The 72,089-nt window shown below is 35.8% G+C and overlaps 3 protein-coding genes and 2 pseudogenes across 3 annotated transcripts; 3 read left to right on the top strand and 2 right to left on the bottom strand.

The window, feature by feature from the left end:
- The first annotated feature begins 23,623 nt into the window (after window positions 1–23,623).
- LOC127854546 (tripartite motif-containing protein 59-like) lies at window positions 23,624–32,622 on the top strand. The gene is made up of 3 exons (XM_052389611.1): window positions 23,624–23,808; window positions 25,413–25,968; window positions 32,590–32,622. The coding sequence occupies exons 1-3, from the start codon at window positions 23,624–23,626 to the stop codon at window positions 32,620–32,622; spliced, it is 774 nt and encodes a 257-aa protein (XP_052245571.1).
- Window positions 32,024–32,252, bottom strand: LOC127856691 (small nucleolar RNA snR44; annotated as a pseudogene).
- On the top strand, window positions 32,071–32,294 carry LOC127856694 (small nucleolar RNA snR44; annotated as a pseudogene).
- A 5,198-nt stretch (window positions 32,623–37,820) lies between the features above and the next one.
- LOC127856244 (leucine-rich repeat-containing protein 45-like) lies at window positions 37,821–47,995 on the top strand. Its single transcript, XM_052392337.1, has 9 exons — window positions 37,821–37,920; window positions 38,391–38,440; window positions 38,969–39,050; window positions 41,310–41,395; window positions 42,428–42,622; window positions 44,216–44,311; window positions 45,462–45,722; window positions 46,924–47,009; window positions 47,492–47,995. The coding sequence occupies exons 2-9, from the start codon at window positions 38,432–38,434 to the stop codon at window positions 47,754–47,756; spliced, it is 1,080 nt and encodes a 359-aa protein (XP_052248297.1). The 5' UTR covers window positions 37,821–37,920; window positions 38,391–38,431; the 3' UTR covers window positions 47,757–47,995.
- Window positions 47,996–56,969: 8,974 nt separating this feature from the next.
- On the bottom strand, window positions 56,970–60,426 carry LOC127854464 (POU domain, class 4, transcription factor 3-like). Its single transcript, XM_052389509.1, has 2 exons — window positions 60,325–60,426; window positions 56,970–57,845 (listed from the first exon to the last, which is right to left on the bottom strand). Exons 1-2 carry the CDS (start codon window positions 60,424–60,426, stop codon window positions 56,970–56,972), a joined length of 978 nt encoding a protein of 325 aa, XP_052245469.1.
- Window positions 60,427–72,089: the final 11,663 nt, after the last annotated feature.

A 72,089-nucleotide genomic window follows, 5' to 3' on the forward strand; every position in this document is an offset into this window, starting at 1 on the left:
TCCCTTTATAAGGCCAATACAAAAACAACAATACTCTTTATTAATTTATTCCACTAATATGTTACACTTTATTTCAATCTCTAATGTGGCACCATCCTGTTTTGCTATGGCACACATCCCGCTGGAGAGTTGACCCAGTGCTTCAGAGTGTTTCTCACTATCTTGCCTTTTTTTATTGCTGTGTTGTGGCCCCTGGTATTGACATTCCTGGTATCCTCCAAGTTGCGACCTCTTCTCCATTCCCCAGGAACCAGATCGCCTCTTCTATCATCATGGTCAACCAGTGCATTCTGCATGGTGGGGTACCTGATCCTCATCAAGTTGTGGAGGATGCAGTATGTCTTTACAATCAGCCTTACTGTGGATGGGCTATAGTTCATCATTACGAGAAGTATCTGAAATTACAGATGACCAGTATTGTTATGTGTTAAAAGTTAACGTGAACATTTCTTTTATAACTGAAATTGTGGTATAAAAAAGAATATTGCAGTTAAGTTCCGCTGTTAAGGGCACTTCGAAGATTTAAAACTTTATGCGTTTTTTTGACAATATTCAAGTCCAAATGGTTAATTTATGAAGGAAAATGGTCCGATATTATGACCACTTCGCTATTGAGACCACTATATTGCCTGGTCTTAATAGCGGAACTTTACTGTACCTGGAATCGGTTGGCCAAAATCCCAAATGCATGTTCTGATACTCTCCTAGCCCTGGATAACCGGTAGTTCAGGATGCTTTCGTCTCTTGTCAGGACTCTATGTCCATAGGGTTTCTGCATGTTCTCACAAAGGCTGAACGCGTCATACCCAACCAAGAAATAGGGCATGTCGAAGGTGTCATTTGGAAAGGGCTGTGGGTCTGGAAATCAAATGGAACCATCCTGCACCATCTAAAGTAATTCTGATTCATTATACATCTTGGCAACTCCACTTGAAACGTATCCTGAAAAAACAAAAGGATAAGAAATTGTCAGTATACAACTGTACATTGAAAACAACGCTAAATGTATATAATTTATGTAATTACAAAATAATGCAGTTAAATTTATGTAGACTAATACTTACAACCCAGCTCACACCATAAGAACTTGTAGTCCGAGTCGACAATGGCCAGTAAAATGATGCTGAAGAATCCCTTATAATTATTATATAAGGAACCAGAGCTGGCAGGCTTTCTGATAGCTATGTGCGTGCCATCAATAGCAACAACGCAACTTGGAAAGTTCGAATTCTTGAGGAAACCATCAGCCAGTTGTCTCAATTCTTCAGGTGTGGAGGGGGCTGTCATAACCTCATCAACATATTCTTCACATATAGCATGACACACGTCTCTGACCACTACAGAGAGGGTATTCTCGGCGACCCGCCAGGAAAACTGCATGTCTGAGTAATTGACACCAGAAACCAGGTGACGTAGTGTGACAGCTAACTTTAGCCCTGGATCTCAGGGCTCCCTGTACCGAGTGTGTTGCTTCACGAGGCGATGACGAACCTTCCCAAAATTGTATCGTACATTTCAGTAGGCATGCGGAGGAATTTCTTGAATGTTCCAGGATCTTCACTTTTTAGCTCAACCACGAGCTGATCGTCGATGCCAAATTGGCGCCGTCTCCCGGAATGCAGCCATGGTCTTCTCCAGATATTACGTGCTCTGGCTCCTCTTCTCCACCTTAGTCGGCCTCTGAGAAAGCGGTGTATGTTTAGTTGTTGCTGGACTACTTATTGATTGACCATAGCAGCAACATACTGCAGTTTCAGGCGTTGTATATCTTCCATTTGACGAAGAAATAATGATACCTTTAAAATTATATATATGAAATATAGGCACATGTCTGCACAAACTACTAAAACAATCAGGAGCGCTATTATTCGGATGGATTTGCATAGATTCGCCTATCGTAGATACCCTTCGGATTGATTCGTATACGGGCGTATACCATTCGTTTTCTGAACGTTAACTTATCGTTATAGATCGCTTAAATGCGTCGGATTCAATTCGCTACAATACGCAAATCCTCGCTATAGTTCGCAAAAATTCGCAAGCTATCGCAAAGATTTGTTTTTGCCCTCTTTCGCTTGATATGCAAATCAAGTAATCATGATATGCAAATTAGCTGAGAGCTGCGACCTCTAACGCCAGTTGACGAACGCTATGCGAAGACTTTCCGATCGGCCAACGTATTGAAACGAATTTTAACGAACGATGGACGAAACTTTTATTCGCCAACAATTTTTTAACATGTTTAAAATTTTCCGACGAACAGAACTAATCGCAACGGACGCAAAAGCTCACAAACGCATCCATACGAGCACCACCAACGATGTGCAACGAACATATACTAATGAGAACGAATTTTGCTGAAGTCTTATTCGCCAGTACACGCAAGATGACGTCGGGAGACTTTCGCCTATGTGTGAGGAGGCCTTTAAATTTTAAACGTGTCTGGGTTTTATTTAAAAACCGTATAGGGAATTGTATAAATCAATCACACAATTACACAGTTTGTTGAAACAAAAAGAGTTTGTATTATGCATTTTGAACCCTATTGACCACAAGTGGTATCACATAAAATGTCTACATAGCGTGATCTGATGTTTCAAGGCTTTAATATCAATTATAGCGGCAATGAGATCGCATTGACGATTGTATCTAGTTTGTACACAAGAACCAGCATATTTGCATACTTCCGCTATATTTTCAGAATTGAACCACAGCGTCGCTTTATTGTTATAGTGCTCTATCTCCATTTTATTTCAAAAATGAGTTTTTTTATATCGATGTGTTCGTGAGAACGAGATCTTTAATATGACGTAATCGGATTCAAGATTCAGTCATCACAGAAGAAGTTTTCGAATCCATTTTGCTCTATCTCCCACATTTTTACAAACAAATGAATCTGTACTGCACCATCTCCGGGACTTAAAGCAAAGTAGAAATCACGCTCAAATAGGCCGATCAATTGCTATCAATGCTCTCCACAAAATAGCAAATAACATTAAAATATAGTTTACAAAAATAAATATTTAATTATATTCATATTCTCCGTTTGCTGGTAAACCCTCCGGTACATTTGTGTCCACATACGTGCATAAATAAGTGAGAAAATAAAGGTAAAACCTTTAAATGCGTTTTTCTCCATAAAATAAAAATGGTAGTTAGAGCACTATAGCAATAATCAATCGACGATAGGTTACGATGTAAATTTCACACTTAAAGTCGCAATATCAGTCCCCAAATTATAGTAAATCATTAAAGAATTGCATTGAAAATGGAAGATAAGGTGATATGAGCTATTGTACTTCTTTCCTTCTGACATTTTATCGACAATCGATCATTTGCTCTATCACGAACGAGAGTTTACATATATTAAATACCTTATTACACGTGGTTTCAACGAGTTCCGTAACCATGCAACTATGTGTGTTTTGTGTATTGTTACAACAATGGGGCAATTTGTTGCGAAACATGTTCAGATCAGACAAGTATTTGGAGCCTACCTTTATTTAACAAAATTATTGATGATTTTCATTGTTCTTTCAGCGAATAACTGAATATTGCATTTAATAATTTTAATGACGCTTAATCTTTTATTTGCAAAGGCAATTTTTTTAATTAAGATTAAAAGGAAACTTAAGCTTTACCTTTATTAAAGAAAATTTGTTATAAAATGCGGTCCTTTATTTATGGCAAAGAACACATAGCCACACAGACACAAAGCAAAAGAAATAGAAAAGACACACACGTACTAAACAAGCGAACAAATATGAACAAATCTGAAGTCACCGTCTTGAAACGGCCAAAGAAAGGTCCTGTGAGATTAGAGCAGTTTTTAAAAGCGCCAAACCTATTACCCAAAACTAAGAAAACTGATGCGATAAAGCACCTGAGGCTTTGAATATTTTATTAAATAAATGTTAGCAGTTCAATCTTAAGCTCGAAACATAATTTAAAATGTTTGATGCATTTACGGGATATATGTTTAGTAATGCATGCGAGGTATGGCGAAATATAAAATCAAAAGAATTAGAAACGGTGTACTTATAGTTCTGCAAATCGACTTTTAAACTATTAACCCTATTTATTTAACCATGTATTCTAATTAATATTTATATTGTCTGGTCTTTATGAGCCTGGCATAAGAGTGCTTCATACAGTGCTAAAAAGGAACAACCGATTGTTAAACAATACATAGAGATGTACATTTATTATATAAAACTAACGCATGTATTGCAAAACAAAATGTTATAATATGTGTTCATTCTCTATGTAAATCAATCAGGAGCATGTAATAGTTTCTTTTTTAAGATATCGATCATACAAAATGTCCTCGTCTTGTTAAAGAAATGATATTTGGATCATGTTTGGACTTAAAATAAAATATCTAACAAAATCTTCTTTTACCAATTTATCTGACTTAAATGATCCCTTTCCAATATTTATTTGCATCTGAAGATATATTATTTTCTTAAAGTTGTGTCTGTTATGTATCATACTGGTATTTATGTTTTTCCGAACAAAGCCTTTATCTTTAATACGGCGTTGATCATGAGTATATTGTTATCACCTGAACTTCAATACTATAAATCTTTTATAACAAAATCTGATTCAACTGTTCGACAGTCGTCATTAAACAATTGGTTACAGGCATTAAAACAAATTACTCTGATCAGAGAAATAATTGTTTTCATAACTAAAGGCGAACGCAATTTATTAATTTAACTACATACATGTTCGAAACTATTGCCAAAAGATGTAATACTGTTTTTATGATAAGTTTCCTTGCATATACTGTTCAAAGACTCGATATACCCTCAGAAGTAAGTAAGCAAATGTAAAAATCCATTTAACGGTTATCCCATGTATATGTATTGAAAGTGTATTGCGATTTCTTTTTTATGGGTGCTTTCTTTAATTAGTAGCGTAATCGTTATTGTTATATTTCCTGTCTGTATTTTGTATTGTAGTTCCAGTTTTTAATGTGTGCATTCTTTCCTTCGTATTGTGGTTATTTTCTATGTTATGTGGTGCTTTCTTTATTGCGAGTAGAAGGTTCTTTATGGTGGTGTGTGCCTTTTTATTATGATGGGTTCCTTCGTTGTTATGATAAGTGTTTCCTTTATTTAGGTGTGTACCTTCTGTATGAATATGCGTTACGTTTTTTGTCCAGCGGTTCCCGTGTTATGATATTTTCTTTTATGTGGGTAGTGGCTTTTTGATTATGATGTGTGCATGCTTGGTTATGAAAACTTATTTAAAGTTAAAATGATTGCATACTGTGCTAGCAGTTTAATTATCATGATGCGTGCATTCCTTATTATTACTAATAGTTTCATTGTTATGACGGACCTATTTCATGATATGACTAGTACTTTCACGAGTTGTGCATTTCGTGTCATGATAAGTAGTTTCTGTATTTTGACGAGTGAGTCCCTCATTTGTGACGTGGTGTCATTATAATCTTGTTTATAAATAATGACATACCGATACGCGGTAAGAAATACACAAAACTACTGGAAAACCATACAAAAAATACACCATAGACATAATATAACATATACACCACAAAACACTAATGATTAAATATAACGTAAAGACGTAGTAGAATAAAAGAATTATTATCGGGTCTGGGGTATAAAAAGCTTATACTTTTCAATTTGCTGCTTATTGCATTTTTTCTAGAAATAGTGTTTGTCATGTGTTTTTGAGTAACATTAAGGCTTTAAACGTGTCTTTGTGTCTTACAAACAGGACGTTGACAATTGCAAAATCCAAACTGGGCATTTTGGAAAGTGCAGCCAAAATAGTGTAATTTTGTTTGATGGACATAAAGGATGAACGTTCGGCGGAGAAAAGTCCTTGTCATCGTCTACAATATTTGTAAGAATCGTCGTCTGTGTTCATTGACATTATTCAAAGACACGACAATATTACACTATTACACTTTTGCTTATAAAATATATTTGATTTGATGATAAGTTTCAAGCAAAATTTTGTGAATACTTCACGCTTTACATAGCAATGGCAAGGAGATCTCCGAGATGATAACTTATTCATGTACGCAATTGTGAGACTTTATTTTGAAAATTTAGCTTTATAGTTTCAGTAAAATTTATCGAACGTATTGTGGTCTTAAAGGTGTTTCAATACAAGTCATTTTTATTCATATGATCCCATCTGGTCTCTTTTACACAGCTGAAATGTATTACAATAACCATGAAATGTTATTGAACCGTGTTCGTGTTTCTCTCAAGCAACCGTGACAGGTGCGTGAATATAATCTGCGACATTTTTTAAACATACAACTGCTAAATTGTACATCAGACAACCATACTAAAACTCTGCAGATGGAAATACAAAACGTTCACATTTCAAACTGCCTAAACAACGCGCAAGCATAATGTTCTGCAATTTGTTTAACTAAACCCGTTAAAGCCTAAATGATGTGCATAGACCTTTCAGAAGAGTTGATTCCAGAGCTTATCAGTTAAATTGTGTTGTATGTGTTTCCTGCATCGCGAGATACCAGCTAACGGTTAAAATAACTACACATCTGGTATAGTTTCTTGTGTTTCATTATGACAAAGTTTAATAAGTTATGTGTCAACAAGACAAGGTAAACACATGCAAGAGAAATCAGATTGCAGGACTATGTAAACAAAGTTTTGCAAAGATAATACCACTATTACAATAACATATTTAAAGTACACAATTTGCAAAACATTGACTTTGAATATTTCCATAGAAACATAAATAAATTGACTGCAATATATACCTGTTGTGCGATATAGGGGTTAGGGCGGTTGAGGCGAAGAAACAGTATCTATTTCGGTGCCGGGATGACTGTTTGAATTGTGCGCTGAGTCATGCCACAACAAAGGCAAACTAATCTGAGTAGTTCCCCAAACTGCCAAGTGATTCCCGTATAATATATTCCACATTTAATTCGTTTGCTAATAACTTAAAATCCAATGGCATAACGCTATTTAATACCTGTTACGGTAGATATCAAACCCGGACACTAGAGAAGTATATAAAGTCAAAATAACTTTTATATGTGTGCATATTTTATTATAAATCTTCAGCAAGAGTATACAAGCAAATTATGCAAACTGGCTTTTTACGATACTCACTACGGTGTTATCATTAGACACTTATATGTTTTTGTAATAACTTAATGATAAGTATGAGGTACGGCTAGCCTCAAACCGATTTAAAATCCCAATGCTTTGACCGTTTCAAGGCTTTTTAACGCTTTTTTAGCTGTGCTGAAGTGCAAATAATGTGACGTTCTAAAAAGATGTCTTAATAATATGTGCATCGTGGTGATGACATTTTATACCTTTCAATTTAATTGAAAAATAAAAAAGAAGTTCGGTCCACACATTTTTTGCATTTGAAACGGACAAGTCGACCGACAATCCGTCTGACCGACAGAGCCCCTCGAATATATAGAATTCAATGCGAAAGCATTATTATTATAGAGAAGATAGTCAATAAAAAGGAACATTAATATATATATAGGATCTGGCACGAGTTGTCATATCACACCATATTTTATTAAACGATTTCAGGAATTTTGTTAGTAAGCAAGCCGTTGGCGAGTTACTTACGAATTTCCTGGACTAGTTTAATAAAATATGGTATGAAATGACAACGAGTGTTAGATCTTTTTTATCACATGCTTTTAAATGAGCAAATTAAATAAATATTTATGCAAACGTAATGATAAATCCCGAATAATGTTTACATTTCGTGACGTCATTTGACGTTGCAACGTCATTTCAGTAAAATAACAAAATGCGATTGGTCAATCGAACGAAAACTAAGCCAATGAAAACGCTTAAAAAGTATATTACACATGTGTACGATAAAAATATTCGTAATGGTTATATTACATGGGAAACAGGGTATGGCATGTAGTAAAATATATTATAACAAACAGGTTAATGAACTATTATATACAAATTTACACACACACAAAACTCAAATCACACATACAAACATTAATGCAGTTGATATATATCTACTGAATTGTAAAATATATTTGTATTTTCGCACACGTTTAAAATAATAATATAATTAAAAAAAGTATTTAATTCACACGGTCTCTGGCTTGCTAGGGTGAGAAACCATAGAAATTCCATCATGCGGCACTAGAAGTTCCGTATCTGGTTTGCTTTGAAGAGAAACCATGGACTCCACTTCAGTTGTCGACTGCTTACTAGCATTCGACCGGAAGGAAGTGTCTTTTTGCTTCTTGTGTTTTTTGAAACTGAACTTCTTCGTTGTCTTATATGTGTTCCTTATTTTTTCCATCGATGCTTGCTTTTCGCGTATCCATTTCTCAAACGCGCGCTCATTTTCCTGTCGTCTCATTGTTTCTATTTCCTTTTTGCTCCTCAAGGTTTCGTGGAACTTGTGCCTAATCCATGCGTTTTTCTGGTGCATATATTCCTTCTGTGCTAGTGACAAAGCGTAAGGCGAATAGTAGCGATGATTTACTATGGGCCTGTATTGGTCCTTTCGTATAGAACCAGCCTGTGCAAGACTAACACCTATATCATTTTTACGACATTCATTCATGTTCCCACTCGTGCTTTCATTCGTAAGTTTTGGGAACGTTTGTTTCGTTGAAATAGTATTTTGTTTAATCACAGTTCCATTTGGTACAACGTGCACTTGCTCCATAAAAGATGCTCTTTTATAACTGTTCGTTGTTAATCCATGGTTATTTAGTCCTGGATTTACCTCTGCTTTCTGTTCGTGTTCCGTAGTTCCATTACCAGTTGGAGTGACTGTAATATTAGGCTGTTTACTCTCAGTTCCATTTACTCCAATCGCAACTGCAACTACGTGCTCATCTGATGTTTTTGCCACTGTAGGCTCTATAATCTTGTCATCAGGATCGACTATGACCGGATTTTGAATGTAATTTTGCGGATTTCCTTCTAAAGGGAAAGGATGCAATTTTTCAAACTCTTCGGAGAAGTGCTTAATGTACTTTGTTTCAGCGTCCGGTGTTTGATGTACGAATACTCGTCTAGGGCTGTCGGGCTCGTGTTTTCTCTTCGCCAATACTCGAGGTCTTTTGGGCGGTGGTTCTGACTGTTCAATCACCGTGCTAGTCCGCAATAAATTCTTATCCTTATCTACATTTGTCTTCGACCTCGTCAAATTTCGGTCTATGTACCCCACAAATGGTACGAACTTATCTGGACTCGGTGGTGTCTTGGGCCTGGCCTCATGCTTCAAACCGGATATAGTCCGCGGTTGGATGGGTCCAATCCAAATGGACGCCTGCACGGCAACGGTTCTATTGGTTGGGGAGGTAATTGTTGCTTTCGTCGGTTTGACTTTCGTGATATCATTTGAAGACTTTGGCCTGCGCGCTTTAACTAGAAAGCAATATTAGCTTATGAAAGCATCAAAATAGCGCAGCATTTGTTATTTTCACTTACTCTGTGTGAGACATACCATAATATAGCATAATCATAAATACGATATTCTTTTTACTGTAAATTAGCAATGATCTCCCTTTTTGTGGGTTAATGATGATTTTGAATACAATTTGCACTTATTTGTGTACGAAAACCCACGTTCTTTTAAAGATCGAAAAATGGCAACAAATCCGAAATATGCAAAATACCTGTAATAAGTCTCCTTTTCTGGTTGTCTATGTTTCGAGGAACTGGTTTGGCCATGTTTTCCTAACAGTTAATGAAAACATAGGCAAACATTAATATAGTTATGACATTTGAATTACACAAAACATGTGCAGACAGATAGGGGGCGGGTCTTGCTTTTTGTTTTGAATGTTAATCTATAATTTCAGCTCGATTGCATCGAAAGCCTCGGACTCATAAAAACGATATCGAGTCCGTTTCTGGGCCTATAACCAGTACTTGATGTCTTTGGGGAAATCTAGAAAATGCTCCACGAGTGGAGATCGAACCCCTGACCTACCGATTGCTAGGTGGAAACCATATCCATAACGCAATGGCGAACTGTATGCTTTTTGTTTAACTCCAGCAACCCATGATTTTGATGATATGTAAGATACATAATTTAGTATATGGCGAATATAAAGATTGTTTAAGTTTCTTTCGTCCAACAAAAAAATGCGAATGCTAATGAAAGCCTCATAGCCATTTTCAAGACATGATAATATTTTTAAAAAAAGTTCATTTTTTTATACATTACATAATACATAATTATTTATGTGTTAAGCATTTGTTAAACCAATATGATACAGGTTACTTTTGCGGTTTAAATGTATGTACTCAGTAACCCATAATCAAACATCAAAATATTGGTAGAGTACATGCATATTACACATTCCTACACTCGTAATAACAATGAACACGATAATGTTACTATTGGTTACCTATATTAAAGAAACATAAACGTATTGCCTATTACACAATCTCAATAAACTTTTCAAATCGGTTTTGTTGCTTTAAATGATACATGTTTGAACAAGAGTATAATGTGCCCAATGTTCAGCAAAATGAGCAATTGCGAGATCTTCGTCGCTTTGATTGCTCTTGTGACCATATTTTACTGACCTTTTCGCCTGAATTTCCCATTGTGGCCGCATTCTATTGAACTTTTCGCCTTAATTGCCCTTTGTGACCGCATTCTATTGAACTTTTCGCCTTAATTGCCCTTTGTGACCACATTATACTGACAAGTTCGCCTTGATTGCCCTTTGTGATCACATTCCACTGGCCTGTTCGCCTTGATTTCTCTTTGTGACCGCATTCCAATGACCTGTTCACCTTGATTGCCCTTTATGACCGCACTCTACTGACCGTGTTCGCCTTGATTGTGTAACCATATTCTATTGATCTTTTCGCCTTGATTATCATTTTTGCCCACATTCCACTGACCTGTTCGCCTCGATTGACCTATGTGACGCATTCTACTGACCTGTTTGCCTTGATTGTCTTTTGTGACCACATTCGCTTTACATTTTCGCCTTGTAAAGACATTCCACTGATTGCCTTTTTTGACCAGACTCCACTGACCTGTTTGCTTGAAAGGCCTTTTGTGATCACATTCTAATGACCGGTACGCCTTAATTTCGCTTTATGACCACATTCTACTGACCTGTTCGCCTTAATTGCCCTTTATGACCACATTCTACTGACCTGTTCGTCTTGGTTGTCTTTTATGACAACATTCTACTGACCTGTTCGCCTTGATTTTCCTTTGTGACCAAATACAAGTGTCCTTTTTGTCTTGATTGCTCTCTGTGACCACATACTTCTAACCTGTTTGCATTGATTGTCCTTTGTAACCACATTCCACTGACCTGTTCGCCTTGATTGCCCTTTGTTACCACATTCAACTGACCTGTTCGCCTTGATTACCCTTTTAGACAACATTCTACTGACCTGTTCGCCTTGATTGTCCCTTGTGACCCCATTCTACTGACATGTTCGCATTGATTGTACTTTATGACCACATTCTACTGTCCTTATCGTCTTAATTGCCATCTGCGACCACACTCCACTGACCTATTCGCCTTGATTGTCCTTTGTTACCACATTCTACTGACCTGTTCGCCTTGATTCCCCTTTGTCACCACATTCCACTGACCTGTTCGCCTTGATATCCCTTTATGACCACATTATACTGCCCTGTTTGCCTTGATTGCCCTTTGTGACCACATTCCACTGACCTGTTCGCCTTGATATCCCTTTGTGGCTGCATTCCACTGACCTGTTCGCCTTGATTGCCCTTTATGACCGCACTCTACTGACCTGTTCGCCTTGATTGCCCTTTATGACCGCACTCTACTGACCTGTTCACCGTGATTGCCCTTTATGACCGCACTCTACTGACCTGTTCGCCTTGATTGCCCTTTATGACCGCACTCTACTGACCTGTTCGCCTTGATTGCCCTTAATGACCGCACTCTACTGACCTGTTCGCCTTGATTGCCCTTTATAACAGCACTCTACTGACCTGTTCGCCTTGATTGCGTTTTTGAACACAGTTTACTGACCTATTCCCCTTTTTCACCATTGTGACCACATTCTACTGACCTATTCTCCTCGATTGACCTATTTGACCACATTCTACTGACCTGTTCGCCTTGATTGCCCTTAGTGTCCACATTGCACTGACCTGTTCGCGCTGCCGTTTCACGAGCCAGTAGACGAGAACGATGAGCAGGAAGATTATGATGAGGCCTCCGATGACTGATACGACGATGATGATGATGAGAATGGTGTTATCGGTGCTGCTAGGCGTCGTGGCAGCTACAGGCAGAAATATTAGCCTTGTGCTGGGAAAACTAGTCTTAGTGCATGAGCCTAGAGTGTCTTCCCAAATAAGCCTCTTCCGTCCGCGAAGGCTTATCAGGGACAACACTTCCCGCTTGAACTGAATTTATGCTTAGAATAGACTTCCCTTAAAGGACAAATTCCATAACAACGAGTAAGTCGTCCCTAACTAGCCTGTGCGGACTGCGCGGGCTAATATGTGACGACACTTAAACCACATGCATTTTGCAAAGTTTTCCCAGAACGGAGTTTATATTAGCAAAACACATAATATCTGAAAATATAATAAGCTTGTTTCAGGCAAATGGTATATATACACAAATTTTATATGCAAGCTGACTAATCAAAAACCAGAACAAAAACAATGAAATATTTTATGGTCGATAAAATGTGTTGGTGTTTAAGGTTACTGTATTTGTAATACCTTCTAAATAGTATTAGTCGAAACAAAAATGCTTGTTTAAGCTTGATAAAATTTATGTAGTCACTGATCATTTTTGTAACTTAATATATTCGTTACAGGCTATAATAGCAAAGTCAAAAACGAACATACTTGAAAAAGATTTTTTTATTCAAATTTAGGAAGTGCGATGTATTACAGTGAATCATGCGCAATCAATATATTTTACTAATTTTGGATTCTCGTTTAAATCATTTGCACATTTGATTGAGCATTAACCAAAAAAATAGCATCAAATACATGCATATCCACTTTTCTTAATCATAAGTTATTAATGTAAAAGCAACCATTTCATGTACAAAGTTGGTAAAATTTGAAGGAATGTTACGATGATTAAAAAAGACGCGCGTTCGCTAAATCCAAAGTACACGTTAATAATGACTGTTATTCTCCTTTCACTTCTGTATTTATTAACATATACTGTGTCACATTAGATGTATTGAGACGTTTACATATCATGTTTCAAAACACAAAAAATAAACAAATGCCAAGCATAGTAGATCAGCCTATTTAGAAACGATGGTTCAGAGTGGGAAAGTTTGCATGCATGGGTTTGATAAACAGACGATTGATAAAGCGAATGGTTCCAAGGACGACAAACACACAATATCATAGCTAAAAATAATTGGTTAAAATGATGATATGTGGCAAATGTAATATTTGCAAGGCAGAACTAAAACACTTGTACGTTTATGATGGGGTTGTAATATCATTGCATTGTTGTTCAATGATAATGTATGTTATTAAATGTGGTTTTGATTGTAAAACCTTTTAAATTGGAATCAATAAATAAATCATCTGAAAAGTATTTTTTAATATGTCTTGAAATAAAACTTTTAAATTATCTCAGTAAACCTAAACTGGTTACCCCAAAAAATAACGGTCTATTTAAAATGTGTTAATGTGTTTATGCAATTATTTTATAACACACACTTTTACCCAACGTAAAGTTTTTTGACGGATTTTGTGGAGTCTTTTTACGACATTTATTTACCATCCTAACAACTTTTTTTGTATGATGATATTTGTGATAATAGTGATTTTAGTTCTGACTGTAAACCCTTTTGTGGGGTACAATTTGTAAATCATCTGGGAAATTAAAACATGTTTCGTTTTTAAATAAAAGGTTGTATTTATCTTTGTAAACGCAAAATTGTTGCCCGAACAATTCATAGTCTTCGAAATGGTTATACATAAGCATTTGCATATATGTCAAAATTTCAACAAATTTACCCAACATTGTTAAAAGTTCGTACATTGGTCTCATAAGACGAATTTAAGAGAAAACAAAAGTGAAACAAACACTTACGACAGGTGACTGCAAATATAAAAAGATAAATAATTTATAAGTTTTAAAAAATAATATTAATTCGTGTGTCAAAAATATTGTATAGACATACAGTGTAATAGTTTCATGTTCAATTGTTATTAATTTTCTTGACAGTTCGTGTTAATAACGATCTTATTTACATGAAAAACAACCATGTTGTTTCTTTACAGCATGCGGTTATTGCGTTCTAAAAGAGATGTAACACAAATCTGTTGGAACATAATATACAAAGTTCTTAGGAACTTACGAATTATAGCATTTAGTTTGTACTTAGATTCATTCGAGGGAAAGTGTTGATATGCTGGAATACATGAATCTGTGAACACGCCCCGTTCATAGGATACGCAACTCACCAATGGGATCAAGCACTAGCTTCTGGCCACCGGAAGGAACCGACAACCCAGTTTGATCCAGCTTACAGGTGCGCGGGAATATTGTGACGTAGACCAGCGTGTTATTCTCGTCTGGTGTTATAGCCTTATTGAAAGTCAAACAAAAAGTACAGAAAGATACCGACCAATATCACATAACATACTGAGAATAATTTATGTTTGTGTTAAATAAAGCGGACACAATGATTTGCAACATAATTGAACCAAGAGTCTTATTTAATATAAATGTGGGTGTAAATACTTACCCAACAAACAAAAGTGAAAGTATTGACGTCATCGACGCTGCTGTCATTGTTGTATGTGTAGATAAACGTTGTGTCGTTGACGCTAGCGTAAGACAGCGCAAACATCACACCGGAATCTGCGGCGGAAATATAAAGGCTCGCAGAATAGCTGATTTGACAGCGTTTAAGTAGCAGCGGATATAACGGGAAGTATTAACTCATATAGTAAAATTCACACGATGTTAAAGAACCGGCTTTTCATTAACAAAACAATTACTAAGATAAGGCTAACATACATAGGCGATGTCATGCGAGCAAAGTCGTATCCCATGTTCGGCCAGCGTTACTCACGACCACCCCGCGAAATTGCTCATTCTACTCAGAGCTACCCTGTCAACTATACAATCAGGCATGGTTTTTGTGGTCCAATTGACGTAAATTGTTGTTTCTGACCATAATGAGCGATTACACAGGCTGGTCTGGAGCTACAAGATCCATTTTCGCATGACGCGGGCCAAATGGTTCCTTAATCAAATGGAATTTAAAACAAAAAACACAAAATGGGTTCATAGGCAAACTACTTGAGACCCCATGTCAATAGGCATATTTCAGATTAAAGTCGCAAACGGATGTTTTAAAGTATGAAGTTACTTGAGAATGCTATGTCCGCAGTCTGTGAAGAGTTGGTGGTGATAACAATCCTAGTGACGTCATCACATACAGTGATGATTGTGTCATTTCCGATCCGGCTTTGTTGGTCGGTTACATTAGCCGCGTAGTTTCCACGAATAACGTTCGGAAGTGAAATCGCTACGTCAGGTAAAGATGCATCTGGGGCAAAGAAATTCAAGTGATGGAACATGTACTGTTGAAATTATATTATTATATTGTGTCAATAGAAGACAAACTAGTAAATAGTTTGTTGTTTTTTAATCATAAGTCATTCTAATATTGCATATATATATATATATATATATATATATATATATATATATATATATATATATATATATATATATATATATATATATATATATATATATATGTGTGTGTATGTCAGTCATTTTAATGCGGCAGATACATAATTGTTTTCCTGTCTTAGCTTATACAGGCAGTAAACATGTTAATAAAGAATATTTGCTTGTTGGATTTTGTTATCATGTGTTATCAGACGAGTCTGTTATGGCGAGGAAAGGACCAGGCTTGATAAGAACCAACGTCATAGACAGTGTTACGTTCCACCAGTCTTAATTTTAAACCAATTGTTCAGATATTTCACATTAAATATAATTAAAATGTACTACCCCAGTGCTACTAAAACTCAAACATAGTAAACTAATTTAAAGCAATTTAAACAGTTCTGAAAACCTTTTCATTAAAATACGTCAAACTTCATTAAAGAAATACAACATACTCTCCCACACGGCCATTATTGTTCTTTGAGGCGTCTTGTATCCGGTGTTGGCGCAGGTAAGGGAGGGTACTGAGGTGAATGGCTCACCCGAGCTGCTGTCAAACGCTTACAAACAAGCAAATGTAAAGTACCGTAAAAAACACGAATGTTTTTGGCAAAACAGTAAAGTAATTGTAATAAATAAAACTGTATAAAAGTTTAAAAGAAGAAAAAAAACGAGTGTCAAGCCCTGTCACAAAATGATAATCATTTAAATGATTTAATAATTAGATCCTTGCTTACGCTTATAAAAAGAAGTGGCCACACAACATGGTAATGTAAATCACCTTTGTTAATTTCCAACCGTTCCCCCACATACAAGTTGAGGAAAGCCATTACCTGTAACTATATATATCGTGGAAACACTTTCCAAATGTGAGGACGGGATCTCCAGACAGATGTAGTAATCTAAAACTATACCAGCAAACAACTCGGAAGAATATCTGAAACCAGAACAATGAAGTAATTCTTTAAGCTAAAAAGGATCTTATGCCAAATACAGCAAGTGTAGCTATATACCAACATGTGCATTCGAGTTATCTAGCCAAGAGCTACCCTGCCCGCTACAAAGTTATGAGTTGTCGGCATCCGACGGAGTAGGTCCTGACCAGCTTGCTTGACTGTGTATGATTTAATCAAATTTTGGTCATACTAGTTCTGAGTTTATATGTTCAACCGCTTGAGATGTAAAATTAAACCTTACGTATATGAAATAAATGTGTGTACATATCTGGAAATACATCGAAAGTATAAAATTGATAAACAAAAAATACACAAGAGTCCGTGGTTTTAGTGACAAGAATCTTGTAAAAACGGAAACCATTTATGGAACACATTTTATTTAATATGAGGACTTGGCATGCTCTGCCAACTACAGAGGTAAATGAGATTGTCAACCTCCTCGCAGAGATGGGCTGGAACCAGCAAAGCTGGATCAAATCCCTGTCTTTATAACCAACCACGTGACGATGGCCGAGCTTGTGATGGCAGAGATTGTATTTCAGAGCATTGAACGACAACTCTGCGTGGAGATTGTGAGAAAGTATGCATAGTCGGTATTCAAGGGATAACATGTGTCTATGTCTTACTTTAACACATATTCCGTCTCGTTCGATTGTTCGCATGTTATTGTAACTATCGGATAACGGGCATCATGGGTCGATTTGAAATTGCTTATGAACGACTGGTTAGCTGGCACAGACCACGTGCCTCGCGATGACGTCCGCCAGGTGCCCGCTAACAGAGGCATAGTACATGCTGCATCTGAAAGGTAATCCGTTTATTGTTAATATAATCGACAATCGACCATGAGTATACAGCACATAAATGTTATGTATATAAAAGAGTGGTCAAGTGACTAATAAATTGTATAAAAAATCAGAGTACATTTTCATATACAAATAAAATGTAAGTGAGAGGTCTATCGTTGTTATCATGAAAATTCTTCATAAAATGTTCGAATGTGTTCTTATTGTCTAAGGATAATTATCATAGTAGAGATTAAACAAGCTTCCTAGATTAAAGTTTTTACATATGATGCAAGATTGTTATTGTCATTATAACAATATTTCCGCATAAAGTAGTAAAAATAATTTCATCGCACTTAAATCTATGGAATTAAATACATCTAGAATGGAAGCGGTTGGTGTGACTCCCCTTGCCGTATCCCAACAAAGCATAATAATTCTTCTTTACTTATAACATTTCCGATCTTAACCATTGATTTTACATTCATATACATAGCTAAAATTATGTTAAGCATGTTTCCGCTTACACCAAGTTTGGTTAGTTTGTACCAAATAAATCCGTTACCAAAAAAATCGAACTCTTTAGTGTAGTCCACATAGGCAACCTATAACTTCTTATTCTTGTTAGTATATAACAAATTGATTACATTATTTAATTATTTTTTAACCATTTTTAAACAATTTGCCGAAAGAACTAAACAGTGTAATGTCGCTATAATTATTTACCTCATCTTTTCCCACTTTTTATGTAAAGGAACAATCCATCCCAAGAACCAAGATTAAGAAAGGGGAGTGATTTTACAGATGCTAAAATACACCTACTACCAGTTGCCGTTTGTCCATCAAGGACTGAGTTTATTAACTATGGGCCTATATGCCAGTGGTAGATTTACTATCAGAGAAGTAGCTAAATGCATGCATGTAAACGTATCGCTTATTACTTCACAAACATATATACAAAAAATAAACAAAATATGGTAGACAGTATTTGCATATTTAAGTATAAAAATGATAATGAGCTGTCAAATTCAGAAAGAATAAACACATCCTTAAATTGAGTCAAAAAGTTTTAACACAACTCGGCGTTTGACGTTTATACTGACCCGCTGCGTATACGTTTATTATCACTACTAGCACAGCACAACAACATCCACTACAAACACGCCTCATCGTACATTCCAAAAGATTCGTTTTCAATTACATAATCTTTTTTAACATAAATTCACCCATTAACATATTTAAATATCAGACCTTTGCTGTATAACATTTTATAAAGAAAATATCATGTGTCCCAAAGGTTACTGGCGGCCATTGTTTTAACGTTACGCGATATGCGGTGTTACTTTCCTTGACACTTTGAACTATACCGGTTGGCAAGCTTTAAAGCCCAATCTCAAACTGAAAGGAACCGACGACCCATGAAATCGAATATACAAAAGTAATTGGAAATGAATACAGACGAAATTAAAAAGCAAAATCAGGACAAATGTTTAACATAGCACTTGTAAGTAAACCTACCTATAACGTATTGCTTATAACGTTCAAACGTACTATAAACAATAAAAATGGAGTTTACTTTATACAGCTAAACAATCAGTACATATTTTTATTTTTATTTCACAGTTTACCGCTGATATAGCTGATGTTTCGTTATCATTTTTCTAGGATGCATGGGGTAAAATAAAACACATAGCAACATAGACAGACCGACCTGCACCTCCCGGTGAAGCCATCAGTATCTTCCAATGTTTATTTGGGTACAAACCGTTTGTTAGAATACAATGTACTGTGATACGGTGTTCCGTTAGGCCTCTAGTTCTTTAGCATTGTCGAAATCTCTGGAATACTAAGTCGAAAACACAATAGATCCATACGGATGATTATAACCATAATGCAAGAACACGAGATCACGATGCGAAAACGCGATATCATTACGCAAGATCGCTATGTTGATACGGTTCTGAGTCATTTCTCAAGAAAATTGAAACTCCTTTTAACTGTGCATGTTATCATATACAATACTGTATGCACGTAAGTTTAGAGTTGAACAATTACAAACATCGACTAAAAGGAATGTCATTCATAAACAATGTCTGTCTTGTAAACCCTTAACCCTTTGCATGCTGGGAAATTTGTCGTCTGCTAAAATGTCTTCTGCTGAATTTCTAAAATTAGCATTTTCTTCGATTTTTTTCAAATTTTCAAAGAACACTATCAGAATAGCAAGCAGTTTGGATCCTGATGAGACACCACGTTTTGTGGCGTCTCATCTGGATCCAAACTGTTTGCAAAGGCCTTGAAAATCCGGTTCCCGCACTGAAAGGGTTAAACTTTTATATTCACGATCCCTCATATAAAATACTATTAGTTTATGCCCGAAGCGTACACTTGGCCTTGTTTGTATGATATAAAATGCCTGGAACACAGCTTGCGTTGAGCGTACAACAATTGATTCTATTAATGGCAAACTAATATCATTTGATACATTATAATGGCTATTTTAATCGGTTAAACTATTTTTAAAGGAAAATAGGAAAAACATTTTATTTGACCGGGCTTTAAACACAGAACCTTGGGCAATAAATAAAAACTTGCTTCCACTGAACCGTTAAGGCCATTCTAGTTGTCAACGTATTTTACAGTAATGTTTATAGTTTGTTTATTATGTAAACTATTGATAAAGCATTACAGACGCTTTATTATTTTAATATTTTAGATTGATGATAATCCGTTAACAAACAGTATGATACTTTTCTTTTTCATGACTGGTATTTCACTTGTTTGAACAAAATGCTGACAGTTTTTCCGAATATCTGACAATTCTTTGAAAGTGAACAATAGTAAATCCTTCTTTCAGTGTATTCGAAAAGTCAAGCGCGAGAACACAAGATGACGATGCGAAGAGAGCAATCGTGATCTCGTGTTGTCTCATCGTAATTTCGCTCCATTCGTATCGTCGTCTCTCTTTCTCGCCCATGTAATCCATAAGTCGACAATTAGAAAAAAAAACTTGTGGCCATTAACGAAGTTTGTGCAATACAGATAATTTGTTGTTTTTTAAACGCCGGTCGACTGTCAGGACTTTTTTTTGCATAGTGAAGGATTAATGAAGCCTTCTCGGTAACGCGTCAAAACATACGAAAATGGCATCATCGCGAAATGTGAGGGGATTCTTTGAGAATCTCACTTGATAAGGAATTGATATGGAGAATCACTGCGGTCATTTTGAATTATTCGTTACACATCGTTACCCAAACGACAAATGTGCAAAGGGTAATCCAGTTATTTAAATATTATCGTGGCTCCATAAGGGTTGTCATAATAGTCTACGCAAAGGCAATTCGTAGTATATCGTGTTAAATCGTGTTGAATTGTGACTGTTCTTGTAGGATTATTAGACGTTACTTTAAACATTCTTCTACTGTCTTAGAGTTTGGTACGATTTTCTAAGCTTTCCCTGTGCTTTTTTACACCATTACAGATAATAACCGATAGGTCACCGAAACCTCTGACAATCTTTCCATTCGTTATGTATTTTTTGTTGTTTTCATTTTTTATTTAAAAAAAAAATATACCGTGTTCTTTGAAATAAGTGCACGTTCATAATCGGATCAGTATTGAAAAAAGATTGAGATTATAATCTCTTTGTTCTGGGAAAACTTGGCTTAATGCATGGGCGATAATTTTTGTCCCAGATTAGCCTGTGCAGTCCGCATAGGTTAATCCGGGACGTCTCTTTCCGCTTTTACTGGATTTTCGCTTTGAAGAGACTTCCTTTAAGAGAACAATGCCAAAAAGCGGAAAGTTTCGTCTACAAGAAGCCTGTGCACATTGCACAGGCTTATCCGGTAGGTCAGTTTACGCACATGCGGTAAGACCAGATTTCAAGGAACGAGGATCATAACAAGACATGCAAATAGCACGTCAACTTTAAAGGGACCGTCAACCACGAATGACCTTAAAAGAAAAGTTTTAAAATACCGTATTTGTTTACAATTATTTGTTTATATTGATTAAAATATCACGACTGGTATACATCATTACTTGAAAAAAGTTGTTAAGTTTTCATATTTTCAGTACATTCGGTAATAAATTTTACTGGGTACAGGTACCAGGTAACTACCATTTAACTATAAATAACGCAAGTAGATTGATCATCATCGTCACGTGGTAAACCCAGGAATGCAAATTGTGCATGCGTTGTAAAGATCAATCTACTTGCGTTATTTATAGTGTGTATATCGTTATGTCATCTATTTTCGCGATGTACTTTCGATTTCACATCGCGAAATTTTATTACCGAATATCCTGAAAATATGAAAAATTTTCAAGTAATGTACCAGTCGTGATATTTTAATCAATATAAACTAATAATTGTAAAAAAATACGGTATTTAAGAACTTTTATTTTTTCGTCATTCGTGGTTGACGGTCCAGTTAAAATGTTACTGCAGTTAACCCTTGTAATGTATAATGTGAAAGATCAATTGTATAAATTAACTTTGAGCGGTGCTTTCAACTAATTATACATTCAGCAGAGCTATAAATTAGTACAGTCACTTTATCTACGATCTAGTTTAAACACTCAACTAAGTACATTCATCGGTTAACAATACCCGCTAAACGTTACATTTATTGGGGAAGACACGAAACAAAAGAATATCTTTAACCAGATATCAGCTTTACAATTGACTCGTTTAAATACCCATTCATGTTTTAAACATTTAAATGTAGAAACGTGGAAAATGATATTGTTTTAAACAAAAGGAAATTAAGGTAATCGATTTTAAATAAATATTTATGTTTATTTGCTTTAATGATTTTATTCATAGGGTTTAATTGAAATACTTCTAAAGCGATATAAAGCACTATTGGTTAGAATTGTGTTCATTCATAACTGGACTTTCCTCACAAATGCTTAATTTATTTATTGTATTACATGAAAAATGTGTGAACGTTACCTTTATAATTAATATTATTTTAGATGATGGTATGCAATTTAAAATTAATACAAACAAAACGGAAACGACTTTGAAACATGTTGAGACTTTACTTGGTTCCAGCTGCTTACACAGTAAACATATGTCGTAATCTATTTGTGACAGGAATCTAATAAATAGTTTTACATTCAAAGCAATACATTTATAACTAAGATAACGAATATGGCAACGATTAATATATATATATATATATATATATATATATATATATATATATATATATATATATATATATATATATATATATATATATATATATATATATATAATAAAAGTAAAAACACGTGTCTGGGATTTTAAATATATATTGATTTAGCCAACGCGTTTCGCATAGCTCATCAGGGCATAATACAATATATTACAACGTCAAAATGTCATGGAGATAACGTCATATCAATTATGACGTCATAACGTCAATAGATATTAAATGAAATTTAATTTGGGTTTAAATACATGTATAAAATGTTGTTCTTTTGCTAACCTAGCTGAAATATTGTTCGAAAATAGCTTATAAAATGGAAATATTTTAAATTTTGGTTCATTATGTGAACATTCATCTAAATGTTTACTTAAAGGCATCTGTCTTGTTGAGGGGTCTCGCATTTGTTGTTCATGGACAGATCGCCTATTTCTAAGTTTATCGCCAGTTTGGCCTATATAATATTGTTTGCATCCATTGCATACTAATACATAAATCACATTTTGTATATCACATGACATATTAGTTTTTATTTTGAACATTTTGCCATTAAAATCAAAAGAATTCCCTTCAATAATATAACCACACAGGGCGCATCTAGGGTCATTACATTTGGATACTCTTGGTTCTTGAGATGAAAAGTAAGATTTGGTTAACAGACGTTTTAAATTAGGTGGCTGTCGCTTACATTTTATTATTTTCTGATTTGAAATTATTTTATTCATAACCGGGTCTGTTTGTAAAATGTATATATATATATGTAACAGAGAAAACAAAACATATAAATGTGAATATATTCAAAACTTTATAAATTTCATTTATTCAATTAATGTTTGATATTAAATATATATTATATTACTTAAATTTGTAAAGGAGTGGCCAACTTTTGGTTAAAACACAATATCAAGATATCATTAAATGTTGCTACTTCGAGTGCCAGAACGATGGTGTTGATATTGTTGATATTGCTGATGAATACATACTTGAATCAGACATTTCTGTGCATTTTGTTATTTTTGAATATCCAGAATGGCCGAGGCAGTCATTCAGGCGGACAAGTTGCCCATAAAGTGCCCAATATGTCTTGACACGTACACTCAACCCCGTACCCTGCCGTGTTTGCACACGTTCTGTACGACGTGTCTTCAGGCCCACATAAGCAACGTCCACTTGATGTCACACTATTCCCTGTCCTTCCCGTGTCCTGTATGCAGGTAAGCGATTGAGTGAAAAAACGACCAAAGATCGTGTATTTTCTCATACCTACACACAAAAATGTCCTTTTTTACATTATCTCATCCACAAAACCTCCTTTATGGGTCTACCCTTGAAATGTACTTGAGAGAGTCTATTAAGGAAAGTGTTAGCTAAAATAGAGCGGGTTAAACTAAACATGAAACACAATTCATTAGCATTAAGTATATCTCAAAGGAGTCGAGCCGTTTTATCGCCTTAGCTGTTTAGCAAGAGTTTTCTGCTAGATTTCTTGCGATAATTTATTCAGCGGCAACATTGAACGAAAATCGAATTGGACACATTTTCTTAATTTAGGGGATGCAAACTTACTGCAATTGTTTAACGTACACCAATAACTGCTACATACTGATACACAAGTCTTACTTGCAGGCATTGTTTCGTTTGATTTAAAGTGGTACATGTGCGGTTTTTAATCATCCTGTATTAACATTCCAAAAGTTACGCTCCTTTTTCATTTCACGACATCATGAGTATTATTGAATACTTTAAGCCAAATAAATTATCTGAAACTATAAGATAACCAGATAATATATTTTGTACGTAACATCTTAAATTAGTCCTGTACAAATAATGCTCGTACAGTAACAGCAGGTATCGCCTTTGAGGTCAACATAACCACAAGGCCAAGAGGTCCTCCACAAAATCTGTTAAAATAATGCCCCTAAGGTCAAAACTTGCCACGCCGGGATCCACATCATTTATATAGACTTATTCATCACATCAACTTTAGAACATCTTTTTATATGAAGCTCATATTTGGTGTTATATTTGGTATCAAAAGTGGTCATGTATTAAGCCCTTTAAAACCATGCCCCTGTGGCAATAACTCGCCGCGCTCCTGGCATTACATTTTTTATCTAGTTGCTATATATTTCGACAAGCGGTGATTGAGATCTTTTGTCCCCATTGTGACAAGCTATTTCTGCATGTAGACAATTATGGGGTCCAAAATCCCGTGACCGATGATCTTGGTATGTGTGTTCTCCTTTTAAGGAATACCATCTAAATATTAATTTATCACCGATTCTCTTTGTTGTGTCTTTTAAAGGAAATTCCCTGCTTCACATAATCGAGTGCATCAATATGAAATATATATATATATATATATATATATATATATATATATATATATATATATATATATATATATATATATATATATATATATATATATATATATATATATATATATATATATAATAAAAATAAAACATAGGTATGTTTATATTTATATGTATAGAAGTATCCTGTGTTTGCCCGAGGTTGATTGTTTGTAGATAATTCGTGTATTTGAAAAATCTGGAATAAAAACAAAACAGTATGCCATATGGTTCATTATAATTTATTAAATTACATCGCTTTGTCTATTTCATTTGCAATCGATATACGAATATGATTGTCAAGACCCCTAAGTCTAATAGATGTCATAACGGATGCTTTAACCACTGTGCATTTATAAAGATGTAATGATCTTTTACCGTATTATGTAGTTGTTAACGCGTTAGGAATGTAAATTAAAGAAGTAAATTAGATATGAACTTTCTTGTGTCCGTCATTTTAGGAATGAAACTCGACCGCCAATGTCATTCAGACGAGAGGAGACTTTTGCAGAACTTTTTCCGATGAATCACCTGGTGGTATCATTGATCGATGACGCAGTCATGAAGAACCTCGATGACGTCACTTTCTGTACCCAACACCCGGACTGCAGAGTGAGCATGTTCTGTCGAGACCACAAAGAAGTTTGTTGCCCAACATGTGTAGCCAAGGCGCACAGAAAATGTGACGACGTAACAGAAATAGAATCAATCTTGGAAGAATTTGACCTCGACAAAGAACAAGAGTCGATTATTCAGCACATAAGCGATCTGGAAAACCTTGCAACCGATCATGAAGCTAAGTGTGCAATCACGGCGAGCAAGCTAGAGATGGAAATAGATAAGGTGAAAAGGAAATTACAAAATGAAAAGGAAAAGTTATTAGACCACATTGAAGACTTGGAAGAAAAGGCGTGTGCAGATGTCGATGAAAAATCAAAAAGTCTCAAAGAAACGATAGCGAGAGAGAAAGAGTTTGCTATGAAAGGAAAAGAAACTTGTTCTTCTGCGTTGCTGGATGTAAAAGAAAGAACAAACAATGGCAACAAATTACGAACATTTATTCAGATTCAGCAAACGAAGAAAACAATTGAGAGCCACTTTATTCAACAACCTCGCCCTGAATTATCCGACGAAATAACATTCAAGATTAATTTTAATAAAAAGTTATCAGACTTAAACAATCTAGACTCATTTGCATCGATCAGACTTGAGACTTCAAAAGATGACAAGTGTGTCAATACGAAAGCTGATTATTGCAGTAATCACTTCGCGAATGTTTCACCAAACTTTGAGACTAGGTCTAAATCCCATGGGGTTACATACCGCTCGCAAACAGTGCGTTTGTCAACTACATTTGGATCAACCATTCACCTTCAATTCGTCTCGTCGTTGGACGAAGCGGACCCTCGGCGTCAGTGGGTGAGTGGAGTTACGTTTATTGACCACAGGATGTTGATCATGTGCAACCAAACCAAAGCTTCGCTGTGCCTGATTCGCGAAAGCCGACTGGTGCATGAAGACACGCGACCGACTGCGCCTTGGGACGTAACATACGTTCAAGACGCTAGGATCGCCGTGACGTATCCGCAAGAAAGACTGATCAGAATTTTCGACATCCACTGTAGTCATACTTTTATGAAAATATTCGGCAAGCCGTCATTATCCAATAAGCCTATTGAATTACGACGAACAATTGTCACGGAGGGCGCCTGTTATGGGATTGCCACTGTCCGTAATAATTTCATTGTTGCATGCGAGGATCGATTGATGGTTTTTAATCATACGGGAAATTGTCTAAAAACGATAAAAGATAATAATGGATGTGGAACAAAATTCAAACGATTAGTTGGTATTGCTGTTGATAATTTTAGACATACGGTATACGTTACGGACGAAGCAAGTAATTGCGTGTATTTCTTTGAATTTTGCAAAACCAACGTCAGTGAATTGCCTACGAGCGTTTACACACACGAGAATCTGAAATGCCCACAGGGTATTGCAATCAATTCCAGCGGGCAGATCTTTGTTTGCGCGTTCGTGTCGAAGAACATTCACTTAATCACGCCGTCCGGCGAGACTATCCGAATTATACCTACACTTCAGAGACCGTACGGAATAAGCATCGAGTCAAAGCATTCCTTTCTGATACTGACTTTCTATCCTGAGTCTGATTTAGACAACAACGCACCTGTGTTGCATCTGTACAAACTTGCCCATTGATTGAATATATTACCAGCACGTACACATACGTCGTGAATGTGCGAAAAAGCCTGCTTTTATTGTCCAAACACCATTGACTTTACGAACAATACATGTTTTTAAGCTTATTCACGATGGCGTCTATTAAAACTATTTGTTTTGTTGCATTTATTTGATATCGTGAATAAATTTAGTGTCATGTGCACATGATATTAAAACTTGTCTTATTTTAATTTACATTGATGCGTTCTGTCTACTGTTTAATGACCTGTTTGGGAAACACAAAATACATTTCTTTGTTTTGTTTGAAATCCTGTTTTTCAGTACCTTTCTTTAAAGATACAGTGCAGTCACGAGCATTTATATGAGCCTAGCTCTGTAGACACGGGGCTAATCAGGGGCGATACTTTCCGCCTAAACTGGATTTTCGTTAAGAAGACTTCCTTTTAAGCGAAAAAAATAATAAAAGCTGCTATGAAGACAAAATAGCCACAACAAAAGCACAGTCTTATCTTGCTAGACAACGTTGTCATACCTCACCATAGTATGTTATGAATCTTTAGGGCTAATCCTTGTGAATCAAGTTTACGACGGGCGGACTCGTGTTGTGATATTATGTCCTTTAATTGTTGCTATTAATATTACTTTATTTGATAAACGATGCGTTATGCGGCCATCGCAATGTTCTGAGATTCTCTCTGGCAAAACAGGGCTTAATTCACGTTCGTTAAGTGTCATTCCATATAAGCCTGTGCAGCCCGCTCAGGCTACTCAGGGACGACACTTTCCGCTTTACTGTTGTTGTTGTTTTTTTGTTTAAAGGAGGTCTCTAATTAGCAAAAATCAAGTTAACGCGGAAAGTGTTGTAATTAGCCTTATATAAGTGAGCAATGTTTCGGCACAAACTGTAACGAAATTTTCGAAAGAACTATGTGGTATGTTAGCTTACTGTTAAATGAACATCACCATACTATTATCATGCACTTTAATGAATGAATAAGTGTTCGTTTCCTCTTTCATGGCAATTTTTTATGTAGAAAGGGATAAACATTTCGATGTGAATACATAACCCAAACCCAAACTTAACTTCTTATTAAGCTAGAGTGATTTCCCTTAAAAATATTTCTTATATCGATGTTTTAACTAATACAGTTCCATTCAACTAATACAGTTCCATTCAAGCTATTGATATAAACGGACAAATGCGTTCTTCAACGTTTTCCAACCATTTAAAACACAGTTGAACTTCGTAAAATAAAATAAAAATACAATATATTCATGCCATAATAAAATAAAATTGCATTTGTAAAAAAAATGAACCCCATATGTATTCAATGAATTGGTTATTATATGGAGTAATTTCCGCACTCGACCGATTTGTCTTTTATTGTAAATATTCAGTGACCATTACTCTGTTACGACGTTATTACGACATTGACCTTTAGTTTTGTAGATTCGAACACGATAATCGTTTAATCTTTCACATAAAAAGCAGATAAGCACATTAATAGTGTTGTTTCAATTAATGACTATTAAATCGACTATTTCACTGTTAGAAAGCACTGTATTATTAACAATAATATACGCCTTAAATATAATGGTGTGCCCAGTCAGCATTTAAGAATGCCATAGCAAGTAATCTTCGTGCAACAATTTCAAAGCGTCGTATGGCATGATTTTGACGAAACACATCATTGAACATACATGTACAATGCACGATCGTGATTGAAATATTCCTAAGTGAATACAGAGCTATATAATGAATCTTGATTTTCAGTATTTGGAATTTTGAATTTAAAAAAAAGTCCTTTTCATGAACATGTATGCCGTACATGATCCATTAATTAAACCCAGTATGGCGCAAATGGCGTTGTTTCAGTCTATTGCTAAAAGCAGGGTTTCCTCTTGATATTAGAATTCCCCACCCAAAGCAACCCACCCACTACCAGACCCACACCCACGACATACGCACAAACAGAGGTTTAACTTCTTAATAAACACTTCTTGGTCGGAAATTGTAGCTCTGGCCCAACATTTGTCATAACTTTCGATGAGTTTTTTTAACATTTGTGCTGGGACTCCCCCTGTGACGTCACATAATACAGTTTGGCATGGACAGACGTCATTAATTGTCAAAAACACAATATGTCCCAAGCAGGGAATACTCAAACTGTAACAGCTGAGTGCTATTATCGAAAGGTGTCGACCGGTATAAGCCCCGTTCTGAAAAAAACGGGCTTAATGTGTTTGCGTAAAGTGTCGTTCCAAATTACCCTTGCAGTCCGCACATGCTAATCAGGGACGATGCTTTCCGCTTTTAGTTTATTTTTTTAAAAGGAAGTCTTTTTAGCGAAAATCCAGTTTCGGGCATAATCTAGGCGAATGAACGACGACACTTAAAACAAATGCATTAAGCCCGGTTTTCCCAGAATGATACATCGTATATTATACATTAAGAAAAGAAAATGAACTCTAATGTGTATGAAAACACTGCTTTAAGTGTCAATAAACCCTTCTTTTCGACACCGTTAGTACTTAATTAAGCTTACTGTAACACTCAAGGATTATATTCAAGTATAACAAGTTATTGTTCATAAACATCAATCAGTGAATATGGAATTGTGATGAGATGTGCTTGTGTGGCATTGGAATACTATGTCTCTAGACAGACGGCAGTCTTCGTGGCAGGTAGTAAAAGGTTTGTATTACTCCTTAACCCATGTGTGCCTAGCGTGTGCCCAGGGTCTGCGCTGTTTGCTGAAAGGAATTTCTGTAAGAAATATTCTAAATATAGAAATACATAAACTAGACATCCCTAATTTTGGAAATAAATTAATCCAATTTAGAAGGATGGGAGAGTCCACTAGGCATAAATGGGTTAAAATACATTACTTTATAACGTTTCAGCAAAGTTAGAATTGGTATTTTATCAAAATTGGCTGCATGAAATAAATCCAACGCAAGGTACTGTTAATAGGAAGGGTAAACATATACATATATACATATGTAACCCAGCTAGAAAATATCCCCGATCACAATGGAGATCTAACCCGGGACCTTCCGGTTCCAAATCAAGCAGACGCTCTGCCGCGTCGCTATAAAAGCTAGCTCATACAGCAAGGCAGTATAAGTTCTTCTTTTACCGAACCCAAATGATTTATATTAAGGTTTGTATACACAGTTTGTATGATAATATTTTCATAATTAACAACTTTAATCAAGTATTTTACAATACGAACAAATCTATTTACATACAGTGAATGTCTACCTAATTCATCATACACCGTTGTATTACATGTGTTGCTTTTAACATTTAACAGCCTTTCGAAAAATTGTAAGTGAAATCGTTAAATATCATTAATTTTACTTAAAACCCACATCTGATGCATAATTTAAAAAAAGAGCAATAGAAGGAAAAATATTAACACAATATTCTAGGTTTGGGATCGTACTGTTTGCATGTATAAAGCAACGTATTCATAAAATTGAGAGCTTTTCCTACCAACTGCTCCTGGTTTAATATGAAGTGACCGGTATAATTAATAACAGTGCCCAGAAGGTTAAACTTATCGACGACCTCTATTGTTTTGTCCATGATATGTCCATATCTCATCTTGAAGAATTCTACCCCTTTTGCGGAAAACAATTATTTGTGTTTTGCTAGAATTAACAGAAAGTCCCATGAGATACAATAAAGGTAAAGCTTGTCTAAATGAGATTGTATTTCTTCTGGTGGTTCACCAAAAAGGCCATATCGTCTGGAAATAACAGTAACAATAAAATTATATATGCTATATTTAAACCAGCATCTACGCTGCCTTGTAAAAAAAAGTTCCAAATCCTCAACAATGCAAAACGAATGGGAGACATTACCTATCCTTTTCCTAAAGCAACTGCGTAGCTTAAGTATTAAGGGTGAGTCGAGCATGCTTTTACACACGACAAGCATATCAACGTAAACCACATGCAGACGCTTATTTTAATTTAAAAAATGTTGTTCAACTGACATAAGAATATATAGCATCAACGTTTGGTTCCTTTTATAAATCAAACGTGTGCATCCGAAATCGAAGCATTATTTTCGCAAAAAGATAAAATGCTCTTGTTTAAAATAGTTGAAAATAGCTCAGAAAAGCAAATAACGAGTGTTATCGCTCTATAATTATTTACATCATCCGCATGGCTTTTTTATGCAATAGTATAATTATACATTCTGTCCACTTTTTCGTGAAAATAGCCCGAGGTTAATTAACAAATTTGTTAAATTTACGAACAAGCTGCAGACATAAACATGTAATTCGTTAATAATGTTGAAAACAATAGTAATGGTACTTAACACAAATGAAATAGACAAATTGCTTATGAAATGGACCGTAATCAGTTGCAACTATCTAAACTGTACTTTACAGCCGTAGACATGTCGGTATTGCGAATACAATTAAAATATATACACACGAATATGTTGAGTAACTTCAGAATTACAAAGGTAATCGTAACGCAATAATTATTTATTAAACGCAAGGAATATTCATTTACATGAATATAACATTCGCTGAAATTCCATTCCTTAATAAAGTACTTTTTGATGCGGGGTATTTTCGCCTACGCGTTAGTTTGATCTTTAGTCGTGAGTTGCTGTATGCCAGTAGCTTTTAGCTTTGACGTATAAGCGGTTTACCAATACAAAGTGCACATAATTCATACCAATTCAAGGACTTTATTTGAGCCTGGTTCTGGGTAAATGGGGCTTCATGCATGTGCGTAAAGGGTCGTCTAAGATTAGCCTGTGTCCGAACTGGATAATCAGTGTAGACACTTTCCGCTTAATGGAACTTTCGTTAAAGGGAGTACGAACTGGTCCAAAACTATTCTAAACTGTCCGAGACAGTTTAGAAACCGTCCGGGACGGTTTGTAAACTGTCCCGGACTGTTTACTAAACTGTCCCGGACAGTTTACTAAACTGTCCCGGACAGTTTACAAACTGTCCGGGACGGTTTAGGAAAGTTTTGGACCGTTCGTGCGCATAAACCGTCCGGGACGGTTTAAACTGTCCGGGACAGTTTAGTAAACTGTCCGGGACAGTTTAGTAAACTGTCCGGGACGGTTTAAACTGTCCGATACGGTATTATTTATATCAACCAATCAGAACACTCCTTGCAATAATGCTTTACTTTAGAAGTCGTAATGTAATATCGTTGTCATCTCGAGCGACGCTATTTTTCTCAGACAAAACATGATTTTAAAAATATTCAATCAATAATTGCTGCCAAAAACGCCAGAGTTAAAACTGATTATTTTATGTACTCGAAATAAATGTATTTGCCCACAAAGTATTTCTGACATTGGTAACGAATTTCTTCTTTTACAGTCGCTGCCCTGAAACTGTCGAGTAGGTGTAAACTCGGGATATGATGTGGTCATTCTGTTCACATTTCTAGCCAGAGCATCCAATCTTGTCAGTGAAGAGTTAATCACCTCAAGGGACCTATTTGTCTCTAAAATTCTTGTAATGGAATTTAACACCTCCCGACAAGTCTCTAAAAACCGATCTCTGTCCATATTCGCGTACAAATGATAAATTATCGAACAATCACTCGAGTAAACGTTACTAAAACGGAAATTCTCACTTTCGAAATGGCACACAAATGCGAAGTGTTCTGATTGGTTGATTGACTCCTCCTAAGAACCTTTGCCGTACTAAAATTTATGCCTGTAAACCGTCCGGGACAGTTTAGGAAACCGTCCCGGACAGTTTCCAGGAAACCGTCTCGGACAGTTTCCTAAACTGTCCCAGACGGTTTGTAATACACAAAATAAATCGCCCGGTACAGTTTACAGACGCACGAGCGGTTCAAAAGTAAGAAACTGTCCGGGACAGTTTAGTAAACTGTCCGGGACAGTTTACAAACCGTCCCGGACGGTTTATAAACCGTCCCGGACAGTTTAGAATAGTTTTGGACCAGTTCGTACACCATAGTCTCTTGTACACGAAAATCCAGTATTGGCGGAAAGTGTCAGTCCTGATTAGCATCAGTGGACTACGCGGGCTAATCGGGGACTACACTTAACACACGTGCACAAAGCCTCGTTGTCCAAGAGTGAGGCTCATTTCGAACTCAAACCAAATGAGTTCAAGTTGGCATAAACCAGTCTTGGTTATACAACAATATAAAGGAACTTTATAGTATAATTTATGTAAATGAAATCAGACTTTGGTAAATCCAAATCGATATATATATATATTAGACACTTATCATTGGTGGAGCTTATTCATGACGTCAACGCGCCAGCGTGTTAGAAAATTAATGAACGGCGAGTGTTTTATATAAATGCTGCGATATCATGTACCGGTAGTCAATATACTTTGAACGGTCAAAAAGGTCGGCTGGCGAAAGTACTGTATTTAACAGCTAAACGTGAAATAAGCACGTCAAACAGTAAGTCGGATTTGTAACTTAGATCGATCAATATTGTTTTGCAGTAGGATATTAAACGCAGTATGGTATTGCTTTAATTTAATCAAGGAAAATGAAGAATTAACCGATGGGGGTTGGAACAATAGTTATAATTATGGATACTATGGGACAAACGGAGCCACTGCAGTAGTTCAACTTCAATTTTGACATAATGGATACCGGTATAACGGATACAGATTTATTAATAAATAACCGGAAATGATCCACGGTTACACAGAAAACATCGAAGAGAAAAAGTCTCGGAATTTGCTTGCCAAGAAACTTAAGGAGAAATACCAGAGGGCGTGTCAGAGTAAAGGGACGTACCCCTTGACAGCGGTCCTGGACCAGTTTGACAATGATCACGTGAACCTTGCCGAGCAGAGGTTGGGGCCGGAGCATTGGAAAATCCTCGCCATCGTCATCCTGGTAAGAACGTTTGCTTACCTTCGATTTAGTGTTATTGATGATCTTTACAGTATTATTCTTAATGTTCTTGTTGATTTCGATCTTATCGTTCTAAGTTGTTGTTGAAATTGTTGTTTATTTCGGTGTTTTGTTGTTGTTTATATTGATGTTATCGTGCTAAGCGCCGTTGTTGAATGTGTTGTTTCTGTCCGTGTTGTGTTGGTTTTTTATCTTGATGGAATCGTTGTAGGTGTTGTTGTTGAAGGTATTGTTTCCGCCCGTGTTATGTTGTCGTTGGCCTTAATGTTACCGTTCTATGTGTTATTGTTGTTCAATGTTTTGTTTCTCTCCGTGTTGTGTTGTTGATCATGACGATATTGTTCTAATGTGTTGTTGTTGAATGTGTTATTTCTTTCCGTGTTGAAATGGTTATGATCTTGATATTATCGTACTAAGTGTTAGTTTTGTATGTTTTGTTTATTTCAGTGCTGTGTTAATGTTGATCTTTACGATATCGTTTTAAGTTGAATTTGTTGTTTCTTTCCGTACTGTGTTTTTATTGATAATGATGTTATCGTTTTGTTGAATGTGTTGTTTGTGTCTATGTTATGTTGTTGTTGATCTTGATATCATCGCTTTAGGTGTTGTTGTTATTTGTGCTGTTTTTACCGTGTTGTATTGTTGTTACCGATGTGCTATGTTGTTGCTAGCGTTTTGTTTTGTTGTTTTTAGTGATGTGTTGTGTTATTGTTAGCGGTGTGTCTTGTTGTTGTAAGCGATGTGTTATTTCATTGTTCGCCATGTGTCATGTTGTTAGGGATGTGTTTTGTGAAAACACTGCGCTAGCCTTGGACGTTGGCTTTCATCAATTTCATGTTTCTTTCTGTGGTTTATGTATTGTCATGTATAGTAAAGGCAATCAGTCACTCGCTCTTGGTAGGAAAGCTTACGGATGATAATAAAAATTCACATGAAACTGTTTATTGGGTTTTACAGACTTTCGAACAAATTATTTGAAAACACGAATATCGCACCTTGTGCATAAGTTTAATCAACGCTTCAAATATGCGATGTCAGAAGAATCAATTATTGTTTAGTTTTTTCATGACATGACAATAAAGTTTCGTTGCCAAATAGCAATAGCCTTCCATATACGTCATTTCAGAAAAAAAAATATAATAGTACGTTGATGTAAATCGAAAACACTGAAATTTTCTTGCCGATATCTCAGAAGGACACACAACTGTTAATTTAAAACGAAAATTGAATATTTTTCCCCGAGGAAACCAATGTTCTGTGCATTTAATTTCAGAGAATAATTATAATTTAATTCATATCTTTATCGACTCTCGCAAGTCCCGTTAACCAACGTTATATGTTATTTCAGAAGAACGAGATCATCACAGGCCTTGACCTTCGTAACAACTGTCTGGGATCGGACGGGGCCTTCACAGTGGCCGACTTCATTAGAATCAACCGGACACTCACACACCTAGTAGGGAAAAGTAATTTTCGTTTGTTTTTTTTTGCGTTTGTCTTTTTCGTGTTTAGACCTTGTCCAACAAAATAGCGCATTATGGGCTGAAATTGCGTGAGTTCCGTTGAAATAAATTAAAAATTGACGCTATTTTATTAAAAACTAGTTCTTGCGTATATGTCAGAAATTCCTTATATTTTGTTTATAATTATGTTTATTATGTTAAATGCGCTTGGTGCGATCGGAATATACACTTCACAGAACTCTTGGTATATGAGCAGTGTCATTCGCGATCTCTTCCAGCGGCATCCCCCGCTTTCTCGCCTTTGGAAACTTTATTGTCAAATAGTTATGTTGATCGTTTGGTCGGTTATAAAATTAATAGACACTAATTCTGCAAAGTTCCTTTATTTGTGGACGAGAGCCATCGGTAATTAAACGTAAAATTTGAATAGATATACAGTGCTCCAGCTAGAATTTGAAAAGGGCAGGGTGGCTTTTTTGTCAAAAGGGCACTTTCGACGCGCAGTATTTTGTGAAAAGGGCACTTTCGACGCGCAGTATTTTGAGAAAAGGGCACGTTAGAGCGCGCGGGTGTTTCTGGAATGCTTTCTATTGCATGTTAATTTATATGTTATAAATAATTGTATTATTCCCATTATTATTAAACCATTCAAATATAATGTCTACAATGAGGATTAAACTAATTACAATGTAATAAGAGATTTATGAATTATCATATGTAAAAACCAAAAAAAAAAAATTTTTTTTTTGAGGGGGGGGGGGCAGGGCGGAGGTTCGGGGGGGGGGGGGGGGGGCAGGGCGGAGGTTAGGGAGGGCAGGGCGCGGCGCCCTTCGATTTAGGCCTAGCTGGAGCACTGGATATATAATATGAAATTATTGAAAGGTATGTTATTAAACAAAATCAGGATCGAACTAATAGCACAATATGTAATAATTTAAGTGTCGTCTCTAGTCACGTGCTTAACTTGTGTACTCACTCAGCAGCTCGGTGTCGATCGCCCCACGTATAATTGACAGGATTATACAATAACATCAGAATGTATTTAAACCTGGATAGTTAATTGGTTCGCTGTAAGGCTGCGTTACACAGTACTGTTACTGAAAAAAATCGAAACTAAATAATGAGCACATATTTATAGACTATAGCTGAGAATATTACCACGATTTTCACATAAATGTTTATCACAGTTTTTTTCAAAATCTCAATGTTTTACAAGCTCAGCTCATTATTGCAATATCTAAATATTTCACTAGCTCAGTGTTTCAATATATAAATGTTTCACTAGCTCAGTTTTTCAATATCTCAATATTTCACAAGACAAGTGTTTCAATATTTCACTGTTTCATTAGCTCAATGTTTTAATATCTTGATATTTCACGAGCTCTGTGTTTCAATATCTCAATGTTTCACTCGCTCAGTCTTTCAACATCTCAATATTTTACTAGGCTTAGTTTTTCAATATCTCAATGTTTCATTAGCTCAGTGTTTCAATATCTTGATGTTTCACTACCTCAGTGGTTCAATATCTGAATGTTTTACTAGCTCAGTGTATCAATATCTCAATGTTTTACTAGCTCAGTGTTTCAATATCTGAATGTTTCACTACCTCAGTGTTTTAATGCCTCAATGTTTCATTAGCTCTGTGTTTCAATATCTTGATGTTTCACTAGCTCAGTGTTTCAATATCTCAATGCTTCACTAGCTCAGTATATCAATATCTCAATGTTTCACTAGCTCAGTGTTTCAATATATCAATGTTCTACTAGCTCAGTGTTTCAATATATCAATGTTTCATTAGCTCGATGTTTCAATATCACGATGTTTCACTAGCCCAGTGTTTCAATATCTTAATGTTTCACTAGCTCAGTGTTTCAATATCTCGATGCTCCACTAGTCCAGTGTTTCAATATCTCAATGTTTCACTAGCTCAGTGTTTCAATATTTCAATGTTTTACTAGCTAAGTGTTTCAATATCTCAATGTTTCACTAGCTAAGTGTTTCAATATATCGGTGTTTCACTAGCTCAGTTTTTCAATAGCTCGATGTTTAAATAGCTCGATTGTTAAATATGTCGCTGTTTCAATATCTGAGTGTTTCAATATCTCAGCACAGACTGATCGGTGACGATATTTATTACACACATGCTTTAAGCCCGGCTTTCTCATACTCTAGTGATTGGCGGATGACACTTTCATACACATTATGACATAAAATATTGCTGGAATATGACACAGTTTGTACATTTAAATGTTACGATTGGGATAAGATAATTCACATGTGACACAATAAGGCGTTATTGTTTGTTTACAGAATGTCGCTGACAACCTAATCGGGCTTTCAGGCTTAAGAGATATAACTTCTGCCATCACAGACAACATTCTTATCACCAAGTTGGACATCTCAGGTCGGTCGAACATTTCGATATAACATAAAATTGAGAAAAGTAACATGTTTCAATTTTATAAACTACATGCTTGTAATTTGTGATTGTTTCGTTTAGGTTTTGATTGTGGACGTTACCCTCTGCTCTGACCATTGTCGGTCGATCTGTGTGTTGCCTTTTTGTGTTGTAAATTGTTCAGTTTTACAACGATAATTGTGTTATGTGTGAATAGAAATGTCCAGTCATTACCATATAAAAATAGTAATACATATTCAATTGTAGAAATGAGCTATTGTCTAGAGGGTACAATATATATTTTTGGTTCCATAAATAAATGACATGAATATGAAAGATTTTGACTAACGATTGTAATAAACACCGATAAGTTAATATGATAGAATACGTTTTTGGTCTAACTAATTCATGTCAACTTATCTCTCATACCGACTTTATTATTTACATTTTTCTTTACATAACTTGCATACTTACAGGTAATGAAATAACAGACGAAGGCGCAAAACTAGTCGCAACTATGATTGAGGTACGAACAACTTTTGCACATAGGAAATGTACACAATTTAATATCATACACTTAAATAACAAGAAGAGAAAGAAGAGAAAGAAGTGTGTTGAAATATTTCTTAAATAATTATAATTGATATTAATTTCAAGTATGTTCACCATGACATCGTATAAAGACAGACATAAAAACTGTCGCTTTGTTGGGGACATTAATGACGTCAAAAATTGATAGCATAGTGTACACGAACGACATGCATACAATGATCGTCTTCTGTAACATAAGAAAGCTTGCACATGAGATAACATGTGCGTAAGGTGTCGTCCCTGATTAGCTTGTACGGACTTCATAGGCTCATCTGGGACGACACTTAATGCACACTCATTTATCCCGGTTTTCACAAAGCCAGGATCCAATATATGTTCAATAGTACCACGCCAATGCTCACTTCTATCTGCATATTAGCAACTCTTCGTATTAACCCATGTATGCCTAGCGTCTAGAAAAAAGGCCTTGGCAAACAGCGTAGACCCAGATTTTTATGTACAGGCGCGAACAGGTCTTCGAGAACTGCGCATGAATCACAACTGTATCCGAGAGGATGGGGCACTGGCAATAGGAAAAGCACTCGGTGAGGAGATATGGTCCTTTTTCTTCTAAAGTATATGCTCCTTACTTACATCATAATTAATAGGATTTCATGGGGCCGATTCGATCGTTATTTAAAAATATCACCGAACAATGTTTTACATTAATCAAGCCCAAACATCCAGGATGCTGATGGTGATACTGATGGTTATAACGATTATAGGGACGGTGATGACAATTATGAATATGATTATGATGGTTTTGTGTTGAAAGAGATAGTGACGATGGCTGTTGTGGTGCTGGTGGTGGTGGTGATGATGATTATTATTGTTTGAGCAGGTGGAAAATAACGGAAGTAGGACTTGTATACTTGATTAATAATAAACATAAATCAAAAATTGTATAATAGACCAATAACGTTTCTTACAAAATGTATATCCTTTTTGACTGTAGGCGTTAAGATCATACCAACAGAATGGCTTATTAATTACCAATTTATTTTCTTTTGAAGTCTTAATGGGATTTCAAAAACGAATACTCAATAACGAAAAACGGATCTTATATTACAGGTTCTGAAAGGGTTTGAGTTTGTTAAATAGCCAAGCATGTTAACAGAAGTCAATGTATGTTTATTGCCTTTTAATTTTAATTGACAATTCTATATTACCCTATACCCTAACGCAATTAACACTCATTCAACTTATGGGTAATATGTACACATTCTGCTTTACAACGTACAGCCATAGTCAATGGATTTCACAGTGAACTGTATTGTGCCAACGTTTAATCGTTTCAAATATAGAAAGACCGCTAACTGGCAAGGTTAATCAAATGGCTAATTGCTTCCATAAAACTATTGTTCGATAGCCATTGATTCGTTGTTTGAGGATAACTTATTCAATACGTAATCTGTGTGTTTGGTGAAGTAGATTTTCGGTGCAGACGAACATGCCAATGTTGCTTCTAACAAATGAGCTGCGCTCTGTGAAAATGGGGTTTAATGCATGTGCGTAAAGTGTCGTCCCCGATTTCACAGGCTTATTAGGGACAACACTTTCCACGTAAACTGGATTTTTTTTTGGAAGAAATTTTCTTAAAACAAAAAATATCATCAAAGCGGAAAGTGTCGTCCCTGAACTGCACATGCTAATCTGGAACAACACTTTACGCACATGTATGAACCCCCTTTTCACAGAGCACGACCCCAATGAATTCATAAATATAGTTCTTGTAGTTTCAATTTGATTATAGCAGGGCCCATATTTAACAACGGATTCTTACACTTAAGTCTTAAAAAATGAAAAATGTTCTCAAAACCGCTCTAAAAATGCTTAAAAGTACGGTCTAGCATGGCAGATAACTCCTATAATTACGTCATTCCTCGTTTATAAAAAAATATGTCAATGACATAAGCATGAGTTTAAGTCGAGGTTAAGTCTATCCTTTATACTCAAGTCTAAGAATACGACTAGTATTCGTATTATGTGCGATTAAAAATAATCATGTTTGAAAAATAATGATAACGGATTTTGTGCATGACTGTTCAGATTGATTTTGATAAATATATTAACATCCATATTCCAAACTTAATCCTTTATAGTTCGTGAAAAGTACATGTCTGTTTGCAATCTTAATTTAGAAGCATTCGCAACGTCAAAACTTAACCTTATCTAATGATGTATATTATGTTCAAAACTCTAAAAGGACGTGGTTACAGGCTAAGCCTTAATGCGGGGTTTCTTTTTACACAAAAATCTCGACTTATTTTACCTGGGCACTAACTGATACTGAAAGTTGTCAAGATACGACAGCTTATCACGTGCTTACATGTTACAATGCAAATAAAAATATGTGGATTAGTTCCTTTAATGTCATTTTTTGTTAGCTTTTAATAATGTGCAAGTTAAGTTTCTATATGGCACATCCTTTTTAGAATCATTAACTGGCAGTCCCGGATTTCCCCTTAGGCAGAGTAGGCAACTGCCTATGAGCCCCGTGACTTTTAAGGGCTCCATGAGACCATGACAAAATATTTTTTAGTTACATACTTAGCCATATCTCATAACTTGACAGAGTCAATTATTTTATAGCAATGTTATGTTGCTTGTAGCTGGTTTTCTAATTTAAACGAGTGAAATCGACTTGGCCCTTGCGTTCTAGTAGGCACAATGTCAAATAGGGGCCTGGGGTGGGGCCACACCTGTTTCACTGCCTATGGGCAGCCACGTCGCTAATCCATCACTGTTGACTGATCATTTGTGTTTGTAGTTAATAACAAAATATTCTTTTGTTTGCGTTGCAGAAGAGAACGTATATCTGCTATATTTGGACCTCAGTTGGAATCACATACGTTGTAAAGGTGCCGTAGCCATCGCAAACTGTTTAAAGGTTAGTGAGAGCAGTCGTCTCCCTTGGACTCGATTTGTTAATTAAATTAAACGTTACCCCCGTGTTATTAAGATGTAACTTCAATTGGAAAGTCATTCCAAGAAAGGAAAAAATCTTATGACATGATGTTCGCAGTCTGTATTAATAAACATACTTTATAAGATATAAGTGTTAAAGGGGCCTTTTCACAGATTTTGGCATTTTTTAACTTATTCATTAAATGCTTTATATCGATAAATGTAAACATTGGATCGTAAAAGCTCAATTAAAAAATCAAGAATAAAATTAAAAAAAGGAAAAGAACATTGCCCGGACCAGGTTTCGAACCAGTGACCCCTGGAGTCCTGCCAGAGTCCTGAAGTAAAAACGCTTTAGCCTACTGAGCTATTCCGCCGAGTACATATACTTCAAATATTTTATACCTTATATAAGCAATCTTCGTAATTTCACAAAATTTAACGACAAAAACAGAACTCTCCAAATTATTCAATCGTTTCGCGTTGCAACGCTTTATAATTTTTAGGTTTTATAATCGTCAAAAGATGCATATAATGGCTATATTAGACCATGGTAAATGTTCAGTATTACTGTTTCCTCACAAATATCATAACTAAAACGAAAATTTGCGAATCTGAAACAACTTTTTTCAATTTTGTCAATTTACCAAAGCGTGAAAAGATCCCTTTAACAATTTTTTGATGAACTTACGGACGGGCCCATGAATAAACCCTTGTTACTTATGGTCCTTGTATAAAATCTAGTATACTCAACACCTAATATAAAAATGTCGCAACAGCAGTATGAAACAGGTACTGCTTAACGTTTAAATTATACCGATTCCCTCTGCTTGTAACAGAAACTTGGCTTATGAACATCAAATGTGATTAAGTAAAAAATGTTTTCTTAGATATATAACCGGTTTTGGAATAACTCCGTTTATCAAACGTATGCGTGAATCCCAGAAGGTAAAGTTTTGGTTCAGTATATGGTTGTACTGCATATTTTACATAGTCCATAAAATACCTATTCCAGTCAAACGTGTGTCTTCAAAAACTTGACCTTGCCTGGAACGGCTTTGGCAAGGAAGGAGCCCAGGCTATGGGACAGGCCCTCGCGGAGAACAGCACCTTGAAGGAGCTGGACCTCACTAACAACCGCATCAACGCAAACGGCATGGCTCTCCTCATGGCGGGACTCAAGTATAACGAGACTCTAGAGGTGCTGAAGGTGGGTATAACGAGTGTTGGTAGGACCCAAAGTATAACGAGACTGTAGAGGTGCTGAAGGTGGGTATAACGAGTGTTGGTAGGACTCAAGCATAACGAGACTGTAGAGGTGCTGAAAGTGGGTATAACGAGTGTTGGTAGGACTCAAGCATTACGAGAATGTAGAGGTGCTGAAGGTGGGTGTAACGATTGTTGGTAGTACTCAAGTATAACGAGACTCTCGATATAAGTATAACGAGACTCGAGGTGCTGAAGGTGGGTATAACCAGTGTTGGTAGGACTCAGGTATAACGTGACTCTCTATATAAGTATAATGAGACTCTCGACATAAGTATAACGAGACTCTCGAGGTGCTGAAGGTGGGTATAACGAGTGTTGGTAGGACTCAGGTATCGAGACTCTCGAGGTGCTGAAGGTGGGTATAACGAGTGTTGGTAGGACTCAAGCATAACGAGACTGTAGAGGTGCTGAAGGTGGGTATAACGAGTGTTTGGTAGGACTCAGGTATATCGAGACTCTCGAGGTGCTGAAGGTGGGTATAACGAGTGTTGGTAGGACTCAAGCATAACGAGACTGTAGAGGTGCTGAAGGTGGGTATAACGAGTGTTGGTAGGACTCAAGCATAACGAAACTGTAGAGGTGCTGAAGGTGGGTATAACGAGTGTTTGTATGACTCGGGTATATTGAGACTCTCGAGGTGCTGAAGGTGGGTATAACGAGTGTTGGTAGGACTCAAGTATAACGAGACTATAAAGGTGCTGAAGGTGGGTATAACAAGTGTTGGTAGGACTCAAGCATAACGAGACTGTAGAGGTGCTGAAGGTGGGTATAACGAGTGTTGGTAGGACTCAGGTATATTGAGACTCTCGAGGTGCTGAAGGTGGGTATAACGAGTGTTGGTAGGACTCAAGCATAACGAGACTGTAGAGGTGCTGATGGTGGGTATAACGAGTGTTGGTAGGAGTCAAGTATAACGAGACTGTAGAGGTGCTGAAGGTGGGTATAACGAGTGTTGTAGGGCTCAATTATAACGAGACTCTCGATATAAGTATAACGAGACTCGAGGTTCTGAAGGTGGGTATAACCAGTGATAAACTTAAGTATCATGAGTGTATTCAGGTATGTTACATATGTATTGAACTTAAGCAACACGAGTTTCTTCCAAGAATAGTTGGATTATAGGTGGTCTTAATATCAAAGTCATACAATTAAAAATGTTAAATACTAAATCAAGCAACTGCATTTTGAAATGTGTTAGGTTGTTGTGATCAAGCAGTAGTTTTATAATAATAAAAGGAAAAAAAAACGTCCATGTGCAAAACGTGTGTGTGTATTAACCCATTTATGCAAAGAGTCTAGAAAAAAGGCCTTGGCAAACAGCGTAGACCCAGCTGAGACGCCACATGATGCGGCGTCTCATCTGGGTCTGCGCTGTTTGCTTAAAGGAATTTCTGTAAGAAATATTCTAAATATAGAAATTAATATACTAGACATCCCTAATTTTGGAAATAAATTGATCCAATTTTGAAGGATGGGAGAGTCCACTAGGCATAAATTGGTTAATATATACTTGACGTGTCGTTATTATTTGCAGATTGGACAGAATCCCTTTAACAGCGACGTGGCCAAACATTTATTGATGATACTGGAGCAAGCTGAAAAAAGTGCATTAATCTTGGTAGAAATGTCAGTAAGTGCATGCGTACTTAGCCATTAGATTAGGGGCATCATTACGCTATATTTAAATATTATAGTAACAGCTAATCAAATCATGTTTACAGTTTTTACATCGTGACAAATTGATTTATTACGACATTCATGATTTCAAACAAACCTTTATATATATATATTTAAATGAAAGTACATGCACGTCTCACTACGATTCCCCATGACCAATTCCAAACCTAGTGCAAACTAATTGAAACTAAGAGATCGTTTAGAAATGTGCTATAACTGAGATTCCGCTTTCGTCTACTGGTATACCTATTATAAACAATGACGTTCCATCACTGACTGTCGGACTTTATAATACCAATAATGCAAATTAATTTAATATAATTATAAAATGTAAGAAATGTAAAAGAGTGTAGCCGTAATTACATTCAAGTCGGATATGTCATACTAATATGCCCTTACCTGATTTAGCCATTCTCTGCATTTACCCTCTATTTCTTACATTTAATCAAATTCCTAACATGTACTTGTCATTATTCATACTCGCCATCAATTTCATCAATTACAAATCGTTTCTGGTATTATCTTACGATTCCCCACATTTACCACCAATGGCTCATATCTGCTCGTCATTCCTCGCATTAACCGATCATTTCTCACATTAATCCACCTATGCAGTAACTCATAATTTCTCCCATTTATCCATATAATTATTTCATCACATGGCCAATAATTGCTGATTTTCACGCGTGTACGTACACCGAAAAATTCTCGTATTTACTAACCCATTAATCACATTTACTTGCCATTGGTTACATGTAATCTACCAACAATATGACTAAAATTCATCAAATTTATCCACGGCATTCCTCGCATTTGCGTTCGCTTATTCTTCTACCTGACCTGACCCATCTTGTTTGTTTACGAAATCGTAGTTTGATAATTTGCGCGAAATATACGTCATTATAAAGTGCATTTTGGGAATGTTGGGTTAAAGGTACCGGTGGTTAAATTTCACTATTCGCGGTTTGGTAACATTGCGGTATATCCTGTTTATACAATCAACTTATCTTTGGCGGTTACTAAACCTGAATAACCGCAAACTTACCAAGTTTTAAAAGTTACCGAGCGGTAACTTTAACCAGCGTTTATACAATCGGATGCAGGACGTCTCGGTGGACGAAGACTTCATGGCGGTCCTGGAGCGGCTGGCCGCCAAGTCTCACCTGAACGTCAAGCACGGCAAGTTCACCCGGAAGGTACCCGTCAAAGAGTTTCGGCCCCCGAAACCGCCCCCTCGAGACCCGATAACCATGATCTACGACTACAAGTACGAGAGAGGGTACCGGACCCTTGACCTGCTGATGCAGTTGGACAAGGATAACAACTTTATTATCGATAGGCAGGAGTTCACTGACGGTCTCGCGGTTAGTGGAGAGTTGGACTGGTTATCATGTTACTTACTCGCTATAAGTGGAGAGTTGGACTGGTTATCATGTGACTTACTCGCGGTAAATGAATATTTGGACTGGTTATCATGTTACTTACTCGCTGTAAGTGGAGAGTTGGACTGGTTATCATGTTACTTTCTCGCTGTAAGTGGAGAGTTGGACTGGTTATCATATTGCTTACTCGCTGTAAGTGGAGAGTTGGACTGGTTATCATGTTACCTACTCGCTGTAAGTGGAGAGTTGGACTGGATATCTTGTGACTTATTGACGGCCTCGCTGTAAGTGGAGAGTTGGACTGGTTATCATGTTCCTCACTGACGGCCTCGCTGTAAGTGGAGAGTTGGACTGGTTATCATGTTACTCACTGACGGCCTCGCTGTAAGTGGAGAGTTGGACTGGTTATCATGTTACTTATTTATGGAAATCTTCATCTACCTGACACTTAACACTAGCATCTTATTCTAAGTCAGTCTACAAGTTGAAATCAGCAATGTGTTCGTGCTTTGTATATTAATTTGATGTCGTTTATTTTTATCTTTACTTTAAACAAGTCATGCACAATTAATAGCATAATATTGTATTCACTTAATCGTATGATATATGATGAAATTATGTGGCTGATTATTTTATGTTGAAAGTTTTATTCGCTTAAACAAGAAGACCTTCACATGTTTGAAATAATATTATTTCTGATATATGTAATTTAACCCAGTTATGCCTAGCGTCTAGAAAAAAAAGCCTTGGCAAACAGCGTAGACCCAGATGAGACGCCGCATAATGCGGCGTCTCATCAGGGTCTGCGCTGTTTGCTTATAGGAATTTCTGTGAGAAATATTCTAAATATAGAAATAAATATACTATACATCCTTAATTTTGGAAATAACTCGATCCAATTAAGAAGGATGGGCTAGTCCACTAGGCAAAAATGGGTTTATATACTTGTAAAAGATCCGCGTCGTGCGAAAATTGGTCTTATGTCATATGCGGCCAGAGCCGCTAAAGCATTCGCAGACAATGGAACCATGCATGACGTTAAAGCAGACAGCGTAGCTTCTCACGAGATTACACGATGTTGTGAAGGTTTGTCTGGATCTACGCTGGCCGCATATAGAATAAGACCTATAATCGCATGAAGCGGGTCATACCTCAATATTAGGCCAGCGTTTGTTGTTCTCAGCTGATGGGTATAGAGGTAGCGGAGGAAGATATTGACGACCTAATGGGCAAACTGGACCACAATGCAGACGGCAGCATAGACTACAGGTTAGCTGCCTGTTAGCATTAGTTTCAGAGACATTCCTGCTGTTATTTTGTTGATACCTTGTTAAATTTATATGAGTTTTAAAACGAAATATGTTTTAAGCATAGCTCTATTTAAAACCGTTTGGAAACAAACGCTATTTAGGAGAAAAAAAACAACAAATATAAACGTGCAAGAGATCTGATAAAGATTTAATTAACTTTAATTTGCGACTTAAATTACAGAATAAACAATAACAAATAATGAAGATTGAGGACATTTACCGTACTAGCCCACCTACCGTTTCAACCCCACGTCTTTAAATATGTGTGTGTATGTGTGTATTTCTTTCCTATGAGTATTTTATTCAAAATAAATATGTGAAGATCAACAGAAAGAAAAACTAACTTTTTGAATTTAAAGAAAAATGTATTGTCAATATTTAACAGTAATTGAAACACTCATTACACATCCAAATGTTTGAAATACTGTGATTGATTCATAGGGAGCTGGTAGAAGGCGAGAAAGAGTACGGCCATCGAGAGGGCCGCCACATGCAGATGTCCACCATCATGAAGATCCGGGAGCTCGCTAAGACCATGATGCAGTTCAAGTTCAAAGAAGTGGTTGACGCGGCAAAGAACAAGCCGGACGGTGTCGCCGCACAGACTGAACATGCGCCTAGTGCGGGCAATGGTGCCGGCGCCAGCGTTAATGCGGGAGCGGTAAAGACTTCCGGTTCCGGTACTAGAGCGGCGGTCAAGAAGTAACAAGATGACACATGGAAAAAAGTGTTGTCATCAATAACTAAGCTCAGTTATATCAATTTCATTTTACTTGATACATACATGTACAGCATGCAAATGCTATGAGGCATTTTAGAACTAAGTTGAATGAAATACCCACGTTACGTAAAGTGTGTGCCAATGTTTCACATATCATCTTTTCTGACATCTGAAATCATAGGATATATTGTGTTATATGTTAACGTGTTTAATAAGAAATTGATTTATTTGATTGTAGACGTGTGTGAATTTCAGAAAATAAGATGATAACTACGTATGAATACATGAAAACGCTCTCACACGTACGTTAGCGGAAATTTAAAAATACGCAACTTCAAAATGAAATTAAAAGGGCGGAAAGAAATTTAAAAGAATTTACTAAAAACACACATTTTGTTTATTAAGACATGTAAATACAAATTGATGTGGTGTAACAAATCTATTGTTGCATTCTTATTCCAAGCATTAAGGCGGCGATCGCTCATTTCCACACGATTTACAAAATACGCCGAGTACGTATTGTGAGTAGCTCTGTTTCGAAATCTGAATACAGACGCTAAACTAAACATGAATTATAGTGCGCTTATATGCAAAAACCTAAAACCGCACTTATGTTGCGTTGTGTATGTACCATTAATGCCAATAACTTCAATCCTCCTTTCAAATAGTGAACGTGCACATGTTTGAATGGTGGGTAACAGTTTAAATATCCTCAAGTCAAAACGGCCAGACCTGGATCCTATTTCTGAGTCACCTTCTGACTTACGCCCGATTGAAGCTGCTGCACACGTTTCCAGCTTCAGTGTCCAACTTTGGTGAAGATTGAATACTTATCTCTACGAATCATAAATGATTAGTACTGACATCTGTGACAAAGTTTATACGTAAATTAAATCAAAAGCGCACTGAACATATAAGACGCGTTCTTGGAAAACAGGATTAAAAGCATGTGCGTAAAGGGTTAGCCCGATTAGCCTGTGCAGTCTACATATGCTTATCAGGAACAACAGTTTCCGCCTACACTGGAGTTTCGTTTAAAATGAATTCAATTTAAAACAAAAATCCCACTAAAGCAAAAAGTGTCGTCCCTGATAAGCCGCTGCTTACTAATCTGGAACGGTACTTTACGCACGTGCATTTAGGCCTTTTTCCAAGAATGCGGCTCCGATCAATAATGATGTTGTTATTGACCATAATGTTTATAGCGATAGATTTTAAAGATTTGTTAATTGAAAACTTACAAAATATACTATATCAAAGCTGTTTTTAATTTAAAAAAAAAAAACAGCATGAGCGGAAAAAATTCGATTTTTTATGACGAACTTAATTCATAACAATCTATTGGTAAAAGAGTATAATAAAATACATTAAAGCAGCACTCAAAGGTTTCGCGATTTCATAAGTCAGCTAAGAGTGTGTTTGTTTTTGTTTTTTATTGAACATTGAAATGTTGATAAACTTTGTAATTTGTACATTACATTATTTGTATTTTTTCAATTTTAATACTGTTTATTATCTTTAAATGTATTTTTATTATATATGTGTGAATCAAATAGTTTTTAAAATCTGTAAAGCAAACTCACACATGAGGCAAAATCTCAAAACGGTTACTTTTTATAAAGACGATATAATACATTAAACAAGGTAACATTTAAAATTGAATGACATATTAGTTAACAAACCCAAGATGTGCAGCCAAGAACACGAAGTAATTATTAATTATAAATACACCACAGTAACCTTGAAATAAATAACGCACATAATAAATTATTCTACAAATCTTCACCTGCCCCAACAAAAACTTGAAATTCCGAAAAAAAAGCACCATTAAGACCTGAAAATAATTGACGTAAACCTCCAGAAGAACGCTTCACAAATGGGTCTTCCGTCGCCATTCTCATGATTCTATAAAGCCGTATGCATCCGTGTCTGCAAATCAGAAGCTATGACTGAACATTGCCGTAAGACCATTGGCAAGGAGACGGGCACCATTGGCAAGGAGACGGGCACCATTTACATTGTTTATGGCATCTTTCAGAGAATTCCGCTGGTATAAATTGACATCGATGTTCGTGAATTATAAATGAGACGCCAATCCCCTTGTATTAGAAAAGTAAGGCATAAAATTCACTTTCACTTCAAATGCGTGAAGCAGGGTGCGATTGCTGGTGTCAGGATTTTTAAGAAAGGCAATCAAATATAATATATGTCAGTTATCAAACGCTCTACGTCCCTCTTATTCAACTAAAATGTTACGTGTATTTATGTAATGTAAATGTAGTACAGAAAAAAAGCGAAGTTACAAATACGTAGTCTTAAAAGAGCGAATAAGAGCAATTCAAATGCAAAGATTAACCCATGTATGCCTAGTGGACTCTCCCATCATTCTAAATTGGATCAATTTCTTTCCAAAATTAGGGATGTCTATATATATATTTAGATATTTAAAATATTTCTTACAGAAATTCCTTTAAGCAACCAGCGCAGACCCAGATGAGACGCCGCATCATGCGTCGTCTCATCTGGGTCTACGCTGTTTGCCAAGGCCTTTTTTCGAGACACTAGGCATAAATGGGTTAACAAAGGAAAAAGAAAGATGTGGATATTTGAAATCGTTCCACATATTTCTTCAATTTTAATACCCTTACAATAACCCATGTGTGTCTTAAATATATTCAGTTCTTCGTTCAGTTTTATATGGCGCACACGTTTTTCATAAAAAGTCAGCAAAGAAAGTTCCAGTTGAAATTTTATTACAAACGTAGCCACTAAAACGTCTATACGTTTGTTATGTTTGTAAAGCCTCCATTGCCGTTCATGAATAATAAATGACTTTCCAATGCTAGTGTATTAAAGAACGGACATAAATCGTCGACATTGGCTTAACTGTTTTGAGTGACCCAAGTATGTGCGACATGGATTTTTAAAGCATTAGCGAAAGCTCGTTTTATAATTATGTAACATAATGGACAAAAACATTGAGTGTGTTTCAGCCTTTGATTATACTCTCTGTCACTGTTCGGTAAAGTTTGCATTTGATTTGGTTGGTACTTTGGCTTTGTTCATCTCACTTAAATCGCGTTTTAATGTCAGTGTTCGGACCAAACGTATAGAGTTTTGCTGTTTCGTCGAATTTATGCCGTACACAGAAGCATGTATTGTTTACTTTGATATAACAATTCATGTACTCATTGTAATTTAATTGGTCTGAAATTCGTAAATATTTTGAAATCTACTGACCACATTCCGCGCATATAAGTTTATTGAAGCATTCCAATGAAGTGTCCTTACCTCTAAAAACGTTGCAAGTCTATGTTTGGATAAAAAAAGTTTTTTAATGAATATCTAACCATCTGAAGGGGACCGTAGTTTATAAGAAAAGTGTATTCAAGTATGATTTGCAATTCCACGTTAGATTTACCCACAACCTAGCCATCTTAACGACTCCAAATACAACTTAACTACATCTCAACAACTTATATGATACAACTAAACTACATCTCAACAACTTATATGATACCACTAAACTACATCTCAACAACTTATATGATACAACTAAACTACATCTCAACAACTTATAAGATACAACTAAACTACATCTCAACAACTTATATGATACAACTAAACTACATCTCAACAACTTATATGATACAACTAAACTACATCTCAACAACTTATTAGATACGACTTGCCATTATGGACTAGTTCTAAGTTACGTTCGATGGTCATTGTCCTCTCGGGTACTACTTAAAAGTCCCCTGGGGTACTCTAAAGTATACGACGGAAAATATACAAACACGTACCCGGAGTTTTATTTCCGCCTAAAATCCGATGTCGAAAAACGCGCTGCGATGTACGAATCAAATTTCTCATTGAACCAAAACCTGTCTCAACATGTTTTAATGAGTAGGAATTTCGATAACATAGAGGCCATTTTACAGAATATTGACATAAATATAAACATAATTAATTTGAAAAAAGCCGACAACGACCTATGAAGCGTTAGAATTCCCGTGACTTTTCGTTGTATTTTCCGTACTCGGGGTATTTAAGTAGTACCCGAGCCGACCATGACCAGTCGGGCCTAAGTTACGATGAGACTGAGCAGAGTGTTGCTTGGTGAGGTCTTTAACCTTCAATAATGTTTCTTACTTATATGAGCCACGTCATGCGAAAATGGCCCTTATGACATATGCGATCACTGTAGCTCCAGACAAGCATGCGCAGTTCAGGCAGGAGCTACTATGTCGAGAACACGAAAACGTGCTATACGTTATAGCGGACAAAGTAGCTCCTTACCAGACTGAGCAAAACGCTGGTCTGAAGCTATGCTGGTTGCATATGTCATACGGACCATTTTCGCATGAAGATGGCTCTTATAATTGTACCAGTTTCCATACCAGTAAAATATCGCTCAAATCGTTATAATTTTTAGACTGAGCTCAACTGTTGCAAATGTATATCATTTCCGATTGTGTTTCCAGTGTATGTAACTAGTATTGTTCACGTGTCTATACAAGTCAGGTATCACTCAACACTTTGGGACGTTCCCTAACATGTGTACGAAATCAATAGGGTGGTAGAAGCAACCACGTGTTTTTGCCGACAGCAGATGTACGGTAATTAATTAGTTTGTGTCCTGTATGCCTGTGAAAATTTGCAAATTACAAACTAGAGTTTTCTGAAATAGACAGCGAAATGTATGTGGTTAGTAGCATAGTGCTAAGTTACATCGATGCTCTGTTGAATTGTTAACCTCATTTAGAAGTTCTTAAATATATTGTTTTAATTTATTTATTTGTATACTGAACAAAAGGCGGTATACACCTGACGTTTTGCAAAATCTAACTAGTTATGTTATTAACGACGCACCGGATATAAGTTTATAATAAAGTAACTGCAACTATTAAAATTAGATGTTAGTTCATACAAATATCTATGTAATGGTATGATAACATTTAATGCTGTATATGCATAATTCAGTGCAAATTGATTGTAATGTTGCGTTGCCGTTGGCATTAATACTTGAAGCCAGGATTCCAAAATATAATAATTGCTGTAACAACTTGAAGTTAATTCTTTCGGAATTAAAAAAGAGGTCCACTCATTTAAATTGTTACTGATAATTACTACTTTGTTATTCTTTTATTATATTATTTTTTATAATCATTTTCAGTTCTACATGTCAATCATCTGAAGCAGATTTTAAATGATGACTCCAATTTTAATGAATCCAATTATAATATCGAAGTCAGTATAAATATAATGGTTAGTTTTGTATACTATTATTCCGCTGTTAATGTTGTTTTCATTAACAGAGTATTTTGGTATTTTATTATCTGATATTTGCTAACGAACCAGGCCGTCTGTTAAAAGGCCAAGATGTGTAACATTTCTCGTTTTATTGATGCGATATGAGCGAAGACCCCGCCCCTGGTGCTTAACTTCAAATACCAACACTTCCCCAGGGGGGTCGGGCGGTATCTCCCAAATGTTAGCTGAAATAGAAACCCATCATTTCTGGCATTGCAGTCACCATAACCGCTTCGTTGATGAATACGTTCTCTTTCTCGATGGAGACGCGGCGTCGGCAGACCCAGAAATGCTGCCACTGAATGCGATACTGTTAAATGCAGTTTCGTGTAAATGCATTTCGCTTGTTTTTTAAATTATATGTTTTGCAAACATATCGATAAGCATTTTATGAGACATACATTCAGGTCTGAACATTACAGAAAGTATTGAAACAAGCCGAACACACGGTTGTTGTGATAGCAAAACAGGAACGACGTTCAAGTGTATTATTGTCGTAGTCTGGTGTCGTTCGTTGATCCCCCCCCCCCCCTCCCCTCCACCATACATGCCCCGCAGTACGTGAAAGGCATTGTCCAGTTGAGTATATTGTTTTCGTCGATGTTTGCTTTAAATTAATGCTCTAACAGGAGTACTCAAACGTCCCATGCTTGCATTTCAATGGAAAATTTACTAAAAACCACTCGCATAACTTTGAAACGCGATGACAGAGTCGAAGAGACGGGTTCTTTTAGTAATTTGCTTTTAATTTGATTAGTCGGAGAAGCTTTTATGTTTAGCCTCGCACCTCTGCCAGTGTGTTATTCCAGTAATGGATGGTTTGCGGGCGTGTTACACCAACCGTCTGGTGCTTTAGAGCCTCGCAAAGCACGTGGCCGATAGCGATTAAAGCATTCGTGAAAAATCACATGAACTGGTTAAGTCACAAAACTACCATTCTTTGACAATATTGATATTTGTTTTTAAGTTGAATTTGTTCATATGATATTACATGAAAGATAAAAAATAGCGTCACACATGTTTGAACAGTAACGTAATTGTTTTTAATGCTTTATCGTTATGGACAAAGAAAAAACCCGGAAACTTCACAATACAATCTTTAAAATTTAGATTAATTTAAATTATGATATAATATATATCTCAACGCGAATTTTAAGCTTTTATATTTATATTGATGGTGTCAACATTTAAATAAATTAATGATAAACGTGAACAGTGAATATGAAATGTCTTGTTGGTGGTGATTGTGTCACTATTTGTCCAGTTTGTACCTACGTTGTCATTTTCGAATACGATTAAAGCGGCCTTTTCACCGATTTTGGCATGTATTGAAATTTGTCATTAAATGATTGATATTGATAAATGTAAACATTGGATCTAGAAAGCTCCAGTAAAAAAAGAATAACATTTAAAAAGGAAAAAGTAACCCTCAACTAGGTTCGAACCACTGACCCCTGGAGTCCTGGAGTAAAAGTTTACCACTTCGAACACTCGGCTATCCATGCTCATGTATGAGGGATGTATTTTATACTTTATATAAGCAATTTTCGTACTTTCACAAAATATAACGGCAAAAACAGAACTCTCCAAATTATTTAATCGTTTCGCGTTGCAACGCTTTATAATTTTCAGGTTATAAATTGTCAAAAAAAATGATATTTTAGAGCATGGTTAGTAATGTCCAGTATTGCTATTTCCTCACAAATATCATAACTAAACCGAAACTTTGCGAATCTGAAACAACTTTTCTTATTTTGTCAACTTACCAAAATGTGAAAAGGCCCCTTTAAAGCATGTGTAAAATGTTGCCGTGTCCGATACAAAAAACGTTACAAAATACAAAAAAAGTATCTAGTTCAGTTATGCAGTTTAGAATGTAATAATGATTAACCCATTTATGCCTAGTGGACTCTCCCATCCTTCTAAATTGGATCAATTTATTTCCAAAATTAGGGATGTCTAGTATATTTATTTCTATATTTAGTATATTTTTTACAGAAATTCCTTTAAGCAAACAGCGCAGAACCTGATAAGATGCCGCATCGTGCGTCATCTTATCTGGTTCTACGCTGTTTGCCAAGGCCTTTTATCTAGACGCAAGGCATAAATGAGTTTAACTATATGAGACACTCGTTTTTGTTGTTGCTTTCTTAAACTACATTTTGTGTTCGTTAATAAATAATTAATGTATAAAAAATGACTTAAAAACAATGTGTCTTTTTTATTCGATGATTTTCTTTCTCACTTTAATCTAACTGTTTTGGCTAATGATTAAGCTGCATGTATTAAACGAATTATTGTGTACAAGCATCTCTTTCATTATTTTAAAAATTTGTCAATGAATGAAATATTAGTTAAAAACATAACGCTAATATGGCGTCATCCTTTTTACAGACTGTATTCGGAATAGACAAACAAAAACGAAATAGTATCTAGTTGCATATATTTTAATTTAATATAACAAATGGAAAATATTTATTAAAACAGTCAACAAAGTATAATATGATATTACTAACATATACGCACTGATTTATTTGATTATGCGGCTTCACAGTTCAAATAGAACAGTGGATTGTGAAATCATAAAGATTAAGCCTGAAGATATATTAATTCAAATATTTCTTTGCATTGAAAATCAGGTAAGCTGTATACACTTTGATTTAGGATTTTAACGAATCAAAATGTTAACAAACGCTTGTTAAATTTGAAGCTTATATAACAGAAACGAAGGACGTTATGCCTTAAACAGTGCACAAATGTTGAAATGAATTTTAAAAATTAACCCATTTATGCCTGGCGTCTAGAAAAAAGGCTTTGGCAAACAGCGTAGACCCAGATGTGACGCCGCATGATGCGGCGTCTCATCAGAGTCTGCGCTGTTTGCTTAAAGGAATTTCTGTGAGAAATGGTCTAAATATAGAAATAAATAAACTAGACATCCCTAATTTTGGAAATAAATTGATCCTATTTAGAAGGATGGGAGAGTCCACTTGGCATAAATGGGTTAAAAACAAACAATGCTTAGCTAGTATTTTAGTACTTTAGTATAAAACGTAGGGTGTCTGATTTCAAGAAGCGTTTGCATTATGGTTGCAGTAACGAATGTTATAATAACAATCTTTCAAACGTGACTGTAATTTGGGGCATGAACATTCAGGACAATTATTTACAAATGACGTACGATTGTTTTGTAAGCATGAACAATAAATATGAATATTGTATAACAATAAATAAAGTACTTAGTAATATTACAAAAGGAATGTCCGCTGACGGAATGATCAGTGAAAATATTGGTCCGTTTGCGATATAATGTGAAACATAAATAGGTAAATATGAAACAAAAAATTAACAGATACGAAATTAAAAACAAAATCGTAATAAATGGATAAATAAGTATTATATTTGTATATTCTAAAGAAATAATATAAATATAATGAAATAATTTAAATATATAACTTGTTTTAAAACACAATACAATGCAAAAGTGATTTTAATTTTGATGAAAATGAACTATGATTTCAAGAAATCATGATATGGACGACCTCATATTTACACTCCAGTCGCACAGTGAAAGGTCCGTTATTATGACTAGGGATGTATATGTAAACATTCTACAGAGAGCTGCGGTTGCAAACCACTAATATCCTGGTTGCAAACAACTAATTTCACTTCATTGCACAGTGAATTGCACACTTGAGACAAATAAATATATTATGAATAATGGAATATGAAATATATACACAAGTTTAAACTATGTATAATAATAAATCTCACTTTTTTGTTCCCATTAGTTAGCGACTAGTTTTCACTTTCAGACAACCGGAATCAAAATTCCCGAATGTGTGACCTGTTTTTAGTTTAATAGAAATCATGAAAATCGAACACTCAATGTCCCGTTACAGCTGAAAATTTCATACGTTTTTGCTTCTGCCTTTGATTGCAAAACCACACTCTCACAACATTTTTTTTCAAGTCAAGTTTTTCTGCGATTTGAGCAATTTTTTCACCAGACGGTCTGGGCTGCACCGCAAAATACGCCTCCAGAGATCGCTTCTCCGGCGCTGCGATTGAGGTTCGTTTCCGCTTTTTATCCGCGCCGGATATGAGTCCATTTTGCTCAGCCTCCAGTTTATCACGGGCCGCTTTCTCCGCTTCTTCGAGCCACGTTTGCAGTATCGGCTTCAGCGCAATCATATTATTGTGACTCAGAGTCAGTGACTCGAACCTGCAGATCGTACTCTGGCTCAGACACCCGACTCCCGGAAGTTTAAGATTCGCCAGAGCGGAACCAACATCCGCCTGCGTGACTCCGAGCTTAATGCGGCGCTGTTTGAATCTCTCGGCGAACGCTTCCAGTTCCCTGGGGTCGCACTCGGTGTCGTGCATAGGGTGGTGGACCTGGTGGAGGGGCGGCATGTTGTGTGGGTGGGGCATGGGCGCCTGGTGAGAATACATTGGCGAATACATCTGGTGGTGATTGTGGTGCGAGCTCACGGGCACCATGTTATGGTGGTCAGGCATACCCGGAAGCGGCATACCGTGGTTGGAACTCAGCTGGTCAAGCATGGAGTCATGCGGCCCAAACGACGGCGGCCCCATGCCCATCTGCTGACGAGAGGGTCCCGACTGGTGCATGCCCATGTCACCGCCCGGATGTCCATACATGCCCTCATGCTTCATGTGCTGAGGAGACTTGGACATATCCGCAAGCGCCTCCGCCCGCGCAAGAAGTCCATCCTCGAAGCCGCCGAAAAAGTTACCCTGGAAATAGAGGAATGCACTGTGTTATTCTACTGTGTTATTAATATGTGTTGACTTGGTGATGGTATTGAAAGTAAAAAAATAAGCATCTGAACAAATATCATGACAATCATAATTATCATAAGTTAAAATGAATTGTACTGTTGTGTTGATGATGGTATAAAAACAAAATTAATAATAATAATAATAATAATAATAATAATAATAATAATAATAATAATAATAATGTCGTTGTTGTTGTTAATACTATATTCCAATCATTTACAAAAGTATAAAAACTAGCAACAGTAATGTGCAACATATACTACATCAGTTTATATCACGCATGGAAAACTAAAAAGAATAGCATTTTTAATTTCACAAGAACAACCTATTTTGAATATAATCATAATCTTTAGACAAATCTTCACACATTTATGACAAAACAGCATTACATACTGAACAAACAGTAAAACGGATATATTTTTATAATCAATAATGAAATAAATACCTCTAAAAACATGTTTATATTCGAATCAGTTAATGCTTAGTTGACAGAAGCATCCACTGTGCACAAATGCAGCGAATTGCAAATTGTGCAGGTTTTTATAAATTGAAAGTGATCATATGCACAATATGTTAACACCTTATTATCACAGATGTGGTGTATAATGTAATTAACGCCTCGTGAAATAGCGTAAATAAATTGTACAAAGTTGCAAGCAATTAAAACAGCTACAAACGTTGTGAGAACCATATTTGATCGATTAAATATCGATTTTTACATATTTCGCTCGACCTAGAGACAATATTGCATTTACACCTGGCCTTCTGTGTTAATGAGTCGCAAGAGAACGTAATCACGCGCAAGAGACAAACATGAATGAATTAAAATCTACATCATCAATATGATTGCTCTTGGCCAGTTGTACCAAATTATTGATTTCTAATTAATACATTATTTTTGGCGATTTAGACAACCGTGTACCATTATATACAATTAAAATAGCTGTATTAGTAGATTAAATTATATTGTATTCATTCAGTGAGTTATTACAATGTATTTTTGTTAATTTCTACCATTACTTTATTTTCATAATTATTGTCATCCATGTCACCACACTTGTGTATTTTTGCATTTGGCTTAGAAGCAATTGTAATGCTTAAAAGCTAATAAATGTTGTTGTTGTAGTTGTTATATACCAAGTAATTAAATCTTAAAAAATAAATTAACAAAATATATAAACATTATTATTATTATTATTATTATTATTGTTGTTGTTGTTGTTGTTGTTGTTGTTGTTGTTATTATTATTATTATTGTTGTTATTATTATTATCATTATTATTATTATTATTATTATAATAATTATTATTATTATTATTATTATTATTATTATTGTTATTATTATTATCATTATTATTATTATTATTATTATTATTATTATTATTATTATTATTATTATTATTATTATTATTATTATTATTATTATGTGTAACATGCCAGGAAGTCATACTCGAGAATTAATCTCATTTATTACAAAAAAAGATTTCCAAGTGATAGCAAATCCAATTGACACGGGAAAAGGTGTCACAATATCGAACACTTGTTTCCCAATTTCTTCTTTAGAACACTTTGTGGTTCGCGTTTGCCCAAACATTCTACCAAATGTTAGAAAGCCCAATTGACAGTTACTGTATTTGCGTAATATGTGCAAAAAGTTCTCGTTGTAAATTCTGCGTTCAGTTTATTCTCTGTGATTGTTTATACCAATTATATAATAATTAAATTTATTTAACAAAAATGAATTGGCCTTTTCGAACTTAAAGAATCTTCCAATTTAATGTTCACATTCTGTCAATTAAATTAAAACGATACATTTCATTAAAATACACTTATACGGTAGAGACAAGGCATAATCAAAACAATAATTAATCTGTATTTAATATTTGATTTTAAAAATTTAATTCTTAATAAATAAAGCACTTCGACATCATTATTATAAACATTATCCGCAATATAAACCTTAGTAACATTTTAGGTTAAAGACATGTTCATTATTTTCAACTTAAATTGAAACATGAAATCTAAATAGATTTCTTCATTATTTAAAGTCAAACAACATCAAGTTGTTTTCTATTGAAGACAATTAAAGAACTATACCCGCGATATATGATTTCAAATTTAATAAGTCCAACAAACTCCATTTTCAACTATGAACATATCCCTTCAAAGTCTAACACTCAATAACTTATCTCTACGAACAGAAAGCGAACAATGAATCTGATTCTGGTAGTGAGAAAGATAAAACGAAACTTCATAAAATATGAAACGAGGCAAATAACGACACAGCCGGTCCGGAATAACTAATAAAGGTGATTAAAAACCGCGAGCCCGATATGTTTTCATTTATTCATGATTTCGTTGTAGGAGACAAAATAGTCTGCGGAAATTTTCGCTGGGAGCAAAACCGGTAGTTCACTGACAGAGTGCTACGTACCGAGGCGGAAGTCATGCAGCGCATCCGTTCTGGCGGCCGGTAGGGCGGCGAGTAGCGGCCGGAAATGTGATGTCCCGGATTGAGCGGCCCGTGCATCCCCATCCCGAATCCCTGTTTCATAACTTCCATATTCTGATTGTGAACACTTCCCTGGAAGACGGAACTTGCAGCGTCACCCCTTCCGTCGTGCTCCAAGTAACAACTTTAAAAATTTCCAACTTCTTCAAAAATTCCTGAATCTATCCAATACGCTGTGAATACTTAATAAGGAGATTATCAAAAAGAGACGAGTATCGCTTTCCGATCGTGGGTCTCGATGGGAACTGGCACCTGTATATGGACTCAATACCACGTGGTCTGCAATTCATCTCCAATAAATGGAAAACCAGCACGGCTCAGCGTCCAATCAGCGTCGAGCAATCCCTGGGCTTCTGTGTGCGAACTTTAATCATTGTTTACTAGAATTTTAACTTTCAAAGCGACAAGAAAGAAACCAATACGTCGGCGCCTTTGAAAAAACGATATTGATATAAATTTGTCTTTAATAGTTTAATTGCAGAGAGCGTTGTGGTGTTTCGACAGATGGGCGATGTGTTCCATATGTTGTTAAAACACCCCGATGTCTTCTTTAACACATCTTTCCGAGTGCCAGTTGTGTGCCGTATCGGTCCCTTTATGTTTCCCTAACAGGGTAATTGCCCTGGGTCAATTACACCTTGCAGTCACCTGTGGTAGCTGTCTTTTTATCGACACGAGTTTTATGTTGTCACCTAATTAAATTGTCATTTGCAACAGTCTGAGTTAGCTCTAGACTTAACGACACGTTTGTAAATTGACTATTGTGTACTGTTTCTATTGTAGCTTTTATTATTTTTCATTGTTTTCAATAAATATTTCTTCGAAGTTTTTTTACATAGTGTTTTTTCTTTAACCTTCTTATTAGACATACAGAAAAGACCTGACCCAATTGTCGTGTGCGTTTAATGAGAAAAAATATAGTTTAATTAAATAACACTTTGTAATAAACTATTTCAATAATGTGTATTTTCATGCTTTGAAGATTTATGGTTTTCTTCTTATATTTTTACTAATAATTGCATTGTTTATTTTTAGGACATTTGGGTTTTATTTTCATCTTAAAGTTACTTTAATTAGGGTTATATCACATTTATAAAAATATTTTAAAAGTTATATTATGATATTAAACATCTGTGTTTATACATATTTGTAATGATAAATTTTTTTTGTCAATATTCAAAGGAAAAATGCTATTCGGTTTCAATAATATTATTCCAAACTGGGTTTTCCCGACATTCTGCCCTTTCAGTAGACGATTTCGTATGAATATTTAATTATGAAAACATTATGAATATTTTAGCGCGTGGTTTTGTGTGTAACCTACATTCAGGAAATAGTATTTGTGAATGAAAAACGAAAGGAATAGTAAGGGAAGGTTTGTGATAAATGATTCAGTTAATAACAAAGCGAAATACAAATTGCTTTGGTTTTATAGTCCTTACTTACGCAAAACATGTATTTTTATTGATTAAATGTAAACAATTGTTTATAACTTTAAAGAAGGATTAAAAGTAAAAACAAATAGAGACTTTTTAGCAAATTTCACTAAACAGATTTCAAGATTTATGGAGATTTGCACATGCATGTTGCGATGTATTTCGCCTTTTCTAAAAAAAATTTGCCTTAAAATAGTTGGATAACCCTGAATGATTTCCTTATGTATAGTATCCTATATGAAGTTCAAAGTTTCTATTCCACTTAATAAGTGAATAACATTGTAAAATAGTGTAAAATGCAGCATATTCAAACTTTTATCGTCTACAAAAAGGATGGCATATATATTGATTTTAGATCTCGTACATAATTCTATAACCCAAAGACGAACATTTGCATGTTGCTTTTCAAAAAAGGAGGTAACAGTAGTAAAGAAGATATCACCATAAAAATGGAAATAATTCAATTAGACACCAAATTTAATTGTCAATTACGTAGCGCCAAAGAGGAACATAATTGTTGTTTGTTCTGACAATAGTAGATATTTCAACGCATTTCATTTAGCATGACTTAAATCAACTGTTGACGGCGTTAAATCATTGATGACAATTAACTATCATCACAATCTATTGTATTTGAAGAAATAAAATCGGAGAATCTAATTGTAAAATTGGTAAAAGATTCCCGACTGACATATACTAGATCACCATCGTTAAAATATGGCGTGATTATTTCAAATTTATGTTGGGCGCCATTGTTTGCAGCTGAAATGCTATTAGCACACAGTTTCATTGTACGAAATGTCAAATGTTCCGATTTAGTGTTAGAGAGTCCCTAAGGGGTTGTTCCCCGTCCTTTTTACAACTCTTTACGAAGATGCATATCTGGAAGGGCCGCAGGCCACTAAATTCACGAGCCGGTCACCGCCAAAATGACTACAATGGCACATTGATTGCGCAAAATCACCTGCCCTATAATGGTATGTGATGACGATAAGAAATCGCATGTTTTGTTTCTATATAAATTTGTGTTACAAATAACTTTGCTATTTTATAAATAATTGCGATCACGTTGATGTAAATATACATGTCTGCAATTAATAAAATGTGATTACACATACGTGATCAATTGTTTGCGATGGCATTGCTTTCAGATTATGAGGCGATTACTTGGTCTTTACAATTCCAGCATATGCCATTCGGATTGAAGAATTTGTTTGCAATCACAGTGTACCGTATATTTTTATTATTAAAATATCATTATCGGAAAATATTATATAGTGTTTTTAAGACTTTTAGTTTTTTTATTGGCTGTGTTGTAAGATCATTTGAGTCGCGTTCTGAGAACACTGGGCATAATGCTTGTGCGTTAAATGTCGTCCCAGATTAGCCTGTGCAGTCCGCATAGGCTAATCAGGGACGACACTTTCCGCCTTTATTGGATTTTTGCTAAGAAGAGACTTCATTTAAACGAAAAATGTCACAAAAGCGGAAAGTGTCGTCCCTGATAAGCTGGGACGACACTTTACGCACATGCAGTATGCCCAGTTTTCTCAGAACAAGACTCATTTAATTTAAAAAATATCTCATATACTTGATTTTTTTCTTCATATACAATACGACAGCAATGTAAATTCTTGTGGATAAATATATATACTCTGTAAACTGTCCAACTTGGCATTACTATTGTATTATATTTTGTATATTATATGCTTTAAGGGGAAATGTTTTATATCTAAAACCATGTTAGTTTAAAGTTCTTACTTTAATTTAGCGTTTAACGTATTATTACAATAACGAAGACGTGGTTAACAAAATTCTAAGCTTTAATCTACATGTGTATTATAACTTGCTCATAGTATGGCGGGCGATATGATAATGAATTCAGAAACATATGTATTCATTCCTATTTCGTTTATTTACAGATCCAATCAATAGAGACGTCGCAAAGAAAACATTATTAAACAAGTATCTCAAGAACTGTTTACGGATAACTGTAACACGGGCGTAAATTAATTGATCGAATTAAGTTATAAGCAAACAAGCAAACAGTAGCGTCCTCAACTAGCTCTTGTATAGAAAAAAGCAAATATTTAAGTTAACGGTCGCTAAAGAGCGCGGATCGTATGTCAAAGATTGGCAGCAGCGATTAAATAAATATTACCATTCAAATTACTACAATAACGAGCTGTCTTATGACGAGTGAGGTTTAACTGGATGGGATTAGGTGGAGGGGTGTTTTTCTTCGATAGGTTCCACGGATACTTAAACTTATTTCAGATGATTACGAAGGCAAAAGGGATGCGGTCGTAACGCAATAGAAAGGGGCGCGTTTGAAATACTACTTGAAAAACCGTCTACATACAAAGCCCTTTTAACGTTTGGTTTTCGATTTGATAAGGAAGGGGTATAAATTTAAAATTTAAGTAACACAAATCGGTGGATACTTAAATATGATATATTTGCATGGATTATGAAGCGAGCAAAATTATTATAACAATGCCTGGTCATAATTATAAAAATTAAACATTACTTATTGGTTAATGTAGAAGACAAACAATGTTCAAGCACGTGATTTTTAAGGATAATTTAAAGTTTTTAGCCGTTTAAATTATGCAAATAATGCAGATCCTCATGATATAAAATGTCATAAATGCATTGAGCCCAGTTTTGCCAGAACGCGGCTAAAATGAGTACAGTAAGATGTAATTCGAAGAAATATGTTGCATATACTTCTAGAATACATTTCAATAAGTTCGAATCGTTACGAAAATAATAATTTAATAACGGCGAATGGCTGAGTTGTGCATCTTAAAATCGTTATATTGAATGCCACTTCCTTTAAGTGTTAATCTAAATAACTGTTTACATCTTCGTCTATTAAAGTGACATTCTGATTCGCTTGAGTCCATAAAACCCGTGTCGCGTGTTAGCTAATCAACTGACAAGACTGACTCGTCCTTCACCATAGGTGTCACGGAATGAATAATTTATCAAGTATATAACAGAGTAAGACATCGTGTAAAGTGCATGCGCTTTCATGACCACGGCCTTCTTATTTGACGATATGAGTCGCTTCTGATAAAACTGGGCATAATGCATGTGCGTAAAGTGACGTCCCAGATTAGCATGTGCAATCCGCACAGACTTATCAGGGACGACACGTTGCGCCTTAATTAGATTTTTGCTAAGAAGAGACTTCATTTAAACGAAAAATGTCATAAAAGCGGAAAGTGTCGTCCCAGATTAGCCTGTGCAGTCCGCACAGGCTAATCTGGGCCGACACTTTACGCATATGCATAAAGCTCAATTTTCTCAGAACACGACACATATAAACTTCGAAATACACACTTTATAATCAGTTATTCAGATTAATTAAAACAACCAAGTATACAACGTGGTAATTGAACGTAAAAAAGTATCTATTCATCTTTTCAAAGTATTCACAATGTGTTCAAGTTATATAGATGTTCTTCTATTCGACGAACCTTTCATCTTAAGAACTACATCGCCAGAATTTGCGGAATTACTTCAAACGTCTCCCGGCTAATTCTTGAGACAACGTATTCGTTTCAATTAATGCCACTTCATATTTTCTCTTTAATTTGCCTCGCAAAGCGGGGTCCACAGATTAGGAAAAGTCGCCGTTTTAGACCGACCAGTCCAAGAAAATATTATCCACACCCCGCGGATATTTTTGGCGGCTTAAATACAGGGTTCTTGTCATAGTATGCGAGACGATTTGTGCTGCAAAATTATCAAAACATTTGTGCATATCAGTCATATCATAGACCGGTTTAACATAGCGTTTTTCGAATATGCTGCACGATAAATAAACATATTAACATAAACATACACATAAATTAAACTGCGACTGCTTGACTCATATCTTAGTTTCATATGCGAACATAGAATAAATCTTGAGCACGCCAATAATTTTCTTCACACACACAAACTTTTACACCAATTTACGGTAATTCTTTTAGTAAAATCTGTATACCATGGGCCTGAATTATATACCATAGCGGTACTTCTAAATTATTATTACCGTTGTATCACATTGACAACAGCTGATCGACAGAAAAGCAAAAAATTAAGACTCTTCAGGACAAAAAGCGAAAAGACCATTGACAGCGTATCGAAATCAAATTTGAGTTTAACTGACAGTGGTTATCTTTAACACCGGGGTCAACATTCTAATCAGTGTTCTACAAGTAAATTTTATTTATTAAGAGCATTATTTAGTTTCAATTAATTATGGGAACCCTTACTTAATGCCCGAAGATGAAAATTAAAAATAATTAGCTTTTCTTAATTGAAACAAAGGACAATGAATACAGTGCAGTAATTGTTAAGAGTAACTGAAAAACGCATGCAAATATTACCAGTCTGTATTGCTTAATCTCTAAACAAGGATGTATGGGTTTAACATTAGACATATTTAACACTGAAGTCTGTTTTAGGCTATACATGATTGGAAATATATATATATGTGCAGAAACTGTCAAATATGAAAAGGGTGTTTCTAATGATGATCGGGTATTTCCGTCAGAAGCGAAAAATGCCGAAGGGGATATACCGATTCCCAGATGTGCGTATACACGGACTGTTAAACACGGGAACCAAACAGCTGGAAAACGCTGCCAAACAGTACAAACAATCACTGATTTCAATTACAATAGCTTCTCCCGTCGTAAAATATGTTTAATGTCTGCTGCAATATGATTTTGTTGGTTTTATTAGTAGAATTTGATACACTCCGGTGATATTGCGACCGGTTAATCGATTATAGTTAGACCTAAAAACACTGCTCGGTCAAGCGTCATATTTTAATCGCATCGTACAAATTTTGTTATTGAGTCATTTGTGTGTTGTTGGTTACATTGGAACAGTTGGATGATGCGAACTCAAGTTAAAAAAATTCTGACGTGAATTTTGTCTGATTCTAGCATGTGGTTTTGGCAAAGACTGTATGGTGTGCTTGTATGTTTGTAGTTAGTGTTTTCTTTTGATTACGAATTTTAATAGTGGAAAGGTTATATATGCGCAGCGTTCCGAGAACACGGGGCTTAACGCACATGCATAAAATGAAAAGTGGAGTTCGTACAGGCCTACCGCCTGAACTAGCTTTTCGCTAAAAAGAGACCTTCTTTACACGAAGAATAACCCGAAAAGCGGAAATTATGGTCCCCGATAATCCTGTAAAAGCCGCACAGGGGCGAAACTTTACGCACATGCAATACGCCCGTTTTTTTCAGAGCGAGGTTAATATGTTTTGTGTTTTATTTAAGACATATAGAGGGCCATTGTTATCAACATCGCTGTTGAGGCAGCAGCAGACGGAATGTTATTTGTAGACGAATATAATCCACCAGTTTTTTTCTGTTTAAATAGTGAATTGCTTAAAATTATAAAATATTTCTAATTTCATAACCGGATTGTTTAAGTTTAAGTTTAAAATATAAAATTTTGACATAAACATTAGTATAAGTAGCATAAGAACAAGTATATAGAATAAGTTAAACTATGAGCATTTATATTTAATCAGAATAATTACCGGTATCAATCTCAGTACTATCTAGGACAGACGCAGCATCAGTAGCGGTTGCCTTAACAGCAACAATACAAGTGTTTAGAACATTGGCATTATCATAGCCATTGGAATAACATCGACTTGGGCCGTGCTCTGTAAAAAAGGGGTTTAATGCATGTGGGTAAAGTGTCGTCCCATATTAGCCTGTGCATTCCGCACAGGCTAATCAGGGACGACACTTTCCGCTTTTATGATATATTTCGTTTAAAGAAAGTCTCTTCTTCGCAAAAAATTTGGCGGAAAGTGTCGTCCCTGTGCAGTCCGCACAGGCTAATCTTGGACGGTATTTAACGCACATGCAGTAAACTCCCTTTTCACAGAGCACGGCTCATTTTAATCTGTCAAATCTCACATTCGCATTAGGCCACTATGATCGTTTTCGCAAAACGATCCATTTGAGAATTCGGGGAGGCCAGAAAAGCCCCAACATCGAGCGAACGTTAACAAATCTTGATGGCCTGTTTTATACGGTTTTAATGGCGGGTCGACATCCATAATCCCCTGTCATCTGGCCATTAGAAACATTATCAAACCGACATTACACTGTCGTCTGCTGTGGCAGATGAAATTTACCCTCACTTTTATTAGATCACCACTCGAGTCAATTCTACCGGAAGGTGTAGTGCAGCCTACGACGCGTGCTAATGTATTGAGGCACGTGCGAAAAGCGTGCTGAAGAAAACAAAATGAATGTGACGTCGGGAGGTGGTGAGCCCGCACGGGCTATTAGAGTTCCAACGTGAGCGGAAGAACATACTTGTAACGGGAAATCATCTATTGTCTAATGGCACCGTGTAATTGATATTTATTAGTTTGAAATGACCTTTAATAGTTGAGCCGCGTCTTTCGAAAATGATTCGTATGCCACATGCGGCCAACATAGTTGCAGACCAGCTTGTGCATAAGCGTAGCCTGGTCAAGTGCTGCGGTCTCCGCTGATATAACCACGAACCTGGCCGCATATGTCATTAGACCAATTTCCGCATGACGTGTGTAAAATTTGGTTACCCAGTATTGCCACCAGCTTTTTGAACTATGTAGAAAAAGGTAACGGTTTGTTGCGTTTATATGACTTTAAAAACAAATAATATTAGTGACATAATTTGCATGTGCATTATAATGTTATAGCTTCAAGATTCTATAAACTTTACCTAAATGTATCACCGTTCATAACCGTATTTGTTAGTTTAATGCTTGCATAATTAAGTTCGTTCTTTTAATACCAATACGTGAAGCGATTTGTCCATATTCTTGAAAACAAAGTACAGAAGTGTTAACGAAATATTTGCCGTGGCAAGTGAAAACAATATATGATTAATGGTATCACACGGTGCAAAATTAAATTTAGCACTCTTTTAAGCTAATAGTTCACATAAACCTGACATAGGCCTCACATTCGCAGTTTTGCGTATATCAAAGTTCTTCAGAAGATATTGCAGATGGCATCGGTGAACTGAAAACATATGCTAGTTGGTGACATTAACTCTCCATTCGCCGTATCCCGGGGGACTCGGGCGCTTCTATCTTTCTCATCAGTGATGTTTGTCGCATCCGTCATTTATTTGTGGCCAAATGTTATTGCAGAAGATCCCAAAGGGCTCTCAACACCACTAAAATTGATCAAATTAATCCATTTTCGTGCGCCATCATCCATTACAAAGAAAACTCAACCGCCCCAGAATGCATTGCGCATCCATGTTTATTCTGCGGCTCACGAATAACAGCGAACAATTCGGCCAGATACAAATGTCCTCTACTGTTTGCGATTCTCTTATTAATTGTAAACGGTACATATTATTTTATGCATACACTTAAATTGAAAACAACTCGTCAGAATCTCGTGCACCAAGTGACCATGCCATTTGCACTTGTTGACATTATCCCGCACGGGTTGTCGTTCTTGAAAGTTATATTCAAGAACGAACAGCTTTCTAATGTTTGTATCATACTTTATTAAGACAAACGTTTATAAATTCACGTTTCAGAAATATATATGCGGAAATTTAATAAATACATACCGCACAAAAAGGAACTTAATTTTATTAAAGTATTATAAACAAGTGTGAATAAAATGAACCTATGAGGAAAAAAACGGTCTTAATGCATATGCGTAAATAATCGCCAAGTACTCTGATCAGAGACGCACGACACTTTGCGATTCAATCGCATTTTTTGTTGAAAGACAGTCTCTTCTTAGCCAAATACAGTATTGGCGGAAAGCGACGTCTTTGATTAACCGGTGTAGACTGCAGAGACTGATCGGGAAAGACACTTTACGCACATGAGTTAAGCCCCATTTTCTCAAAGCGAGGCTACTTTGACATTTTTCTTTTTTATTCTTTTTTTTTTACCAACAGACAAGACAATGGGGTAAAATAAGTTTCCTGAAGAGCCACTGTGCACGTGCGCAATCGCCCCGGGTCATCCTGAAGAAACACCCTTCAGCCCTTTAAGGGAACCGCCATTCAGACTCGAGTTTCAGTTAATTTGTTTACCCACTACCAGCTTCTTTAACAGCCAATTTCCACTATCATAGCTAAATTAGTTAATTTGGCTTCCCAGTGATATTTCTGTATTGGCCGATATTGATTATCGCACGGCGTATCCCGCTGCTAAATGACTGGCTGAAGGAAATTATTTTGTTAAAGAATCTTGTAAGATAATTGCTAGTGTCTTAAAATTAGAGGAAGGGGGGTAAAAAATCTCGGAACAATGTACCGCCATTGTTGAAAGGCTTGAGAGAGGATGATTTGAAAATTATGAAGAATTATCCACGAGTAGGTGTGAATCGATTCGCCATATTTCAAAATTAGTCACGATGCTTGAATGATAGCTCGTTTATTGTTCTCTGTGATTTTATTTCAGTTTGCTGGTTCCAATGTTTTAATCAAATCTGATCTCGATTATTACCGACATTGATGGAGATGATAGAGAAAACAAGAAATGCATGTTTAATACCTAGCGATGTTTAACTCTGATACAGGCATACATTTATTAGACGGCAATGATAGTTTTTTTTATTTTGAAAACAGGTTCATTTATGTCTACAAAATAAAGGTTAACATCATTTTTGAATGTTGTTATAAGGCAATTTTTCATGTGACAAAGTGGCAGATGTAAGTGTGTGTCTTAATAAGAATTTTTTTTTATTATTTGACATCATATATTTTCTGTTACGGAATGAACATGTGTATTTACTGTGCCACTCGTCCATTCATCAACAATAGTTATTGTATGAAAACAAACATCATCATCGCTGACATGTTACATATTAAAATTTGATTGAATGCATTATGAAATAATAGTATTATATTGCTTGTTTAATAGGAAGCACCGTTTATTAATATTAATGTTGGCGAAATGTAATAACGATGTGTTTGGAGTCGTTCGGTAAATTAAGGCCTAACGAAGAATATTTACAACATCTAATTGAAGATCAGGTATGTCCGAAGACGAGGATATATAATTTATATTTTAATATTTAAAACATCTCGAGTGTACATAAGTAAATTTTTTACATAACATACAGTTTAAAAGCTTTCATATGCTATGGTGCCTGTATTTAATGTATTAATGACACATTTTACCATCCTTGTTTATTCCAAGTTGATATTTTGCAGACCAAGCACAAACGTATGTAGGAATAAAAGTATAACACAACAATGATGTTTGATACATCGATGTCTAATAGCAGGTCAGTGTCGATATTTTCAACTGAATCGATAAAACCGAACAGGTAACGTAACTCTTTGTATACCTTAGCGACAATACTAAGATGAGTCGCTCCCCTTTGTACGAAACAACATCCTATAACTATCGATAACAACATCGGACACCCTACCTTGCTGGGCCATATTGGGTACTGGTCATGCTCCTGAAGTGGACCCAGGTCTCGAACCCCGCCGAGCGACGACAGAGACTGAAACGAACAAGGGCTAACTATGTTTATCCGTGGTTTTGATCGGACCTAGAAGCCTACATTTTGATGCAAGCGAATCGCAATTTACAAAAGTTATTTCAGGCTTGGATTTGCACCATAATCGCTGGGATGAGCAGTCGGTGTTCTAGGTTTTGCGCGGACCAGGCTGTCCGGCTACAAGGGGGAGGGGGGCATAGAGGAGATTGGTGCAGTGGTTTCCTTACAAGGCGACACAGGCTCGCTTTTAACATCATGTTAAGCTATCAAGTCAGCACACAATAGTACCAAAATGTACAAAACATATTGCATGAACAAGCTTATTAGCAGGAAATCTCAGATCGATTCCATATTCATCTCTTTGTTTTGCTTCGCTCTGGGTAAACCTGTTCATCATGCATGTGCGTGAAGTGTCGTCCCAGATTAGCTTGTGTATTCTGCACAGGCTTATCTGGTAAGACATTTTCCGTCTACACTGGATTTTCGTTTGAAAGAGACTTCATTCACAAGAAATAATCAAAAGAAGCGGACCTAGCGACCTGCACAGGCTTATCTGGGACGATACATGCATTTACGCCAGTTTTCCCAGTACGTGGCGCATATGAAATGGAACACACTCGGAGCCTCAAATAAACGTTTATACCTTTTGTGTTAAACATACCGCGTTTCATATTTAAGAGACTTGTTTTCTAATTGTCATGCATTTTTCATGTCATTAAATGTATTTGCCAAGAAAGCTCTTCTT

This window comes from Dreissena polymorpha, chromosome 13, assembly GCF_020536995.1.
Source record: "Dreissena polymorpha isolate Duluth1 chromosome 13, UMN_Dpol_1.0, whole genome shotgun sequence".
NCBI classification, from domain to species: domain Eukaryota; kingdom Metazoa; phylum Mollusca; class Bivalvia; order Myida; family Dreissenidae; genus Dreissena; species Dreissena polymorpha.

What these genes read in the sequence shown, in the direction of transcription:
- LOC127854546 (XM_052389611.1), top strand. Translation starts at nt 23,624, where the DNA reads ATGGCCGAGGCAGTCATTCAGGCGGACAAGTTGCCCATAAAGTGCCCA. An exon ending in TTCCCGTGTCCTGTATGCAG is followed by an intron (nt 23,809 to 25,412) that starts GTAAGCGATTGA and finishes CCGTCATTTTAG; the next exon opens with GAATGAAACTCGACCGCCAA. An exon ending in GTTCTTCTGCGTTGCTGGAT is followed by an intron (nt 25,969 to 32,589) that starts GTAAAAGAAAGA and finishes TCACATTTCTAG; the next exon opens with CCAGAGCATCCAATCTTGTC.
- LOC127856244 (XM_052392337.1), top strand. An exon ending in AGACTCTAGAGGTGCTGAAG is followed by an intron (nt 42,623 to 44,215) that starts GTGGGTATAACG and finishes TATTATTTGCAG; the next exon opens with ATTGGACAGAATCCCTTTAA. An exon ending in TAATCTTGGTAGAAATGTCA is followed by an intron (nt 44,312 to 45,461) that starts GTAAGTGCATGC and finishes AATCGGATGCAG; the next exon opens with GACGTCTCGGTGGACGAAGA.
- LOC127854464 (XM_052389509.1), bottom strand. Translation starts at nt 60,426, where the DNA reads ATGGGGATGCACGGGCCGCTCAATCCGGGACATCACATTTCCGGCCGC. An exon ending in GCTGCATGACTTCCGCCTCG is followed by an intron (nt 57,846 to 60,324) that starts GTACGTAGCACT and finishes CTCTATTTCCAG; the next exon opens with GGTAACTTTTTCGGCGGCTT.